The 72,089-nt window shown below is 39.7% G+C and overlaps 1 pseudogene and 1 gene segment (V, D, J or C); one reads left to right on the top strand and one right to left on the bottom strand.

Moving 5' to 3' along the window:
- Positions 1–31,412: 31,412 nt before the first annotated feature.
- LOC101684716 lies at positions 31,413–41,406 on the bottom strand. The segment is given in 3 exon segments: positions 31,413–31,819; positions 31,923–32,063; positions 41,349–41,406. Coding segments are annotated over 3 exon segments (606 nt in total).
- A 178-nt stretch (positions 41,407–41,584) lies between these two features.
- LOC101684452 lies at positions 41,585–42,164 on the top strand (annotated as a pseudogene).
- The last annotated feature ends 29,925 nt before the right edge of the window (positions 42,165–72,089 follow it).

The raw sequence follows: 72,089 nt of genomic DNA, 5'->3' as shown, positions 1-72,089 counted from the left end.
CCTCTGTTTATCCTCCAGATCACTACTTCTATCTTCTGCCTCAGTTATTGTAGCTTTTAGAGAATTTAGATTAGATTGGAACTCATTGAGAACATTGTTAACATAAACCCTGGTTGCTTTCACTTCTACCCTAATCAATTCCATTTTGTCATCCATGGATTTCTCCGACCTAGCTATTTCCTGGATAACTGTTAGCCTGTGTTCCCTTTCTGACATACTGTCTGTGTCCATATCCAGTAGCTCCAATGCAGTAGGCCCAGCCTCTGAATTTTTCTCCTGTTGGACATTGCACATTGAAAGAGCAACTGAACAATAAGACAACTGGATCAGAGCAGAGAGAGAAATAATTTGGGATATTCCCAAATAAAACACCAGATTTCAAGTTTGAGCTTCAGCATATACAGAGGAAGGAATTTATCACACCCTCTTTGCTACAAGAAAACTTGGGATGCAGGAGTTAGGATGGCAGAGGAGAAGGGGTCCCTAGGATTGGATTCCTGGAACACAGGTATGTAGTCTTCAAGTCATTCTGAGTAGCCAAGAAGTCAATCAGAGGTCTTAGAGATCAAAACCTGCAGGTCTTTAAATAGAAAATCGACATCCTTTTGGAATGTAGGATGTACGTAGAGTTATCTTGGGACAGATAGAGCTGTGTGAGTGACATCAGGGATGGAGCCTCCTTCTGGAAGATTCCACAATGTATTGTAGCAGCAGAGCACAAAATATGAACTTTTAAAAGTGTGCTTCTGTGGGGATGTGGCTGGCATAAAGGTGCTGATGAGGAAAAGTGGGGCAGAATTCCAGGGTCTGAGGTCTGCTGAGGCACAAGAAGGATATGTGGCAACATTGTGATGCACAGATGCTAGACAAAGAGCCTGGAAACCGGTTGAACAGTAGTCTAAGTGCAGTCTTTCTGCTCTGACTTGCCATAAACAGTGAACCACAATCTGGTCATGTGATCTCTTTCCTGAGACCTGTGGGCAAATGGAATAATGTATGATACTCTTCCCTGGAGGAATAGCATGGGTCCACATCATTGGAATTCCTAATTTTAAAGTTTTGAATCTCAATCATTTGCTTGAGATGCAATAGGTCAGACACAGGTAGGGTGAACATGGGTTTCAGAAGGAAATATTGGAGAGAAAGGGGTTTGTTTCTCTTTGGTGAGGGCTCACTGAAGAGTGGGGTGTATGGGAAATTTCAACCCCTGACTAGAGAGAAGATGCCATATTCAACCTACCCATCAGTGCCATCAGGAATCCAAACAGTGGCACCTAGTGGAGGGCACAACTGCTTACAGCAAGCCCTGTCCTCTGCTCCCAAGATGTGCATTTCCATGATGGCAAACCCCTGAGAATAAGCACAACAGGCACCTCGGCCAGAAGATCCACAGAACAATTCCATCTCAGTAAGTTTAATGATCATAGAGTGTAGCACACTTTCAGTTCCTGGGGAAGTAGGCTTAGATTTCTTTCTTTTTATACTTAAGTATTTTTATTATTTTTATTTTCAATAATTTTCTGATTGATCTTTCTTTATTTTTATATTACTTCATTCCTATATTTTTAATTTTTAATAAACATATATTTTTATCCCCAGGGGTACAGGTCTGTGAATCGCCAGGTTTACACACTTCACAACATTCACCATAGCACATACCCTCCCCAATGTCCATAACCCCACCCCCCTTCTCCCAACCCCCTTCCCCCCAGCAACCCTCAGTTTGTTTTGTGATATTAAGAGTCACTTATGGTTTATCTCCCTCCCAATCCCATCTTGTTTCATTGATTCTTCTCCTAACCCCTTAACCCTCCATGTTGCTTCACCACTTCCTCATATCAGGGAGATCATATGATAGTGTCTTTCTTCACTTGACTTATTTCGCTAAGCATGATACGCTCTAGTTCGATCCACGTTGTCGCAAATGGCAAGATTTCATTTCTTTGATGGCTGCATAGTATTCCATTGTGTATATATACCACATCTTCTTGATCCATTCATCTATGGATGGACATCTAGGTTCTTTCCATAGTTTGGCTATTGTAGACATTGTTGCTATAAACATTCGGGTGCATGTGCCCCTTCGGATCACTACATTTGTATCTTTAGGGTAAATTCCCAGTAGTGCAATTGCTGGGTCATAGAGTATTTCTATTTTCAACTTTTTGAGGAACCTCCATGCTGTTTTCCAGAGTCGTTGCACCAGCTTGCATTCCCACCAACAGTGTAAGAGGGTTCCCCTTTCTCCGCATCCTCGCCAGCATCTATCACTTCATGACTTGTTAATTTTAATCTGACTGGTGTGAGGTGATATCTCATTGTGGTTTTGATTTGTATTTCCCTGATGCCGAGTGATATGGAGCACTTTTTCATGTGTCTGTTGGCCATCTGAATGTCTTCTTTGCAGAAATGTCTGTTCATGTCCTCTGCCCATTTCTTGATTGGGTTATTTGTTCTTTGGGTGTTAAGTTTGCTAAGTTCTTTATAGATTCTGGACACTAGTCCTTTATCTGATATGTCGTTTGCAAATATCTTCTCTTATTCTGTCAGTTGTCTTTCGGTTTTGTTAAATGTTTCCTTTGCTGTGCAAAAGCTTTTGATCTTGATGAAAACCCAATAGTTCATTTTGGCCCTTGCTTCCCTTGCCTTTGGCAATGTTCCTAGGAAGATGCTGCTGTGGCTGTGGTCGAAGAGGTTGCTCCCTGTATTTTCCTTAAGGATTTTGATTAATTCCTTTCTCACATTGAGGTCCTTCATCCATTTTGAGTCTATTTTCATGTGTGGTGTAAGGAAATGGTCCAATTTCACTTTTCTCCATATGGCTGTCCAATTTTCCCAACACCATTTATTGAAGAAGCTGTCTTTTTTCCACTGGACATTCTTTCCTGCTTTGTCGAAGATTAGTTGACCATAGCGTTGAGGGTCTATTTCTGGTATTTCCATTCTGTTCCATTGTGTGTCTGTTTTTGTGCCAGTACTATCATGTCTTAATAATGACAGCTTTGTAATAGAGCTTGAAGTCCGGAATTGTGATGCCATCGACTTTGAATTTATTTTTTCAATATTCCTTTGGCTATTCAAGGTCTTTTCTGGTTCCATATAAATTTTAGGATTATTTGTTCCATTTCTTTGAGAAAGATGGATGGTACTTTGATAGTAATTGCATTAAATGTGTAGATTGCTTTATATAGCATAGACATTTTCACAATATTTATTCTTCCAATCCAGGAGCATGAAACACTTCTCCATTTCTTTGTGTCTTCTTCAATTTCTTTCATGAGTACTTTATACTTTTCTGACTGTACATTCTTTGCCTCTTTGGTTAGGTTTATTCCTAGGTATCTTATGGTTTTGGGTGCAATTGTAAATGGGATAGACTCCTTAATTTATCTTTCTTCTGTCTTGTTGGTGTAGAGAAATGAAAGTGATTTCTGTGTATTGATTTTATATCCTGACACTTTACTGAATTCCTGTACAAGTTCTAGCAGTTTTGGAGTGGAGTCTTTTGGTTTTTCCACATATAGTATCATATCATCTGCGAAGAGTGATAGTTTGACTTCTTTGGCAATTTGTATGCCTTTAATTTCTTTTTTGTTGTCTGCTGAGGCTAGGACTTCTAGTACTGTGTTGAATAGCAGTGCTGATAATGAACATCCCTGCCGTGTTCCTGACCTTAGCGGAAAAGCTTGCAGTTTTTCTCCATTGAGAATGATATTTGCGGTGGGTTTTTCATAGATGGCTTTGATGATATTGAGGTATGTGCCCTCTATCCCTACACTTTGAAGAGTTTTGGTCAGGAAGGCATGCTGTACTTTGTCAAATGCTTTTTCAGCATCTATTGAGAATATCATATGGTTCTTGTTATTTCTTTTATTGATGTGTTGTATAACATTGATTGATTTGTGGATGTTGAATCAACCTGGCAGCCCTGGAATAAATTCCACATGGTCGTGGTTGATAATTATTTTAATGTACTGTTGAATCCTATTGACTAGTATTTTGGTGAGAATTTTTGCATCTGTGTTCATCAGGGATATTTGTCAGTAGTTGTCTTTTTTGATGGGATCCATGTCTGGTTTTGGGATCAAGGTGATGCTGGTCTCATAAAATAAGTTTGGAAGTTTTCCTTCCATTTCTATTTTTTTGGAACAGTTTCAGGAGAATAGGAATTAGTTCTTCTTTATCACTGATGAATATGGATGCTAAGATTCTCAACAAGATCCTAGCCAACAGGATCCAACAGCACATTAAAAAAAATTATCCACCATGATCAGGTGGGATTAATCTCTGGGCTACAAGAATGATTCAACATTCGCAAATCAATGTGATACAACAAATTAATATGAGAAGAGAGAAGAACCACATGGTCTTCTCAATTGATGCAGAAAAAGTATTTGACAAAATCCAGAATCCATTCCTGATTAAAACGCTTCAAAGTATACAGATAGAGGGAACATTCCTGAACCTCATCAAATCTATTTATGAAAGACCCACGGCAAATATCATCCTCAATTGAAAAAGCTTGCTGCCTTCCCGTTGAGATCAGGAACAAGACAAGGATGCCCGTTTTCACCACTCTTGTTCAACATAGTAGTAGAAGTCCTAGCAACAGCAATCAGACAACAAAGAGAAATAAAAGGTATCCGCATTGACAATGAAGAAGTCAAACTCTCTATTCGCAGGTGGCATGATTCTTTATATGGAAAACCCAAAAGACTGCACTCCCAAACTACTAGAACTCATACAGCAATTCAGCAACGTGGTAGGATAGTTATTCTTTAAATGGTAGAATTCCCCCAGAAAGCCGTCTAGCCCTGGGCTTTTGTTTTTTGGAGATTTTTGATGACTTTTTCAATCTCCTTACCAGTTATGGGTCTGTTCGGGCTTTCTATTTCTTCCCGGTTCAGTTGTGGTAGTTTATATATCTCTAGGAATGCATCCATTTCTTCCAGATTGTCAAATTTGTTGGCATAGTGTTGCTTATAGTATGTTCTTATAATAGTCTGTATTTCTTTGGTGTTAGTTGTGATCTCTCCTCTTTCATTCATGATTTTATTTATTTGGGTCCTTTCTCTTTTCTTTTTGATAAATCTGGCCAGGGGTTTTTCAGTCTTATTAATTCTTTCAAAGTACCAGCTTCTAGTTATGTTGATTTGGTCTATTTTTTTTTTTTCTACTTCATTGATTTCTGCTCTGATATTCATGATTTCTCTTCTCCTGATGGGTTTAGGGTTGTTTTCTTGCTCTTTCTCCAGTTCCTTTAGGTGTACGGTTAGGTTGTATACCTGAGACCTTTTTTTATTTCTTGAGAAAGGCTTGTACTGCTATATATTTTCCTCTCAGGACTGTCTTTGTTGTGTCCCACAGATTTTGGACTGTTTTGTTTTCATTATCATTTGTTTCCATGATTTTTTTTTCAATTCTTTAATTTCCTGGTTGACCAATTTATTCTTTAGAAGGATGCTGTTTAGTCTCCATGTATTTGGGTTCTTTCCAAACTTTCTCTTGTGATTGAGTTCTAGCCTCAGAGCGTTGTGGTCTGAAAATATGCAGGGAATGATCCCAATCTTTTGATATCAGTAGAGACCTGATTTAGGACTGAGGATGTGAACTATTCTGGAGAATGTTCCATGTGCACTAGAGAAGAATGTGTATTCTGTTGCTTTGGGATGAAATGTTCTGAATATATCTGTGATGTCCATCTGGTCCAGTGTGTCATTTAAGGCCTTTATTTCCTTGTTGATCTTTTGCTTGGATGATCTGTCCATTTCAGTGAGGGGAGTGTTAAAGTCCCCTACTATTATTGTATTATTGTTGATGTGTTTCTTTGATTTTGTTATTAATTGGTTTGTATAGTTGGCTGCTCCCACGTTGGGGGCATAGATATTTAAAATTGTTAGGTCTTCTTGTTGGACAGACCCTTTGAGTATGATATAGTGTCCTTCCTCATCTCTTATTATTGTCTTTGGCCTAAAATCTAATTGATCTGATATAAGGATTGCCAGTCCTGCTTTCTTCTGAGGTCAATTAGCATGGTAAATTGTTTTCCATCCTTTCACTTTAAATATGGAGGTGTGTTCAGGCTTAAAATGAGTTTCTTGGAGGCAACATATAGATGGGTTTTGTTTTTTTTTATCCATTCTGATACCCTGTGTCTTTTGATTGGCGCATTAACCCATTAACATTCAGGGTAACTATTGAGAGATATGAATTTAGTGCCATTGTATTGCCTGTAAGGTGACTGTTTCTGTATATTGTCTCTGTTCCTTTCTGATATACCACTTTTAGGCTCTCTCTTTGTTTAGAGGACCTCTTTCAATATTTCCTGTAGAGCTGGTTTGGTGTCTGCAAATTCTTTCAGTTTTTTGTTTTTCCTGGAAGCTTTTTATCTCTCCTTCTATTTTCAATGATAGCCTAGCTGGATATAGTATTCTTGGCTTCATGTTTTTCTCGTTTAGCACTCTGAATATATCATGCCAGCTGTTTCCGGCCTGCCATGTCTCTGTGGATAGGTCTGCTGTCAATCTAATATTTTTACCATTGTATGTTACAGACTTCTTTTCCCGGGCTGCTTTCAGGATTTTCTATTTATCACTAAGACTTGTAAATTTTACTCTTAGGTGACGGGATGTGGATCTATTCCTATTGATTTTGAGAGGTGTCCTCTGCATCTCCTGAATTTTGATGCTCGTTCCCTTTGCCATATTGTGGAAATTCTCTCCAATAATTCTCTCCAGTATACCTTCTGCTCCCTCCTCTTTCTTCTTCTTCTGGAATCCCAATTATTCTAATATTGTTTTGTCTTATGGTGTCACTTATCTCTCGAATTCTCCCCTTTTGATCCTTTTGATTATGAGCTACTGGACCACGAGGGGAGAATTCAAGAGATAAGTGATACCATAAGATGAAACAACATTAGAATAATTGGGATTCTGGAAGAAGAATAAAGAGAGAGGGGAACAGAAGGTATACTGGAGAGAATTATTGGAGAGAATTTCCCTAATATGGCAAAGGGAACAAGCATCAAAATTCAGGAGGTGCAGAGAGCCCTCTTCAAAATCAACAAGAATAGATCCACATCTATTTGCAAATGACACTACAGAAAAATGGTTGATATTCAAGATTGATAAAGAACTTACCAGACTGAACTCCCAAAAAACAAATAACCCAGTCAAGAATGGGCATAAGGCATGAGTAGACACTTCTCCAGAGAGACATACAACTGGCCAACAGACACATGAGAAAATGATCCACATCTCTTGTCACCATGGAAATATAAATCAAAACCACAATGAGATATTACCTCTCATGAGTTAGAAAGGCTAAAATTAACAATACAGGGAACAACAAATGTCAGAGAGGATGTGGAGAAAGGGGAACCCTTTATGCTGTAAGTGGAATGCAAGTTGATACAGCCACCTTGGACAACAGTGCCTAGATTCCACAAAATTTAAAAACAGAACTATTACTGTTATGCTGAAAATAAAAAATAAATTTAAAAAAAATTCTATTTGTTTATTTAAATGTCTTTTCAGTGTTCAGAATTCATTGTTTCTGCTCCACACCCAGTGGTCCATGCAATAATTGCCCTCCACAATACTCAACACCAGATTCACCCAACCTCCCACCCCTCTCCCCTGAAAACCCCTCAGTTGGTTCCTCTGAGTCCACATTTTCTCATGGTTTGTCTTCCCTCCAATTCTCCCAACTCCTTTCTCCTCTCCAGCTCCCCATGTCCTCTGTGTTATTCCTTATGATCCACAAATAAATGAAACCATATGATGATTGACTCTCTCTTTTTGACTTATTTCACTCAGCATAATCTCTTCCAGTCCCATCCATGTTGCTACAAAAGTTGGGTATTCGTCCTTTCTGATGGAGGCATAATATCCATAGTGTGTATGGACCACATCCGCTTTATCAATTCATCCATTGAAGGCGATCTTGGTTCTTTCCACAATTTGATGACCGTGGCCATCGCTGCTATGAACATTGGGGTACAGATGGTCCTTTTCATCACTAGATATATATACTTTGGGTAAATACCTACTGGTGCAATTTCAGGGTCATAGTGAAGCTCTATTTTTAATTTCTATTTCTTTTTTTTTTTAATTTTTCAATTCATTTTTTTTCAGAAAAACAGTATTCATTATTATTCACCAAAATTGAACCAGGAAGAAATCAACAACCTGAATAAACCGATATCTAATAACGAGATTAAAGCAGTGATCAAACCCCCCCCCCAAAAAAAAAAAAAAGAGCCCAGGACCTTACAGATTCCCTGGGGAATTCTACCAAGCCTTCAAAGAAGAAATAACATCTATTCTCATGAAGCTGTTTCAAAAAATTGAAGCAGAAGGAAAACTTCCAGACTCTTTCTATGAATCCAGCATTACTCTGATCCCCAAACCAGGAACAAGACAAGGATGCCCACTTTCACCACTCTTGTTCAACATAGTATTAGAAGTCCTAGCCACAGCAATTAGACAACAAAGAGAAATAAAAGGTATCCAAATTGGTAATGAAGAAGTCAAACTCTCTGTCTTCGCAGATGACATGATTTTTTATATGGAAAACCCAAAAGACTCCACCCCCAAACTACTAGAACTCATACAGCAATTTCTGTTTCTTATTAACATAAAATGTGTTATTAGCCCTAGGGATACAGGTCTGTGAAGCTCTTTTAACTTCTTAAGGAATCCCCACACTGTTTTCCAAAGTGGCTGCACCAGCTTGCATTCCCACCGATAGCATAAGAGGGCTCCACTTGCTACACATTTTCTCCAACACTTGTTGTTTAATGTCTTGTTAATTTTGGCCATTCTAAGTGGTGTAAGTGGTATCTCAGTGTGGTTTTGATTTGAATCTCCCTGATGGCTAGTGATGATGAATATTTTTCCATGTGTTTGATAGCCATTTGTATGTCTTCATTAGAGAAGTGTCTGTGTTCATGTCTTCTCCTCATTTTTTAATTTATTTTTTATTTATTTTCAGCATAACAGTATTCATTATTATTGCACCACACCCAGTGCTCCATGCATCCGTGCCCTCTAAAATACTCACCATCTGTTAACCCGACCTCCCACCCCCCAACCCTTTAAAAACCTCAAATTGTTTTTCAGAGTCTATAGTCTCTCATGGTTCACATCCCCTTCCAATTTACTCCAACTCCCTTCTCCTCTCTAACTCCCCATGTTCTCCATGCTATTTGTTATGCTCCAGAAGTAAGTAAAACCATATGGTAATTGTCTCTCTCTGCTTCACTTATTTCACTCAGCATAATCTCTTCCAGTCCCGTCCATGTTGGTACAAAAGTTGGGTATTCGTCCTTTCTAATGGAGGCATAATACTTCATAGTGTATATGAACCACCTCTTCCTTATTCATTCGTCCATTGAAGGGCATCTGGTTCTTTCCATAGATTGGCCACCGTGGCCATTTCTGGTATAATAATTGGGGTACAGATGGCCCTTCTTTTCACGACATATGTATCTTTGGGGTAAATATCCAGGAGTGCAATTTCAGGGTCATAGGGAAGTTCTATTTTTAATTTCTTGAGGAACCTCCTCGCTGTTTTCCAAAGAGGCTGCACCGACTTGCATTCCCACCAACAGTGGAAGAGGGTTCCCCTTTCTCCACATCCCCTCCAACACATGTTGTTTCCTGTGTTGTTAATTTTGAATAAACATTGTTAAAATGTCTATACTGCCTGGAGCAATCTATACTTTTCATGTTATTCTGATCAAAATTCCATCAGTATTCTTCAAAGAGCTGGAGAAAATAATTCTAAAATTTGTATGGAATCAGAAAAGACCCCGAATCGTTAAGGAAATGTTGCAAAACAAAAATAAAACGGGGGGCATCACATTACCTTATTTCAAGCTTTACTACAAAGCTGTGATCACCAAGTCAGCATGGTACTGGCATAAAAACAGATACATAGACCAATGGAACAGAGTAGAGAGCCCAGATATGGACCCTCAAGTCTATGGGCAAATAATCTTCGACAAAACAGGAAAAAATAGACAGTGGAAAAAAGACAGTTTCTTCAATAAACTGTGATGGTAAAACTAGGCAGCTATATGTAGAAGAATGAAACTCAACCATTCTCTTACACCATACACAAAGATAAACTCAAAATGGATAAAAGAAATCAATGTGAGACAGGAATCCATCAGAATCCTAGAGGAGAACATAGGCAGTAATCTCTTCGATATCAGCCACAGCAACTTCTTTCAAGATATGTCTCCAAAGGCAAAGGAAAGAAAAGCAAAAATGAACTTTTGGGACTTCATCAAAATCAAAAGCTTCTGCACACCAAAGGAAACAGTCAAGAAAACAAAGAGGCAACCCATGGAATGGGAGAAGATATTTGCAAATGACAATAGAGACAAAAGGTTGATATCCAGGATCTATAATGTATTCATTATTTTTTCACCACACCCAGTGCTCCATGCAATCCGTGCCCTCTATAATACCCACCACCTGGTACCCCGACCTCCCACCCCCGTCCCTTCAAACCCCTCAGATTGTTTTTCAGAGTGCATAGTCTCTCATGTTTCACCTCCCCTTCCAATTTCCTGCAACTCCTTTCTCCTCTCTAACTCCCCTTGTCCTCCATGCTATTTGTCTCCCCATTTTTTTACATGATTATTTCTCTAGTGTATGTTGAGGAGTTCTTTATAGATCTTTGATATCAGCCTTTTGTCTGTATTGTCATTTGTGAATATTTTCTCGCATTCTGTGCATTGCCTCTTTCTTTTGTTGACCGTTCCCTTTGCTGTGCAGAAGTTTTTGATCTTGATGAAGTTATAAAAATTTATTTTTGCTTTTTTTTCCTTTGCCTTTGGAGACATACCTTGAAAGGAGTTGCTCTGACCTATGTTCAGGAGGTTACTGCCTATGTTCTCCTGTAGGATTCACTTATTTTTTTTTAAAAAGATTTTATTTATTTATTTGACAGAGAGAAATCACAAGTAGATGGAGAGGCAGGCAGAGAGAGAGAGGGAGGAGGAAGCAGGCTCCCTGCTGAGCAGAGAGCCCAATGCAGGACTCGATCCCAGGACCCCAAGATCATGACCTGAGCCGAAGGCAGCAGCTTAACCCACTGAGCCACCCAGGCGCCCCTAGGATTCACTTATTTTTAAAAATAATTCTATTTAATTTTTTAACTTTTAAAATTTCTTTTCAATGCACCCGAATTCATTGTTTATGTACCATGCCAAGTGTTCCATGGAGTATGTGCTTCCATAATACCCACCTAACAGGATCACAAAATCACCCACCCTATGCCACTTCAAAACCCTCAGATTGTTTCTCAGAGTCTACAGTTCCTCATGATTAATTTCCCCCTCCAATTTCCCCTATCTCCTTTCTACTCCCCAGTTCCCCATGTCCTCAGTGTTATTTCTTATGCTCCACAAATACTTGAAATCATATGATAATTGGCTCTTTCTGCTTGACTTATGTCACTCAGCATCATCTCTTCCAGTCCTGAAAATGTTGAATCAAAAGTTGGGTATTCATCCTTTCTGAAGGAGCCATAACACTCCATAGTGTCAATGGGCCACATCTTCCTTATCCATTCATCTGTTGAAGGACATCTTGGTTCTTTCCACAGTTTGACGACTGTGACCATTGCTGCTATGAACATTGAGGTATACATGGCCCTTCTTTTCATTACATTTGTATTTTGGGGGTAAATACCCAGAAGGGCAATTGCAGGGTCATACGGAAGTTCTATTTTTAATTTCTTAAGGAATCTCCACACTGTTCTCCTAAGTGGTTGTACCAACTTGCATTCCCATCAACAGTGTAAGAAGGTTCCCCTTTCTCCACATCCTCTCCAACACTTGTTTACTCTCTTGTTAATTTTGGCCATTCTAACTGGTATACGGTGGTATCTCAATGTGGTTTTGATTTGAATCTCCCTGATGGCTAATGATGATAAGTATTTTTCCATGTGTCTGTTAGCCATTTGTGTGCTTCATTGGAGAAGTGTCTCTTCTTGTCTTCTGCCCATTTTTTGATGTGATTATCTGTTTTTTGTGTGTTGAGTTTGAGGAGTTCTTTATAGATCTTGGATATCAGTCCTTTGTCTAACGTCATTTGCAAATATGTTATCCCACCCCATGGTTTGCCTCTTTGTTTTGTTGAGTGTTTCCTTTGCTATACAGAAGCTTTTGATATTGACAAAGTCTCGAGTTCGTTTTCACTTTTGTTTCCTTTGCCTTTGGAGACATGTCTTGAAAGAAGTTGTGGTGGCTGATGAAATAGAGGTTAATGCCTATGTTGTCTTCTGGAATTTTGATAGATTCCTGCCTCACATTGAGGCCTTTTATCTACTTCCAGTTTATCGTTGTGTATGGTGTAAGAGAATGGCCAAGTTTCATTCTTCTACACATAGCTGTCCAATTTTCCCATTTATTGAAGAGACTGTCTTTTTTTCCACTGGATATTTTTTCCTGCTTTGTTGAAGATTATTTGACCATAGAGTTGCAGGTCCATTACTGGGGTCTCTGTTCCACTGGTCTATGTGTCTGTGTTTGTGCTAGTATCATGCTGTCTTTGTGGCAATAGGTTTGTAGTATATTTTGAAATCAGGAAACATGATCCGTCCTGATTGGTTTCTCTTTTTCAACATTTCCTTAGCAATTCAGGGTGTTTTCTGGTTCCACACAAATTTTAGGATTGTTTTTTTCAGCACAAAGTAATGAAAAACATTCCATGCTCTTGTATTAGAATAATAAACATTGTTAAAATATCTATACTGCCCAGAACAATTTGTACTTTCAGTGCCATCCCAATGAAAATTAAACTGGCATTTTTCAAAACAAGGACTTTGAATTACACACTTGAGCAGACTTATTTCTTATATTATACTTTAAAGTATTTTAATTCAAATTCAGTTCAGTTAACACATGGTGCATTACTGGTGTCAGGGGCAGATTTAGTGATTCATCAGTTGAATGTAACAGCTAGTGCTCATTCCATGAAGTGCCCTCCTTAATGCCCTTGGCCAGTTAACACATCCCCCACAGCCACCCCTAGTTTAAACACAAAATTTTGAGGATAATTTCAAGATTTGAATTGGAGAATGTTGAGCCTAGAATTATAAATTTTTATTTATTTTGTCACAACATTATCCGTTTAAATTCTTTTAAAAATTATGTTCAGTTAGTCACCATATTCATCATTCATTTTTGATGTAGTGTTCATCAATTCATTATTTGTGTGTAACTCTCACTGCTCCTCCCAGCTTGTGCCCTCTTATTGCCTATCCCCAAGTTACCCCATCCCCTGAGCCCAACCCCTCCTAAACCCTGTTTGTTTCACAGAGAAACATATTGATTTCTGATTTTATTTATTTGGGTGTTTTCTCTTTTCTTTTTGATAAATCTAGGAAGAGATTTCTCAATTTTATTTTATTTTTTTCCAATGAACTAGACCTTGTTTTATTTTTAATATTTTATTTATTTATTCAACAGACAGAGACCACAAGTAAACAGAGAGGCAGGAAGAGAGTAAGGGAAGCAGGCTCCCTGCTGAGCAGAGAGCCTGATGTGGGGTCTGATCCCAGGACCCTGGGATCATGACCTGAGCCGAAGGCAGAGGCTTAACCCACTGAGCCACCCAGGTGCCCCTAGACCTTGGTTTTTTAAATCTGTTCTGTTGATTTTTGTTTTTTTTTTATATATCATTTATTTCTGCTCCAGTATTTAGTATTTCCTTCCTTCTGTTGTATTTAGGCTTCAATCATTGCACTTTCTCTAGCTCCTTCAGATGTAATGTTAGGTGGTGTCTTTTAGATTTTCCTTACTTCTTGAGGTCTTCTTGTATGCTGTGTATTTCTGTCTCAGGACCACCCACGCTAATTAGGTGAAAGTGATGAAGGTCTTATACTCTTGTGTGAGTGTGTGTGTGTGTGTGAGAGAGAGAGAGAGAGAGAGAGTGTGTGTGTGTGTGTGTGTGTTTAATGTTCAGGCTCCACATCCACACTACACCTGGTGGGATTTCAATGCTTTCTGATGTTATCACTAATGTTGATGCTCTGAGCATTGTTTAATACAGTGACACCCACTCTCCAAAGACCCTTTCTTCTTTTTCTTTGGATTGTTGATGCTTTTGTGCCCTCATGTGCAATATGCACTTTATGCTCCTTCTATCAAGTTTGTATAATTTGCTGGGTGGAACTGTGATGCATACTGAGTGGCTCTTGGATTCCTGTAAGGGTTCAGTTGATGAACTTCAGGATATGTGTGATTCATTGGTATTTAGGGACAGGAATAAACAATGTGAGTGACTCTGTATTTTGTGCATTTTAGTATATTGTTTTTCCATTAGAACAAATTTTCGAAGTTAGAGAGTGAAGAGTTAAGCACAGAATCATGTGTGCAGAGAGGGCCCTGAGGGGAAGTGTTCTCAGGAGAGAAATCACCATATCCTGATAGGAAAATTGCCCTTAACCTCCATCTGCATCTTCTTATGGGCTTAAAGACAGAATTGGTGAGGAGTGTGCACCCTCTAGTTGTCCCTATCCTCTCCTACATTGAGATTTCTGTGTGGGCTCACACCAATGTCCCCTCACTGTGTCGTTGCATAATAATATATTGGCAGTGCTCTTGGCTCTCATGATGTTCATCTACAGATACAGTATATTATTGCCATTGTCTCTGAAGATGGTGAATTGGCCTTTCACAGAGTCTGTGTAGCTTTTGCTACTTCCATCATTGCTAATGCATGTGACCCACTGCAGCCCCTTCCTTGGAGCCTGGAGGACCCAGCTCATGTGGAAACTGCTGGTGAATCCAGAGGCTGCACAGGAGAGTCTCAGGATCCCCCTGGCTTCACCAGCTCTCCCACAGACTCCCCCAGCTGCACCTCACACTGGACACCTGAGGACACAAGACATCCTGGTCAGGAAATTGTCGCAGACCCACTGTTTCTGTTACTCGTATTCACTCTCACACTCAAGGTCTCTTGTTCACCATGAATTAATTTTTAAAAGAGCAACAAGGAAAACCCATCCAAGCACAAACTCCATAGTGAGTTGTCTGTGTTCTGTCTTGATTACTGATTGGAACACCCAGAAATTCTGGTGCTGGGGTTCCTTTCCCAGTTGCATGGTCAAGGCTGGGCTCTTTTAATAGGCAGAGGGAAGGCCCTATTTGCATGCTTTCTGAGTGCATAACAAATTTTCCAGATAGTATCCTCATGATGGCAGTGACTTAGACCAATTGTGAGGGTCCTGGGGGAGTTTGGTCACCATGATATCTTTGATGAAGCCACACTCTTTTATTTTGTGATTTTGCTAGAGAAACTGCTTAGCACCCATTATTTTCCTTTTTCCACATATGAACCTCATCATTGTGATGTAGGTTAACAGTTTTACCACTATTTTATAGGTGGATATGTACACAATGCAGCACAGAATGGTTGTGTGAATCTCTAGGTGAGCACAACAGGTGAAATTGGGCCCCAGTGTCTGAGTCTGTGCTCCTCACCATGGGAACTGTTTGCTCCCTTGAACCTCCTGCAGGGCAGAGCTGGACATGAGATTTTCAAGCTTCCTGAATTTCCATAATTCCCAGTAGACTGATGTGTGGAGATCAGGTCTTTCTGTCATAGAAAAGATGGAGACATTGAGAAGCCTTGACAGAGACTCACAGAGCTTCTGAAGATGCTGTGGGTTATCAACAACCACAAGTGGCATGTACGCCTGTTCTGTCTATACACATCAATGGACCTTTTTTTTTTCATTTATTTATTTTCAGCATAACAGTATCATTATTTTTTCACCACACCCAGTGCTCCATGCAATCCGTGCCCTCTATAATACCCACCACCTGGTACCCCGACCTCCCATCCCCCACCACTTCAAACCCCTCAGATTGTTTTTCAGAGTCCATAGTCTCTCATGATTCACCTCCCCTTCCAATTAAATGGACAATTTTAAAAAAGATAAAAGAATGGAATTATTAGTTCAACAATTAATGCCAAAACACCTGAGATAAGGCATGCTGTTAGTTAAAGACAATTCTTTATTTCTGAAATGGTGATTATTGTACTTCTACACTCATATGTATTGCTATGATGATATCAATTACATTTATCCCAATGATTCATCCTTGCAAGTTTGTTTTTTGTCATTATGACGGTTTATTCTGATAATGTAGGACTCTTCTGTATTTCTACAGATTTACAAACTGTTTACTGTGTTTCTGTCTTGGAGAAGTTGTCAGAGCATTTAGCTAGAAACTGTAGGGAGGAGACCAGCCCTCAACCAACCTCTTGTGCTGGATCAGGAGCTCCGTTGTTCTTGAGTGAGAGGAATTGTGAGTGCACCCTGATGGTCCCAGTGCACCAGCCGGTGTCACAGACCCTAGCAGAGATACAGGGACTCCTCTTTTCTCTTCCCCATTTATACAGCATGAGAGGAGTTACCCACTCAGCATAACCACTACAGATTGTCCTGTTGAAAGGCTATGTCCTCATACTTACCTCCTTTTCTTGAGCTCCTCACTCAGCTCCTTAGGCTACAGCATCCAGCTGTATTAATTGTATTCAGAGGTGAGCAGGAACCTTGGATCAGGTCCCTACAATATATAAGATGCCCACACACTGTGAGGTTTCCCTTCTGATGGTATAAATTCATGGGTTCTATTGTATGGGAAATGTCTCCTGTTTCAGTAAAGTGAGGGTCAGCGGTTTGTCCTTGGATGTGTAGTCCTAGAAACCATGTCCCTATATGTTTCCAATTATATTTGTCATGAATCACTAATGAAATTGTCATTGGTCTGAGAATTGTGTTCAGCAGGTATGGGATTTGTCATTCTGACAGCTATGAGGTGACATCTTTCCATGGTTTTGATTTGTGCTTTCCTGATGATGACTGATGTTGAGTGTCTTTTCATGTATGTGATATTGATCTGGAAGTTTTCCTTCAAAAAATGTTTATTCCTTTCTTCTGCCCATTTCTTAACCACATTATTTGCATGTTGAGTGGGGGAAAGTCTTAAGAGATTATGGGTATTAAACTTTATCAGATATGTCTTTTGCAACTATCTTCTCCCCTTTATGACTCATATGTGGAATTTATGAAGGAAAATAGATGAACATAAGAGAAGTGGGAGAAGAAAAAAGAGGAGGGAGGGAAACAACCATAAGTGACTCTTAGTAATAGAGAATAAACTGCAGGTTGATGGAAGGAGATGAGTGAGGACTGGGGAGATGGATGATGAGCATGAAAGAAGTCACTAGTTTTGATGAACACTAGGTGTTGTATGTAGGATGAATCAGTGAGTTAGTCTCAGGGGTCACAGGAGTTCCTGCTTGTACCCAAGTACTGCTAAAACTGCAAGCAGTATTAGTCCATAGAGCTGGCTTCTAAGGCCTGCCTTTGCCATGACTATCTGGGCAGGTCCAGACCACTGGAGAGATCTCAATCAGAGAGAACATGCTGAGATTTTCCTGTGGGCAGGGGCTTCGAGTGTTCAGGCTCTTGCTGGTCCTTGAGAGCACCAGAAAGTTGCCTGCACAGACCTCTATCAAGAGAGGGTGTGGAGCCTGACTCACTATGGTCACAGGGTGCGCATGCAGAGTGCAAAAGGCTGGGGTTCTAGAGATTGATGGCTGGCCTCCACAGCAGATTCTTTCATGTGCTCTGCAAACCAGACACTCTCACATGCACTGGCAGCTCAGGGACCATGGCTTGGATGCTTCGCCGCACTCTCTCTGGCAGGGCACTGGTGGTGGCAGTCCTGGGTATGTGGGCTTAATAAAGCCCGCGCCCCTAATTGCCTGATTCCACCAATTTCACCTTAAGATCTTTTGGTCTTTTTGAATGATTTTAACCAGACTCCAAGTTAATACTGGTTCCCAATCACAGGGTACTCTTGTATTGGGGTATTACTTTCTAATGGGTCTCTTCTGGTGGCTCCCTCCCCCTTTCCTTTATCTTCCATATCAGTCCACATTCCTACTCCACTTTACCTGTCCACTGGTATATTCTACCACTGTAGATATCCAGAAGTCTATAATCCTACACCTCACTCTGATTTCATGTGTGTTCAGAGTGATCCAGTAGATAATTAGCTCACTTTAGGGGACCAGTTGAAACAGCATCTCCTACTTCTCCACCATCTTGCCCCCTCCTGCCAAGTTTTATAATTCTTAAATTTACATCATAATAGTTCAATAGCTTAATTGCAGGATATTGAGGAGAAGGGTAAAACTTCCCCAAGAGCTTCACCTACTCTACTCTGGAAAATGTTGGTGTATTTTTGGTTGTATTCAGGATACTTGGCTCATATCAGGTGAAATGAAGAACTTCTTATTTATTTTCTTTTTAAAATGAGTGTGGTTTAAGGACATGCATATGGATGCCCAAGATTACAGCAGATCAACTTGTGATGGTTCACTCTGCATGTCAAAATGACTGGACCATGGGTGCCCAGAGTAAACATCATTTCTCTGGATGTCTGTGATGATGATTACAAACAGATGGGTATTTGCATCCATGATCTCTGGGTATGCGGACATTATCCAATCCTTTAAGCTTCTGAATAGGATTAAATGCAGAGGGAGGAGAAATTCCATCATTCTTCCTTCCTACATGCTTGATGTGGAAGCTTCATATACTACTGCCTGTGGAGACAGTTACACATTCATGTCCCCAGGTTCTCAGATGAAAGATTAGTTCAGGAATAGTTGAGGACTACTCCATTGGCTTTCTGGGGACACCAGCATGTAAGAGTAGATCATGGGACTTCCCAGACTATTCAGTCATGTATGACAGTGGGCTTTGGCATCTGTTCCTCAGGAGAACCCTCCATAATACAAGGAGATCCTAGTGTGTCTTGTGGATTATGGCAACTGAAAAAATAGGTCACACATACAAAGGCTTGAGATGCAAAGTGCTATGAATGGAGTGTCATGCTTTGTGTTTTGGATAAGTGCTGAGTGAGGATAAGAGTGAGGATAATGAGGATCTACATGATCCTGAAGAAACCATGTACTCCAAGAAGGGAGAGATATCAGGTCGTTGGACTCACTTGGGGGATGCCTGCTTCTCTTCATCCTGGGGGCAATTCCTAGAACCTTGAAGAAACAGGAGTGTAGATGAGAATCTCAGCTCAATATAATAATTTAGGAAATATAGGGCATTAAACATTGACTAAGGAATAGTTGAATAAAATGAGTATAGTTGAAGTGAAAAGCTAAAACCTATCCATGTAGGGGCGCCTGGGTGGCTCAGTGGGCTAAGCCTCTGTCTTCAATTCAGATCAGGGTCTTGGGGTCCTGGGTCCTTCATCAGGCTCTCTGCTCAGCATGCAGCCTGCTTCCCCCTCTCTCTCTGCCTGACTCTAAGCCTACATGTGATCTCTCTCTCTCTGTCAAATAAATAAAATGTGAATATTAAAAAAACATAAAACTTATCCATGTAAAGTATATTTATGTATTGAAGTCAGCTGTGGATAATGACAAATACTGATATTTGTTTCATCATTAAATTTTATTATTTAGGGATTATTTGTGGATGTATATTTTTAAAAAAAAATCAAAACTGATGATGTACTAGGGTGGTTATCTGAACATAATAAAAAAACATAAATTAAAGTGACTCTCTCAAGATGAAAAAATAAATCTTTACATAAAAACAAAATCAATATTAAAAAAAAGAAATCTTTACATGTCCTCTATAGATTTGGGTTCCATTACATTTATTTATAATTATGTATTAAAATCCAACACTTTGTACTTAGATATATCACTATGCTTTCACAAAATGTGGAAGGATAAATGCAAATCTTTACAAATAATGATTTCCTCAAATATACACTTTCCATCTTTTATTTTCAGAGATATTCTTTTTTCCTGTTTTTAATTTTTTTTTCAGCATAAGAGTGGTTCACACTTCTTTTTTATATTTATTTTTTATTTATTTTCAGCATAACAGTATTCATTACTTTGCACCACACCCAGTGTTCCATGCAATCCATGCCCTCTATAATACCCACCACCTGGTACCCCGACCTCCCACCTCCCGCCCCTTCAAACCCCTCAGATTGTTTTTCAGAGTCCATAGTCTCTCATGGTTCACCTCCCCTTCCAATTTCCCCCAACTCCGTTCTCCTCTCTAACCTCCCATGTCCTCCATGCTACTTGTTATGCTCCACAAGTAAGCGAAACCATATGATAATTGCTTCTCCCTGCTTGACTTATTTCACTCAGCATAATCTCTTCCAGTCCTGTCCATGTTGCTACAAAAGTTGGGTATTTGTCCCTTCTGATGGAGTTATAATACTCCATAGTGTACATGGACCACATCTTCCTTAACCATTCATCCGTTGAAGAGCATCTTGGTTCTTTCCACACTTTGGTGACCATGGCCATTGCTGCTATGAACATTGGGCTACAGATGGTCCTTCTTTTCACGACATCTGTATCTTTGGGGTAAATACCCAGGAGAGCAATGGCAGGGTCATAGGGAAGTTCTATTTTTAATTTCTTGAGGAACCTCCACACTGTTCTCCAAAGAGGCTGCACCAACTTGCATTCTCACCAACAGTGGAAGAGTGTTCCCCTTTCTCCACATCCCCTCCAACACATGTTGTTTCCTGTGTTGTTAATTTTGGCCATTCTAACTGGTGTAAGGTGATATCTCAATGTGTTTTTAATTTGAATCTCCCTAAGGGCTAGTGAGGATGAACATTTTTTTCATGTGTCTGATAGCCATTTGTATGTCTTTATTGGAGAAATGTCTGTTCATATCTTCTACCCATTTTTTGATATGATTGTCTGTTTTCTGTGTATTGAGTTTGAGGCATTCTTTATAGATCCTGGATATCATCCTTTTATCTGTACTGTCATTTGCAAATATCTTCTCCCATTCTGTGGGTTGCCTCTTTGGTTTTTTGACTGTTTCCTTGGCTGTGCAGAAGCTTTTGATTTTGATGAAGTACCAAAAGTTTATTTTCACTTTTTTTTATTTTTTCAATTTATTTATTTTCAGAAAAACAGTATTCATTACTTTTTCACCACACCCAGTGCTTATTTTCGCTTTTGTTTCCTTTGCCTTTGAAAACATATCTTGAAAGAAGTTGCTGTAGCTGATATCAAAGATATTAGTGCCTATGTTTTCCTCTAGGATTCTGATGGATTCCTGTCTCACATTGAGGTCTTTTATCCATTTTGAGTTTATCTTTGTGTAAGGTGTAAGAGAATGGTCAAGTTTCATTCTTCTACATATAGCTGCCCAGTTTTCCCAGCACCATTTATTGAAGAGACTGTCTTTTTTCCACTGTATATTTTTTCCTGCTTTGTCGAAGATGATTTGCCCATTGGGTTGAGGGTCTACATCTGGGCTCTCTACTCTGTTCCACTGGTCTATGTGTCTGTTTTTATGCCAGTACCATGCTGTCTTGGTGATCACAGCTTTGTAGTAGAGCTTGAAATCAGGTAATGTGATGCCCCCAGTTTTATTTTTGTTTTGCAACATTTCCTTAACAATTCGGGGTCTCTTCTGATTCCATACAGAGTTTTGGATTATTTGCTCGAGCTCTTTGAAGAATACTGATAGAATTTTGATCAGGATAGCATTAAAAGTATAGATTACTCTAGGCAGTATAGACATTTTAACACTGTTGATTCTTCCATTCCATGAGCATGGAATATTTCTCCATATCTTTGTGTCTTCCTCATTTTGTATCATAAGGGTTCTGTAGTTATGAGTACAGATGATTTACTTCTTTGGTTTGGCTTATTCCTAGGTGTCTTACGGTTTTGTTGCAATTGTGAATGGGATCAGTTCCTTCTCTCCTCTTTCTTAAGTCACAATTCTTAGTGTATAGAAATGCCACTTATCTCTCTGCATTCATTTTACATCCTGCCATGTTGGTGAACTGCTGTATGAAATCTTTCAATGTTGGGGTGGAGTCTTTTGGGTTTTCCACAGAAAGTATCATGTCATCTGCAAAGAGAGAGAGTTGATTTCTTCTATGCCAAGTTGGAATCCTTTTATTTCTATCTGTTGTCTGATTGCTGTTGCTGGGACTTCTAGTACTATGATCAGCAATAGTGGTAAAAGTGGGCATCCATGTTGTGTTTCTGACCTTAAGGGAAAAATTTTCTGTTTTTCTCCTTTAGGGCTGATATTTGCTCTGGGTATTTGTAGATGGCTTTTATTCTATTGAAGGTATGTTCTTCCATCCCTTCACTTTGAAGAGTTTTAATCAGGAATGGATGTTGTATTTTGTCAAATGCTTTTTCTGATTGTATTGAGAGGGTTAATGGCTCTTCTCTCTTCTTTTGTTAATGTGATCTCTTAAGTCCTTTGTTTTGCAAATGTTGAGATATCTTTACATACCAGGAATAAACCCCATTTGGTCCTGGTGAATAATCCTTTTAAGTATTATTGGATGGAGCACTGGGTATGGTGCATAAACAGTGAATCTTGGAACACTGAAAAAAAAAAAAAAAAAGTTGTGGCTCCCAGCAAAAAAAAATAAAAAATAAAATAAAAAAAAAACAGCCAACCAACCAACTGGCCAAACAAATGAACAAACAAAAAAATAAATGGTGAATTAAAAAAAGAACGTACTGTTGTATCCTCTTGATTAGTATCTTGGTGAGTGGTGTGGGAAACAAAGGCAGAAGAAAATAATTAAAAATAATTAAATTCCTTACTTACTGACAAGCTCTTGAAACAGACAAAGTGGATCTCCTCTAGGGACTTAACTGCCCTCACCTTGAGGTTTTGCAAAGGACAATCCTACACTGACTATCCCCCTACCTTGACAGGTCAGGCCAAGATCCTGTAAGTCTACTTTAACAATTCTTTTAGGAAACTTTATCTCTAAACCTCCAAGATAGTGTCGAGAATCATTCACAAGCATATGGCCCACTGATATACATCTAAAGGGTCCCACGAGAAGATTTTTACTACTGGTAATAAATAACCTTTCTCCCAACAATAGCTAGCCCCTCAAGGTCCTAGAGACCTTGCTTCCAAAATTCTTTAGAAAATTCTTAATCCCCTTTGTTCTCACTCACCACTGAGTCCACCCCTACTCTGCCTTTAAAAACTCTGACTGTTTTCAACACTTTGAGGATCTCCATGCTGTTTTCCAGAGTGTTGAAAATAGAACTGCCCTATGACCCAGCAATTGCACTATTGGGTATTTACCTTAAAGATACAAATGTAGTGATCCAAAGGGGCACATGCACCCGAATGTTTATAGCAGCAATGTCCACTATAGCCAAACTATGGAAAGAACCTAGATGTCCATCAACAGATGAATGGATCAAGAAGATGTGGTATATATACACAATGGAATACTATGCAGCCATCAAAAGAAATGAAATCTTGCCATTTGCGACAACATGGATGGAACTAGAGCATATCATGCTTAGTGAAATAAGTCAAGCAGAGAAAGACAACTATCATATGATCTCCCTGATATGAGGAAGTGGTGATGCAACATGGGGGCTTAAGTGGGTAGGAGAAGAATCAATGAAACAAGATGGGATTGGGAGGGAGACAAACCATAAGTGACTCTTAATCCCACAAAACAAACTGAGGGTTTCTGGGGGGAGGGGGTTTGGGAGAAGGGGTGGGATTATGGACATTGGGGAGGGTATGTGCTTTGGTGAGTGCTGTGAAGTGTGTAAACCTGGTGATTCACAGACCTGTACCCCTGGGGATAAAAATATATGTTTATAAAAAATAAAAAATTAAAAAAAAAAACCAACTCGGACTGTAATCTGGTTCAGGGTCCAAGTCCGTACTCCACTGTGTAGGGTATATTTGGGCCCAAGCTTAAGCTTGTCAAATAAACCATCATGTGATTACATTGGTTTTGGCTCCTTGGTGGTCTCTCAGACACAAAACCTCAGGCATAACAGTGAGTATTTTGGCATTCATGTTCTGCATCCATTGGTCTGTAATTCTCCTTTTTGATGAGGCCTTTGTCTGATTTTGAGATCAGTGTAATACTGGCATCTTAGAAGAAGTTCAGAAGTTTTCCTTTCAGTTTTTGAAACAGTTTCAGTAAAATGGGTATGATTTCTTCCTTGAATGTTTGGTAGAATTCCCCTGGAAGTCATCTAGCCCTGGACTCTTGTTTTTGATTACTGCTTCAGTGTCCTTGATGGCTGAGTGTCTGTCCATATATTCTGCTTCTTCCTGTTTCAGTATTGGTAGTTTATTAGTTTCTAAGAATGCACCCATTTCTTCCAGCTTGCCTAACTTGCTGGCTTATAGTGGATCATAATATGTTCTAACAATTTTCTGCATTTCCTTGGTGTTCATAGTGAGAAAAACTAAGAGTATGCTCAGGAAATGGGAGAAGATATTTGAAATGACATTATACATAAAGGGTTGGTATCAAAGATCTATAAATAACCCTGCTGTGCAGAAGCTTTTGATCTTGATGAAGTCAAAAAAGTCCATATTCATTTCTGTATTCTTTGCCTTTGGAAACACATGTTGAAAGAAATTGATATGGCTGATGTCAAAGAGGTTACTGCCTATGTCCTCATCTAGGATTTTTATAGACTCCTGCCTCACATTGAGGTCTTTTATCCATTTCGAGCTTATCTTTGGGTATAGTATAAAGAATGGTCTAGAGTCATTTTCTATACATATCTGTCCAGTTTTCCCATCACCATATATTGAAGAGACTGTCCTTTTTTCCATTGGATGTCTTTTCCTGCTTTGTCAAATATTACTTAACCATAGAGTTGAGGATCCATATCTGGACTCTCTACTCTGTTCCACTGGTCTGTGTCTGTTTTTCTGTAGGTACCATGCTGTCTTTGTGACCAAAAACTTGCAGTAAAGCTTGAAATCAGGCAACATAATGACCCAAGCTTTGATTTTTCCTTTTTAAAAATTTCCTTAGCAATCCGGGGTCTCTTCTGGTTCCATTCAAATTTTAGGATTATTTGTTCCAACATTTTGAAAAATGCCTGCCGAATTTTGATTGGGATGGCATTGAAAGTGTAGATTCCTCTGGGTGGTATAGACATTTTAACAATGTTTATTCTTCTGATCCATGACCGTGAAATGTTTTTATGTCTCTTTGTGTCTTTTTCAATTTCATTCATAAGTGTTCTGTAGCTTCTTGAATACACATCCTTTAGCACTTTAGTTAAGGTTTATTCCCAGGTGTCTTATGGTTCTTGTGCCATAGTAAATGAAATTGATTCTCTGATTTCCCTTTCTGTATTTTCATTGTTAGTGTATAAGAAAGCCACTGATTTCTGTACACTGACTTTGTATCCTGCCACATTGCTGAATTGATGTATGAGTTCTAGTAGTTTGGGGTTAGAATCTTTGGGTTTTCCACATAAAGTATCATGTCATCTGAGAAAAGAGAGGGTTTGACTTCTTTTTTTAGCATTTCAAATACATTTTTTTTGTTGTTGTTGTTGTTGTCTCATTGCTGTTGCTAGGACTTCTAGTACTATGCTGAATAAGAGTGGAGAGAGTGGGCATCCTTGTCGAAGGCTGATCTCAAGTCGAAGGCTGTCAGCACTTCCCCATTGAGAATGACAATTGCTAAAGTCTTTTAAGATTTTTTAAAATATTTTATTTCAGAGTCCATAGTCTCTCATGATTCACCTCCCCCTCCAATTTACCCCAACTCCCTTCTCCTCTCCAACACCCCTTGTCCTCCATGATATTTGTTATGGTCCACAAATAAGTGAAACCATATGATAATTTACTCTCTCTGCTTGACTTATTTCACTCAGCATTAAAAAAAAAAAAAAAACAATCTGAGGGGTTTGAAGTGGCGGGGGGGGTGGGAGGTTGGGGTACCAGGTGGTGGGTATTATAGAGGGCACAGATTGCATGGAGCACTGGGTGTGGTGAAAAAATAATGAATACTGTTTTTCTGAAAATAAATAAATTAATTTATAAAAAATATTTTATTTATTTTTAAAAAATATTTTCAGTGTTCCAGAATTCATTGTTTATGCACCACACCCAGTGCTCCATGCAGTATGTGTCCTCCATAATACCCACCACCAGGCTCACCCAACCTCCCATCTCCCACAACAAAGAAGCATCTTTCATGACAGCAGCCCTCAAAATAAAACTGGGGTAGCAGTTCTCATATCAGATAAAGTAAATTTTAAACTAAATATAGTAGTCAGAGGTAACAATGGACACTACATAATTTGTAAAGAGTCTATACACCAAGAAGATCTAACAATTGCAAATATTTGTTCCCTCAATATGGGAGCAGCCAATTGCATACGACAACTGTTAATCAAGATAAAGAGTCATATTGATATGAATACATAAGTAGGGGATCTTAACATGCCACTCTCAGTAATAGACAAAACATCCAAGCAGAAAATCAATAAAGAAAAGAGAGCATTGAATTAAATATTGAACCAGATGAACCACATCAATATATACAGAACATTCCACCCTCAAACAACAGAATACTCATTCTTCTCAAGTGCACATGGAACTTTCTCCAGAATAGACAACATACTGGGTCACAAATCGGAGCTCAACTGATACCAAAAGATGGAGATTATTCCCTGTATATTCTCAGACCACAACGCTTAGAAACTGGAACTCAACCACAAGAAAAAGTTCAGAAGGAATACAAACATCTGGAAGATAAAGACCACCCTGCTTAAGAATGCTTGCATCAAATAGGAAGTCAAAGAATAACTTAAACAATTTGTGGAAACCAATGAAAATGAAGACACTTTGGTCCAAAACGTATGGGATACAGCCAAGGCAGTCCTAGGGGGAAATACATAGCCACCCAAGACTCCCTCAAAAAAAAAAAAAATCCAGAACACACCAGCTGTTTTTACATCTTAAATAACTAGAGAATCAACAACAAATTAAGCCAACTCCACACACAAGAAGGGAAGTAATCAAAAGTAGAGCAGAGATCAATGAGATGGAAACTAGAGATATAGTAGAATGCATCAATGATACTAGAACATGTTTTTTTGTTTTGTTTTGTTTTGTTTTGTTTGAATCAATAAGATCGAAAAACCACTGGCCAATCTAATCCAGAAGAAAAGAGAGAGGACTTAATTTAATAAAATTATGAATGAAAAGGGAGAGATCAGGGCGCCTGGGTGGCTCAGTGGGTTAAGGCCTCTGCCTTTGGCTCATGTCATGATCTCAGGGTCCTGGAATTGAGTCCCACATCAGGCTCTCTGCTCAGCAGGGAGCCTGCTTCCTCCTCTCTCTCTCTCTCTCTGCCTGCCTCTCTGCCTACTTGTGATCTCTCTCTGTCAAATAAATAAGTAAAATCTTAAAAACAAAAGAAAGAAAAGGGCGATATCACAGCTAACACCAAGAAAGTAGAAATAATCATCAGAAATTATTATTCAACAATTACATATCAATAAGTTAAGCAACCTAGATGAATTGGTTGCATTCCTGGAAAATTATAAACTTCAGCAATTGCATCAGGAAGAAATTGAAACCTGAATAGACCAATATTTAGTAATGAGATTGAAGATGTGATCCAAAGCCTCCCAAAAAACAAGAGCCTAGGACCTAACGGATTCCCTGGGGAATTCTACCAAACTTTCAAAGAAGAAATAGCACTTCTTCTCCTGAAGTTGATTCAAAAAATTGAAGCAGAAGGAAAATTTCCAGACTCTTTCTATGAATCCAGCATTACCCTGATCCCCAAACATGCAAAGAACTCACCAAAAGGAGAATTTCAGACCAATATCCCTGATGAATATGGATGCTAAGATTATCAACAAGATCGTAGCTAATAGGATCCAATAGCACATTAAAAAGATTATTCACCATTGCCACGTGTGATTTATCCCTGGGATACAAGGATGGTTCAACATTCGCAAATCAATTAATGTGATAGAACAAATCAATAAGAGAAGAACCACATGGTCCTCTCAATTGATGCAGAACAAACATTTGACAAAATCCAGCTTCCATTCCTGATTAAAACGCTTCAAAGTATAGGGATAGAGGGAACATTCCTCAACCTCATCAAATCTATCAATGAAAAATCCGCAGTGAATATCATCCTCAATGGAGAAAGCTGACAACCTTCTCTTTGATATAAGGAAAAAGACAAGAATACCCACTCTCACCACTCTTTTTTTTTTCATTTTCAGCATAACATTATTCATTGTTTTTGCACCACACCCAGTGTTCCATGCAATTCGTGCCCTCCATAACATCGAACACCTCGTTCCCCCAACCTCCAAACCCCTCCACCCATTCAAAACCCTCAGATTGTTTTTCAGAGTCCATAGTCTCTCATGGTTCATCTCCCTTTCCAATTTCCCCCAACTCCCTTCTCCTCTCCATCTCCACTCTTGTTCAACATAGTGTTAGAAGTCCTAGCAACAGCAATCAGAAAACAATAAGAAATAAAATGTACTCAAATAGACAGATAAGAGTCAAACTATCTCTTTTTGCATATGACATGATACTTTATATGGAAAACCCTAAAGACTCCACCTCCAGACGACTAGAACTCATACATCAATTCAGTGAGTCGGCAGGACATAAAATCAAAGTACAGAAATTAGTTGCTTTCTTATACACAAACAATGAAAATACAGAAAGGGAATTTAGAGAATGGATTCCATTTACTATAGCACCAAGAATCATAAGATACCTGGGAGTAAACCTAATCAAAGAGGTAAAGCATCTGTACTTGAGGAACTACAGAACACTCATTAAAGAAATTGAAGAAGACAGGAAAAGTTGGAAGACATTTCCATGCTCATGGATCAGAAGAATAAACATTGTTAAAATGTCTATCCTGCCTGGAGCAATTTATACCTTTAATGCCATTCTGATCAAAATTCCACTGGCAATATTCAAAGAGCTGGAGCAAACAATCCTAAAATATGTATGGAATCAGAAGAGACCCCAAATTGCTAAGGAAATGTTAAAAAAGAAAAACAAAACTGGGGACATCACGTTGCCTGATTTCAAGCTTTACTACAAATCTGTGATCTCCAAGACAGTATGTTACTGGCACAAACACAGATACATATACCAGTGGAACAGAGTAAAGAGCCCAGATATGAACCTTCAACTCTATGGTCAAATAATCTTCAACAGATCAGGAAAAAATACACAGTGGAGAAAATACAGTTTCTTCATAAATTGTGCTGGTAGAATTGGACAGCTATGTGTAGAAGAATGAAACTCGACAATTCTCTTACAGCATACACAAAGATAAACTTGAAATAGATAAACGACCTCAACATGAGACAGGAATCCATCAGGAGCCTAGAGGAGAACATAGGCAGTAACCTCTTTGATATCCGTCACAACAACTTCTCTCAGGACATGTCTCCAAAGACAAAATAAACAAAAGCAAAAATGAACTCTTGGGACTTCATCAAGATCAAAAGGTTCTGCACAGCAAAGGAAACAGTCAACAAGACAAAGAGGCTACCCTTGGAATGGGAAATTATATTCACAAATCACAGTAAAAAGGGTTGATATCCAGAATGTATAAAGAACTCCTCAAACTCAACACACACAAAACAGATAATCATGTCAAAAAATGGCAGAAGAAATAAGTCAAGCAGAGAGAGTCAATTATCATATGGTTTCACTTATTTATGGAGCATAACAAATATCATGAAGAACAAGGGGTGTTAGAGAGGAGAAGGGAGTTGGGGTAACTTGGAAGGGAAGGTGAATCATGAGAGACTATGGACTCTGAAAAACAATCTGAGGGGTCTGAAGTGGCGGGGGTGGGTGGGAGGTTGGGGTACCAGGTGGTGGGTATCATAGAGGGCACAGATTGCATGGAGCATTGGGTGTGATGAAAAAATAATGAATACTGTTTTTCTGAAAATAAATTATTTTTTTTTAAAAAGGGCAGAAGACATGAGCAGACACTTCTCCAATGAAGACATACAATTGGTCCACAGACTCATGAAAAATACTCATCCTCATTAACTATCAGGGAGATTCAAATTGAAACCACATTGAGATACCACGTTACACCAGTGAGAATGGAGAAAATGAACAAGACAGGAAATAACGTGTGTTGGAGAGGATATGGAGAAAGGGAACCCTCTTATAGTGTTGGTGGGAATGCAGGTTTGTGCAGCCAATCTGCTACACTGTGTGGAGATCCTTAAGAAATTAAATATAGAGCTACCCTAGTACCCTGCAATTGCACTACTGGATATTTACCCCAAAGATACAGATGTAGTGAAAAGAAGGGCCATCTGTACCCTAATGTTTATAGCAGCAATGGCCATGGTCACCAAACTGTGGAAAGAACCAAGATGCCCTTCAACGGATGAATGGATAAGGAAGATGTGGTCCCTATACACTATGGAGTATTATGCCTCCATCAGAAAGGATGAATATCCAACTTTTGTCTTTTGTAGCAACATGGATGGGATTGGAAGAGATTATGCTGAGTGAAATAAGTCAAGCAGAGAGAGTCAATTATCATATGGTTTCACTTATTTGTGGAGCATAAGGAATAACAAGGAGGACATGGGGAGATGGAGAGGACAAGGGATTTGGGGGAAATTGGAGGGGGAGTGAGCCAGGAGAGACTGTGGAATCTGAAAAACAATCTGAGAGTTTTGCAGGAGTAGGGGATGGGATGTTAGGTGCCCATGGTGGTGGGTATTATGGAGGGAACATATTGAATGGAGCACTGGGGTTGGTGCACAAACAATGAATTATGGAACACTGAGAATAAATTTAAGAAAAAAAATCAATGATGTGCTATATTTTGCCTAATTGATTTTTGAAAAATGAATCAGACCCTGGTTTCTTTCATCTCTTCTGTTGTTTCCTAGTTTCTATATAAATTATTTCTGCTCTAATCTTGCTATTTCCTTCCTTTTGCTATATGTAGGTATCAGGTTTTGTTTTTTTTTTTTTTTTTTTTTCCTAGCACCTCTAGGTGTGAAGGTTGTGGTTTATTTAATATTGTTCTTGCTTCCTGAGGTCTTTCTGTATGCTGTGTATTCCTGTCTTAGGTCCACTTTTGATGCAGAGAAATTAAATGATCATGATATAGGTTTTATACTCATGTGTTTGTGTGTTTGTGTGTGTGTGTGTGAGAGAGAGAGAGAGAGAGAGAGAGACAGATCTTCTGGTTCTGCTGGAGGTTTTGTGATCCACAGTGAGTGCCGCTGTGATTCCTTTAAAGGTTTTGTTACCTGCATCAGGATATTTGTAATTTATTGGTATTTGAGGACAAGAGGAAACTAATGAAACTGACTTGGTGTTTTGTGCATCTTAGCATATTTGTCTTCCTTTTACAAGTAAGTTTCTAAATCAGCGAGTGATTAGTGAATAATGTCAAGGATGTTCCCATGGGGAAACTACTCTATGGAGAGGAAACCCCAGACCCTGACAGGGTACCTGCCATAGCTTCCATCTGCAGTGGCTCCAGTGGCTTAAAGACATAATTGGTGAGTAATGTGTACCCTCTGATGGTCTGATACTCTTGTAGTTTGAGGTTTATGTCTGGGCTCACACTGATGTCCCCTCACTGTGTCTCTCGCACAATAATACACGTCCATGTCCTTGGATCTCAGGCTGTTCATCTGAAGATACAGCGTGTTCTTGCCATTGTCTCTGGAGATGGTGAATCGGCCCTTCACAGAGTCTGCATAGCTTGTGAAACTTCCATCAATCCAAATACCTGCGATCCACTGCGGCCCCTTCCCTGGATCCTGGCAGACCCAGGTCATGCCATAGCTACTGAAGGTGAATCCAGAGGCTGCACAGGAGAGTCTCAGGGACCCTCCAGGCTTCACCAGGTCTCCCCCAGACTCCACTAGCTTCATCTCACACTGGACATCTGCAGACACAAGATACCCAAGTAAGGGATTGGTCACACCCCCATGGCTTCTCTCACTCATATCCACTCACATCCTCAATTTCTTTGGTTCTCCAGAAATTACCTTTTAAAAGATCAACAAGGTAAACCCAGCCAAGCACAAACTCCCTGGTGAGTTCTCTGTGTTCTATCCTGATCAGTGAATGTGGGCACCTGGAAATCCCAGGCCTGGGGCTCCTCTTCCAGCTGGATGGTCTGAGCTGGGCTGTTTTATTCAGTGGAGAGAAAACCCTATTTGCATGTCCTCTCAGTATATAGTTAGCTCCAGACGTAGGCTCAATTCTTTACAAGTTAATAGCAAAGATTCCATTGTTTGTAGATCACTTTGTATAGATGACACTGTGTCAGTATGTAGTATTTTAATGTATGAACAGAATTGTCTTCTCTTCTTTTTTCTGTTACAGCATTTAAAAAAAAATGTTGTGTTATGTTACTCACTATACAGCACATGATTAGTTTTTGATGTAGTGTTTCATGATTCATTGTTTGTGTATAACACCCAGTGCTCTTTGTAACCTGTGCCTTCCTTAATACCCATCACCAGGCTCATCGATTCCCCTACCCTCCTCCCTTCTAAAACTCTCAGTTTGTTTCCTGTTGTTCATAGTCTCTCATGGCTCATCTCTCACTTTGATTTTCTCCCTTCACCCTTTCCTTCTGCTAATGTCCTCCACACTATTCCTTATGTTTCACAAATAAGTGAAATTGTATGACAATTGGCTTTCTATGTTTGACTTATTTCACTCAGCATAATCTCCTCCAGTCCCATCCATGTTGAATAAAAAACTCAGTATTGATTCCTTCTGATGGCTAAGTAATATTCCATTGTATATATGGAACACACCTTCTTTATCCATTCATCTGTTGAAAGGTATCTTGGCACTTTCCACATTTTGGCTATCATGAACATTGCTGCTCTGAATATTAGAATGCATGTAGCCCTTCTTTTTCACTACATCTGTATCTTGGGATAAATATCCAGTAGTGCAATTTCTGGGTCATAAGGTTGCTCTCTTTTTTTTATATTTATGTTTTTACTTATTTTTATTTTTAATATTTTTATTGTGTTATGTTTGTTTTATTTTATTCACCATGGAGGGTAGCTTTATGTTTAATATTTTGAGGAAACTCCACACTGATTACCAACCGATTTCACCAATGTACATTCCCACCTACAGTGTAAGAGGGCTCCCTTTACTCCATAAATTCTCCAACATTCAATGCTTCTTGCCTTGTCGATTTTTTCCACAGAGTTGTCTTATCATTTCTGTGTGCATTTTTAAAAGTCTTTCATTAACGTAGGTAATTTTTAATATACATTATTTTACCCACTTAATGATGTTTAGTCCTAATTATTTTATTTATGGAAACAGCCTAAATGAAATTATTTTGTTAATTTCTTTTTAAAATAATTTCTTGTTAATGTATGGAAGCATTGCTCTATTTTGTATGCTTATTTTGTACCCCAAAGTTTCTCTGAAATCATTAAGTAGTTCTAAGATCTTTTTAAATGGAGTTTGTGGGGTTTGACTATGTATAGGACCATGTCATATGGAAACAAATATTTTTTTTTTTCTTTTTTCTATTGATTTTAGTATCTTTTATTTTATTATTGCCAATCTTTTTTTGAAGGTTTTCCGGGTGAGGGCCAGAAAGTTTTCCCTTCTTTTCTTCTAGGTTTTGGTCTAATAACTCAATGGATATAGACAAGGTCTGAGGGGAAAATGAATTTCAGTTTACATGTGCAGAGCTCTCAAAAATATGTCACCTAGAGAATGACAAAATTAGGTGGCACTTGCGCCTCTTAGACAACCAAGAATTGAATTTGTGAAGATTTGCTGCAAAGATTTGGGTTTGGGTTAGTAAATTAGGGAAGAACTAACAAGTTTTGTTTGCACGGTGTTCTGGGTACTACGTTCTCTATTCTATGGCTGAGGATGGTTCTCCCCTCCTGGAACAGGGAAGGGAAATTTACCACAGATTTATTTCTTGCTGTTAGTGTGCAAAGGAGGCTCAGTCTGTTTGTCCACTGGCATGTTCTCAAGTGAATTTCATTTACAATAACCCAGGGACCAGATGACATAGTGGGATTGCACATTTTATTCTCCTTCATGATACCATGTTGAAACTTATGGTAAGAATGAGCATCCTTGTCTAGCTTCTCAGTGACAGGAAAGGCTTCGTGTTTTCACTGTTTAAAGTGAAGCCTAATACATGTATTAGGCTGTATTGGGCTTTTCATATATGACAATGATTATGTAGAAGTAATTTCCTTTCATTCTTCAATCATTGAGATTTTTAAGTGATAAACATGTGTTGATTTTTTCAAATGGTTTTAAGCATCGATGGAGTGGATGGTGTATATTCAATCCTTTACTCTGTTGAAATAGTTTGCCCCATTTATTGATCTTTGTATGTTGAAGGAAACTTGCATCTGAGGGATGATTCACACAGGGTCATTATGTACGATCATTTTAGTGTGCATTTGCGTTCAGTATGCCAGGATTTTTGCAGGTATGTTCAAGGGAGATATTAACCTGAACATTCCCTTCTTGTGTGTCCTTGCCTGGCTTTGGTGTTGGAGTAATGCTGGTGTCATACAATGAACTGGGGCATATTTCTTTCTCATCAGTTTTTTGGAAGAGATTGCAATGTATTAGCTTTAATTTTTCTTTAAATATTTAGCTTCCACAAAGAAAACCATCTGATTTGGAAATTTTGTTCTTTGTTTTTCTTTTTTTTGAAACTTGAGGTTTTATTTTATTTTATTTCTTTAATTTAAATTCAATTAAAGGAGGGGGGGAAGATGGTGGAGACATAGGAGACACTGTTTCAACTGGTTCCCTAAAGTGAGCTGATTATCTACCAGAACACTCCTAACACCCATGAAATCAGCCTGAGATGTAGGATTATACATTTCTAGATCTCTATGGGGGCAGAAGACACAAGTGGACAGGTAAACCAGAGTGGGAACATTGGACTGATATCAGAAGATAACAGATGCCAGTCAGCTAGGGAGGAGTTTGCTCCATGAGAAAGGCAAGACCACTTCCTCTGTGCTCTCTCCCAGCATTCCAGCTACCTCAGAGTCAACTTTCAGGATACTTCCTCTTCTCTGGAATGTTTGAATAATTACTCTCACACTTGATAAACACCTTTGCTCAGGAGACAGGATGGTGGAGAAGTAGGAGATGCTTCTCCAACCTGTCCCCTTTAGTGAGCTGATTATCTACCAAAGAACCCTGATCACCCATGAAATTGCCTGAGATTAGAATGATACACTTCTGGATCTCTACAGGGACAGAAGAGGCAGTGGACAGGTAAAGCAGAGTAGGAACATCAGACTGATATCAGAAAATAAATAAGAGGGGGAGGGAGCCACCAGAAGGGACCCATTGGAAAGTGATACCCCAATACGAGGGTGCCCTGTGATTGGGCATTAACTTGGAGACTGGTTAAAAGCACTCAAAACCAGCAAAATATCTCAAGAGGAAAATGATGGAATTGGGCAGTCTGGGGCACGGGCTTAAGCTCAGGGACCCAAGACAGGAACTGCTGGTGCTGTGCCAGATAGAGTGCAGTGAAGAATCTAGACCATGGTCCCTGAGCCTCTGGCACCTACGTGTGAGAGTCTGGGTGGATGCATTCATATCATATTCATATCATACTGATATGAATACATTAATCGTAGGGGATCTTAACATGCCACTCTCAGTAACAGATCATCTAAGCAGAAAATCAATAAGGAAACAAGAGCATTGAATGACACATTGGACCATATGGACCTCATTGATATATACGGAACATTCCACCCTCAAACAACAGAATACTCATCCTTCTCGAGTGCACATGGAACCTTCCCCAAAACAGACCACATACAGGGTCACAGATCTGGACCCAAAAAATACCAAAACATTGATAATATTCCATGTATATTCTCAAACTGCAGTGCTTTGAAACTGGAGCTCAACCACAAGAAAAAGTTTGGAAGGAATTCAAACACTTGGAAGCTAAGACCACCTGGCTTAAGCATTATTGCATCAACCAAAAAGTCAAAGAACTTAAGCCATTCATTAAAACCAGTGAGAATGAAGACACTTCAGTCCAAAACCTATGGGATACAACCAACACAGTCTTAAAGGGGAAGTACATAACTATTCAATCTTCCCTCAAAAACCCAGAAAAATCCAGAATACACCAGCTGTCTTTACACCTTAAATAACTGGAGAATCAACAACAAATAAGCAAACTATGCACACAAGAAGGGCAATAATCCAGATAATAGCAGACATCAATGAGATAGAAACTAGGCATACAGTAGAATGCATCATTGAAACTAGAGCTGGTTTTTTGAAAGAATCAATAAGATTGATGAACCATCAGCCAAATTAATCTGCAATCAAATGCTCTACCACTGAGCTATACCCACTGACCAAGTTAAAAGAGAGGAGACCCAAATTAATAAAACTATGAATGGAAAGGGAGAGATCACAACAAACATCAAGGAAATAGAAACAATCATCAGAAATTATTATCAACAGTTATACACAAAGTTAAGCAACCCTGATGAAATGGATGCATTCTGGGAAAATAAGCACCTCAAAAACTGAATCAGGAAGAAATTGACAACCTGAATAGATCTAGTAACAAAATTAGTATATGTGCTGCTGAAGCGAGCACTCTAGTAACAAAATTAAAGCAGTGATCCCAAACCTCCCCAAAACAAGAGTCTAAGACCTGTGGATTCCATGGGTAATTCTACCAAACTTTCATAGAAGAAATAAAGCTTATTCTCCTGAAGCTATTTCAAAAATCTGAAGCAGAAGGGAAACTTCCGGACAATTTTTATGAAGTCAGAATTACCTTGAATCCCCCAAACATACGAAGACCCCACCACAAAGGAGAATTTCAGACCAATATCCCTGATGAATATGGATTCTAAGATTGTCAACAAGATTCTAGCAAACAGGATCCAACAGCACATTAAAAAGATTATCCACCATGACCAGGTGTGATTTATCCATGGGATGCAGGTGTGGCTCAATATTCACAAATCATTCAATGTGATTGAACAAATCAATAAGAAAAGAGAGAAAACTCATATGGTCCTTCAATTGAGGAGAAAATTCATTTGGCAAAATTCAGCATACATTCCTAATTAAAACACGTCCAAGTATAAGGATAGAGGAAACATTCCTCAATTTATCAAATCTGTCTATGAAAAATACACAGAAAATATTATCCTCAAAGTGAAAAAGCTGAGAGCCTTCCCTTTGAGATCAGGAACATGACAAGTATGCCCGCTCTCACTACTCATGTTCAGCATAGTATTAGAAGTCCTAGCAACAGCAATCAGACAACAAAGAGACATAAATGGTATCCAAATTGGCAATGAAGAAGTCAAAATCTCTCTCTTTGAAGAGAGAGATTATTTGGAAAGTTTATATGGAGTTTATATGGAAAACTCTAAAGACTCCACCTCCAAACTACTAGAACTCATACAGCAGTTCAGTAATGAGTCAAGATACAAAATCATTGTACAGAAATCAGTTGCTTTCTTATAAACTAACAGTGAAAATACAGAAAGGGAAATTGGAGAATCAATTCCATTTACTATAGCACCAAGAATCCTAAGATACCTGGGAACAAACCTAACCAAGGAGGTAAAGGATCTGTAATGGAGGAAATACAGAACATTCATGAAATAAATTGAAAAAGACAGAAAAAGTTGGAAGACCATTCCATGCTCATGAATCAGAAGAGTAAACATTGTTAAAATATCTATAATACCTAGAGAAATATATACTTTCAATGCCATTCCAATCAAAATTAAAGCACCATTTTTCAAAGAGCCAGAGCAAACAATCGTCAAGTCTGTATGGAACCAGAGGAAACCGTGAATTGCTAAGGACATGTTGAAAAAGAAAACTGGGGAATCATGTTGCCTGATTTCTAGCATTACTACAAAGCTGTGATCACCAGGACAGCATGACAATGGTACACGGACAGACACATGGACGGGTGGAACAGAATAGAGAGCCTGGACGAAGACTCTCAACTTTATGGCCAGCTAATCTATGAAAAAACAAGAAAAAATAGACAGTGAAAAAAAGACAGTCACTTCAAAAAATCGTGCTGGGAAAATTGGACAGCTACGTATAGAATAATGAAACTGGACCATTCTCTTACACCATACACAAAGATAAACTCAAAATGGATAAAAGACCTCAAGGTGAGACAGGAATCCATCAGAATCCTAGAGGAGAACATAGGCAGTAACCCCTTGGACATTGGTCACAGCAACTTCTTTCAAGATATGTCTCCAAAGGCAAAGGAAACAAAAGTGAAAATGAACTTTTGGGACTTCATTAAGAACAAAGGTTTCTGAACAGCAAAGGAAACAGTCAACAAAACAAATAGGCAACCTGCAGAATGGGAGAAGATATTCACAAATGACAGTACAGACAAAAGGCTGATATCCAAGATCTATAGAGAACTCCTCAAACTCAACACATTCAAAACAGATAATCATGTCAAAAAATGGGCAGAAGACATGAACAGACATATCTCCAATGAAGACATACAAATGTCTATCAGACACATGAAAAAATGTACATCATCACTAACAATCAGGGAGATTCAAATTAAAACCGCATTGAGATTCCACCTTACCCCAGTTAGAATGGCCAAAATTAGCAAGACAGGAAACAACATGTATTGGAGGGGATGTGGAGAAAGGGGAACCCTCTTCCACTGTTGGTGGGAATGCAAGTTGCTGCAGCCTCTTTGGAGAACAGTGTGGAGATTCCTCAAGAAATTAAAAATAGAACTTCCCTATGACCCTGCCATTGCACTCCTGGGTATTTACCCCAAAGATACAGACATAGTGAAAAGAAGGGCCATCTGTACCCCAATGTTTATAGCAGCAATGGTCATGGTCACCAAACTGTGGAAAGAAACAAGATGCCTTTCAACGGACGAATGGATAAGGAAGATGTGGTCCATATACACTATGGAGTATTATGCCTCCATCAGAAAGGACGAATACCCAACTTTTGTAGCAACATGGACAGAACTGGAAGAGATGATGCTGAATGAAATAAGTCAAGCAGAGAGAGCCAATTATCATATGGTTTCACTTATTTGTGGAGAATAGCAAATAGCATGGAGGATATGGGGAGATAGAGAGGGGGGGAAGGGAGTTGGGGGAAATTGGAAGGCGAGGTGAACCACGAGATACTATAGACTCTGAAAAACAATCTGAGTGTTTTGAAGGGGCGGGGGGTGGGAGGTCGGGGTACCAGTTGGTGGGTATTATAGAGGGCATGGATTGCATGGAGCACTGGGTGTGGTGCAAAAATAATGAATACTGTTATGCTGAAAATAAATAAAAAATAAATTTAAATAAAGAAGAGGGGATTGGGAGGGAGACAAATCATAAAAGACTCAATCTCAAAAAAATGGACTGAGGGTTGCTGGAGGGAGGGTTATTGGGAGAGGGTAGGGGGATATGGACATTGGGGAGGGTATGTGCTATTGTGAGTGCTATGAAATGTGTAATCCTGGAGATTCACAGAGCTGTATTCTTGGGGATAAAAATACTTTATATAGTTATAATTTTTTTCATTAATAAAAAAAATCCACATGCTTAGAAATTTGAACTGCTAAGTACAGAAGAACAAAACTCGATGATTCTCTTAATCCATACACAAATATAAACTTGAAGTGTTTAAAAGACCTCAATTTGATGCAGGAATGTATCAAAATTCTAGAAGAGAACATAGGCAGTAACCTATTTGACATTGGCCACAAAACTTCTTTCAAGACATGTCCCAAAGGCAAAAGAGACAAAAGCAAAAATGAACTTTTGGGACTTCATCATCATAAAAAGTTTCTGCACAGCAAAGGAAACAGTCAACAAAACAAAGAGGCAACCCATGGAATGGGAGAAGATATTTGCAAATGACAGTACAGACAAAGGGCTGATATCCAAGATCTATAGAGAACTCCTCAAATCTAACACAGTCAAAACAGATAATCATGTCCAAAAATGGGCAGAATATATGAATGGACACTTCTCCAAAGAAGACTTACAAATGGCTAACAGCCAAATGAAAAACGTGTTCATAATCTTAGCAATCTGGAGATTCAAATCAAAAGCACATGGAGATATGAACTTACACCATTTGGAATGGTCAAAATTAACAAGAGAGTAAACAACAATTTTATGAACTTATTATGAGCAACTACATATTAAGTTAGCACAATCTGGAAGAAATGGGTACATTCCTGTACACTTATAAATAACCAAAACTGAAACAGGAATCAATAGAAAATCTAAACACTCTGATTGCCACCAAGGAAACCGAAGCAATAACCAAAATCTTCATAATAAAGAAGAATCCAGGGCAACGTGGTTTTCCAGTGGATTCATAGATCTACTTGTATTTTCATTACATTCTCCTGTTTGAAGTTGAGTTTTCAAAAACATTTCTATAATTAACGAAAACAACAAGAAATAGAAATTCCTACATTGATGCATATTTGTTCTTCTTCAGCCTCTTCAGGTCAGTTGTTGTGGAAAACACATAAATAAGATATCCTCTGAGCTCCATATCTACATTGACAGGGTGAGAAGCAACTATATTGTAGTATCAGAAACTGGAAAGAATCCCTACCCCAACCAATTATGCTATATTTACTCTTTGGAAAACTACCAAATATTAAAATGATTCTTCCTGCTATAGAAATCAACATGGTTGAATTTTCAGGGATTTGTGCAGAGCAAAAATAAATAAATAAATAAATAATACAAATAAAAATACATACAATATAAATTCTTCAAAAATTAAAACTAGACTAAGCAAAATGTGGAAAACACATAGTTATGTGAGAACAGAATGAAGAAGGGAAGAGGAAGGAGGAATTCCAGAGAAAATCAAAGAATTTTTATGAAGAATTGATTTGTTCAGTCTGCATAATGCTTATTTGGACACCAATATTTATCCTATCACACATTCTGCATGTGGCAGTTCATTCTGTGTCAAGCACACTCATCAAAATTGTTACAAATACTCACAGAGATGACTCAAGAGGAACATACAGATATTAAAATGTGAGAAAATACACCTGCATGTACTCTTATTCTCTCTATATTTTAGGAAAACTCTAGAGCAGGTTAAATCATCCTGTCCCCATTACAGGAGGGGTTCCAGATTCCTCACCAGCCCATGCACTCTGTCCTCCAGGTGGTTCAGGGGACAGTGTGTCCTGTGGGGATGAGCACAGGGCCACCAACTGAGGCTCATTCTCACCACCTGGGTGCTCTTGGACTCCTCACAAAACTCTCTAAAATTCTAAGTGTAATTTTACATTTTATTATAGAATAACACAACACATATCCCACAACATTTGTGTCAATATTTAAAAAGAAATTAGCACGTGGAGGCCAAGTATATACTTTGGAAAGCTATGTAATGAAAAATAATACTTTCCTCAAAAGTGCTTAATACCACCAAAACAAAGGCAGCCACATCTCTTCTAGTCATTGCCCTCTATGGTCACATAGATCCCAAGCTGAGTATATAATCAGAGAACGTGCAAATAAGGCCTTCCCTCTGCTGATTAAAACAGCCAATCCCTGACTCTGCAGCTGGGAGAGGAGCCCCAGCCCAGGATTTCCAGGCATTCCAATCAGTAGTCAAGACAGAACACTCACAACTCACAATGGAGTTTGCACTTGGCTGGGTATTCCTTGTTTCTCTTCTAAAAGGTAATTCATAGTGAACAAGAGACGTTGAGGATGTGAGTGGGTGTGAGTGAGAGAAACCATGGGTGTGTGACATATTTCTGACTAGAATGTCTTGTGTCTGCAGGTGTCCAGTGCGAGGTGCAGCTCGTGGAGTCTTGGGGAGACCTGGTGAAGCCTGGGGGGTCCCTGAGACTCTCCTGTGCAGCCTCTGGATTCACCTTCAGCAGCAATGGCATGAGCTGGGTCTGCCAGTCTCCAGGGAAGGGGCTGCAGTGAGTCGCAGGTATTAGCTATGACGGAAGTAGCACATACTACTCAGACTCTGTAAAGGGCTGATTCACCATCTCCAGAGACAACAGCAAGAACACGCTGTATCTGCAGATGAATGGCCTAAGAGCCGAGGACACAGCTGTGTATTACTGTACAACAGACACAGTGAGGGGACCTCAGTATGAGCCCAGACACAAACCTCACTGTAGGATGGGATCTGGACCACCAGGAGGTGCACACTACTCACTAGTTCTGTCTTTAAGCACCAGGAGCAGATGCAGATGAAGGTTATGGGCAGGTTTCCTGTCAGAATCTAGGGATTCCTATCCAGAGAACCCTTTCCCTCAGGGACCCTTTGTGCACACATGATTCTCTGCTTACCTCTTCACTCTCTGACTTTGAAAATTTGTTCTATTGGGGAAGCAATTATACCAAAATGCACAAAATACAGTCACTCATGTTGTTTATACCTTTCCCTAAATATCAATGAATCACAAATAAACTGGTGCTCATCAAATGAACATTTATAGGAATCCCAGCTGCTCTCACTGTGCATCATAAGTCCACCCTGCTCAACGTGCAAACTCGCTAGAAGCAGCATAAAGTGTATGCTGGACAGGATACCACCAGGGGCATCAACAATCCAAAGCAAAAGAAGAAAATGTCTTGGTGGGGAGGTCACTGTCTTAAGCCATGCTCACATCATCAATGTTAATGACAACATGGCAAAGTAGTGGAACCCCCTCCAGATGTAGTGTTTATGTGGAGTATGAACATTACACACACACACACACTACACACACACACACATAAGTATAAAACCTGTATCACTTTCCACTAATTACTCTGCAGCTAAGGTGGTCCTAAGACAGAAATACACAGCATACAGGAAGACTTCAAGAAGCAGAAAAATCTGAAAAAGACCACCTAACGTTACACTTGAAGGAGCTAGAGAACCTCGAATGACTAAACCCTGAATATGGCAAAAAGAAGGAAATAGTAAAGACTAGAGCAGAAATAAATAATATAAAACTCAAAAACAACAGAACAGAAAAAACACCAAAGTCTGCTTCTTTGGAAAAAAAAAATAAAATAAAAGTGAGAAACCCCTGCCTAGATTTATCAAAAAAGAAAAGAGAAAGTCCCAAATAAATAATATCAGAAATCAATGTGTTTCTCTGGGGAACTAAACAGGATTTCAGAGGGGTTGGGGTGGGAAAATGGAGTAAATCGGTGAATGGCCATAAGGAGGATATGTATTTAAATAAGCAGTAGTGTTATAAGCAAATAATGTATTGTTGACCACTACATCAAAAACTAATGGCATGGTTTCACTTATTTGTGGAGAAAAAGGAAAAACATGGAGGACATTAGGAGAAGGAAGTTGGGGGAAATTTGAGGGGGAGATGAACCATTAGAAACTGCAGATTCTTAGAAACACACTGAGGGCTTTGGATGGGAGGTGGGTGGGGGGTTGGGTGAGCCTGGTGGTGGGTATTAAGGAGGGCATGTATTGCATAGAACAGTAAGTGGGGTGCATAAGCAATGAGTCTTGGAACACTGAAAAAATAAAGTTAAAAAAAAAAAAACCCTAACATTGTACTTTATGATGGCTAACTGAACATAATTTTACAAAAGGAGTTTCCACATATAGTCCTGTGAGAAAAAAATTAATTAATTAATGTAGAATTCTAGGAGGAACAGTCCTAAATCCAAATTCTGAAATTATACTCAAAATTTTGTGTTTAAATTAGGTGTGGATGGGAGAGGGTGGTAACTGGCCAATGGGCATTAAGGAAGGCACTTATGGAATGAGCACTAGCTGTTATATTTAACTAACGAATCACTAAACTCCACCTCTGAAACCACCAATGTACTATGTGTTTACACAAACTGAATTTAAATAGAAATTTTAAAACATAAAAAAGGAAAGAAATCAATCTGATGCAGTGTCATTCAAAGTCCTTGCTTCAAAAGTGACATATAGACCAATGGAACAGAGTTTAAGAACCTAGACATGGACTCTCAACTCTATGGTCAAATAATCTTTGACAAAGGAGGAACAAATATACAGTGGAAAAAAGACAGTCTATTCAATAAATGAGGCTGGGAAAATTTGACAGCTATATGTAGAAATGAAACTTGACCATTCTCTTACACCATATACAAAGATAAACTCAAAATGGATGAAACACCTCAATGTGAGACAGAAAGCCATCAATGTTCTAGAGGAGAACATGGGCAGTAAACTCTTTAACATCAGCCACAGCAACTTCTTTCAAAATGTGTTTCCAAATGCATAGGAAACAAAAGCAAAAATGAATTTTTGGGACTTCATCAAGATGAAAAGCTTCTGCACAGCAAATGAAAATGGGTACAAGAAAAAGAAGCAACCCACAGAATGGGAGAAGATATTCACAAATGACAGTACACACAAAGGGCTGATATCCAGGATCTATAAAGAACTTCTCAAACTCAAGCACACAAAACATATAACCATGCCAAAAAATGGGTAGAAAAAAATAAAAAATAAATTAAAAATGGGTAGTAGACATGAACAGACATTTCTCCAAAGAAGACATACAAATGGCTAACAGACACATGAAAACATTTTCATCATCACTAGGCATCAGGGAGATTCAAATAAAAACCACATTGAGAGTGACATGGTGGAGAAGTAGGAGCTGCTATTTCAACAGGCCCTCTAAAGTGAGCTGATTATCTACCAAAGAACTCTGATCACCCATGAAATCAGCCTGAGATTAGAATTATACACTTCTGGATCTCTACAGGAGCAGAAGACTCCAGTGGGCAGGTAAAACAGAGTGGGAACATCAGACTGATATCAGAAGGGACGGAGGGTGAGAGGTCAGGGTACCAGGTGGTAGGTATTATAGAGGGCATGGATTGCATGGAGCACTGGGTGTGGTGCAAAAATAATGAATACTATTATGCTGAAAATAAAAAAAATAAAAATAAATTTAAAAAATGTCACAAAGCTAAATAATAATAATAATAATGATGATGAAATAAATAAAAACAGGAGGGAGCCACCAGAAGTGACCCATTGGAAAATAATACCCCAATACGAGAGTGCCCTGCGATTGGGGGCCAGCATTAACTTAGAATCTGGTTGAGAGCACGCAAAAAGAGCAAAATATCTTAGGTGGAAATAAACCCAATACACAAAATTCGGTTACATTTCTATACACTAAAAATGAAACAAAAGAAAGAGAAATCAAGGAATCAATCCCATTTACAATTCCACCCCCCAAAACAAACAAACAAACAAACAAACAAAAAATAAAGCTAACCAAAGAAGTAAAGGATCTATATTCCAGAAACTACAGAACACTTGAGAAATTGAGGAAGACAAAAAGAAATGGAAAAACTTCCATGCTGATGGATTGGAGTAAGAAATATTCTTAAAATGTTTATGTTACTCAAAGCAATCTACATATTTAATGCAGTCCCTATCAAAATAACATTGAGAGAAGAATGGATAAGGAAGTTGTGATCCATATATACAATGGAGTATTATGCCTCCAGCACATGAATACCCAACTTTTGTATCAACATGGACAGGACTGGAGGAGATTAAGATGAGTGAAATAAGTCAAACAGAAAAAGTCAATTATCATACAGTTTCACTAAATTGTGGAGCACAAAGAATAACATGCTGGACATTAGGAGAAGGGAAAGAAAAGAGAAGTGGGGCAAATCGGAGGAGGATATGAACCATGAGATGCAGTGGACTCTGAGAAACAATCTGAGCGTTTTGGAGGGAAGAAGGATGGGGTGATAGGTGAGCCTGGATTTGGGTATTAAGGAGGGCATGTATTGCATGGAGCACTGGGTGTTATACATACACAATGAATCTTGAAACACTGCATCAAAAATTAATGATGTATTTTATGGTGACTAACATAACACAATTCAAAAAAGACTTTATGGGGGTGCCTCGGTGGCTCAGTGGTTTAAAGCCTCTGCCTTCAGCTCAGGTCATGATCCTAAGGTCCTGTGATCAAGCCCCACATCAGGCTCTCTAATTGGTGGGGAGCCTGCTTTCTCCTCGCTCTCTGTGCCTGCCTCTCTGCCTACTTATGATCACTGTCTGTCGAATAAATAAATAAAATATTTTTAAAAAGACCTTTAATAGATAGATTTTATGAAGTTCAGGAATGTTCCCTCTATCCCTATACTTCAAAGCGTTTTAATCAGGAACAGATGCTGGATTTTGTCAAAAGCTTTTTCTGCATCTATTGAGAGGACCATGTGGTTCTTCTCTCTTCTCTTATTAATTTGTTCTATCACATTGATTGATTTGCGAATGTTGAACCATCCTTGTAGCCCAGGGATGAATCCCACCTGGTCATGGTGAATAATCTTTTTAATGTGCTCTTGGATCCTGTTTTCTGGGATCTTGTTGAGAATTTTGGCATGCATATTCATCAGTGATATTGGTTTGAAATTCTTTTTGGTAGGGTCTTTGCCTGGTTTGGGGATCAGGGTAATACTGGCTTCAAAGAAAGAGTCTGGAAGTTTTCCTTCTGCTTCAATTTTTTGAAACAGCTTCAGGAGAATAGGTGTTATTTATTATTTGAAAGTTTAGTAGAACTCCCCAGGGAATCCGTCAGGTCCTAGGCTCTTGTTTTTGGGAAGGTTTTTGATCATTGCTTCAATCTCGTTACTAGATATCGGTCTATTCAGGTTGTCTATTTCTTCCTGGTTCAATGTTGGGAGTTTATAGTTTTCCAGGAATGCATCCATTTCATCTAGGTTGCTTAGCTTATTGGCATATATCTGTTGATAATAACTTTTGATGACTGTTTCTACTTCCTTGGTGTTAGTTGTGATGTCTCCCTTTTCATTCATAATTTTATGAATTTGGGCTTTCTCTTTTCTTTTGGATTAGAGTGGCCAATGGTTTATCGAACTTATTGATTCTTTCAGAAAACCAGCTTCTAGTTTCATTGATACATTCTACTATATCTCTGGTTTCTACCTCATTGATCTCAGCTCTAATCTTGATGATTTCTCTTACGTGTGGGGTTGGTTTCATTTGTTGTTGATTCTCCAATTCTTTAAGGTGTAGAGACAGCTGGTGTGTTCTGTATTTTAAATTTTTTTTGAGGGAGGCTTGGATGACTATGTATTTGCCCCTTAGGACCACCTTTGCTGTATCCCATAGGATTTGGACCAAAGTGTCTTCATTCTCATTGGTTTCCATGAATAGTTTTAGTTCTTCTTTGATCTCCTGGTGGATCTAATCATTTTTTAATTTATTTTTTATTTTCAGCATACAGTATTCATTATTTTTGCACCACACCCAGTGCTCCATGCAATCTGTGCCCTCTATAATACCCACCACCTGGTACCCCGACCTCCCACCCCCCGCCACTTCAAACCCCACAGATTGCTTTTCAGAGTCCATAGTCTCTCATGATTCACCTCCCCTTCCAATTTACCCCAACTCCCTTCTCCTCTCTAACTCCCCATGTCCTCCATGCTATTTGTTATGTTCCACAAATAAGTGAAACCATATGATAATTGACTCATTCTGCTTGACGTAATTCACTCAGCATAATCTCTTCCAGTCCCTTCCATGTTGCTACAAAAGTTGGGTATTCGCCCTTTCTGATGGAGGCATAATACTCCATAGTGTATATGGACCACATCTTCCTTATCCATTCATCTGTTGAAGGGCATCTTGGTTCTTTCCACAGTTTGGCGACCGTGGCCATTGCTGCTATAAACATTGGAGTACAAATGGCCCTTCATTTCATGACATCTGTATCTTTGGGGTAAATACCCAGGAGTGCAATGGCAGGAACATAAGGTCATAAAGACATACAAATGGCTATCAGACACATGAAAAGATGTTAATCAACACTAGCCATCAGGGATATTCAAATTAAAACCACATTGAGATACCACTTTATACAAGTTAGAATGGCCAAAATTAACAAGATAGGAAACAACATGTGTTGGAGGGGATGTGGAGAAAGGGTAACCCTCTTCCACTGTTGGTGGGAATGCAAGTTGCTGCAGCCTCTTTGGAGAACATTTTTAATTTCTTGAGGAGATTCCTCAAGAAATTAAAAATAGAACTTCCCTATGACCCTGCCATTGCTCTCCTGGGTATTTACCCCAAAGATACAGATGTCATGAAAATAAGGGCCATCTGTACCCCAATGTTTATAGCAGCAATTGTCATGGTCGCCAAACTGTGGAAAGAACCAAGATGCCCTTCAACGGACGAATGTATAAGGAAAATGTGGTCCATGTACACTATGGAGTATTATTCCACCATCAGAAAGGATGAATACCCAATTTTTGTAGCAACATGGACAGAACTGGAAGAGATTATGCTGAGTGAAATAAGTCAAGCAGAGAGAGTCAATTATCATATGGTTTCACTTATTTGTGGAGCATGGAGGACATGGGGAGTTAGAGAGGAGAAGGGAATTGGGGGAAATTGGAAGCGGAGGTGAACCATGAGGGACTATGGACTCTGAAAAACATCTGAGGTGGTTGAAGTGTTGAGGGGGTGGGAGGATGGGGTACCAGGTTTTGGGTATTAGAGAGGGCATGGTTTACATGGAACACTGGGTGTGGTGAAAAAATAATGAATACTGTTAAACTGAAAATAAATAAAAAATAAGTTTAAAAAATAAAACCACATTGAGATATCACCTTACACCACTTAGAATGGCCAAAAAAAACCAAGACAGGAAATATCACGTGTTGAAGGGGATGTGGAGAAGGGGAACCCTCTTACACTGTTGGTGGGAATGCAAGTTTGTGCATCCTTTTTGGAGAACAGTGTGGAGATTTCAAGAAATAAAAAATAGAACTTCCCTATGACCCTGCAATATCACTCCTGAATATTTACCCCAAAGATGCAGATGTTGAGAAAAGAAGCACCATCTGTACCCCAATGTCTATAGCAGCAATGGCCACGATCACCAAACTGTGGAAAGAACAAAGATGCTCTTCAACGGACGAATGGATAAGGAAGATGTGGTCCATATACACTATGGAGTATTATGCCTCCATCATAAAGGATGAATACCCACCTTTTGTAGCAACATGGACGGGACTGGAAGAGATGATGCTGAGTGAAATAAGTCAAGCAGAGAGAGTCAATTTTCATATGGTTTCACTTATTTGCGGAGCATATCAAATAGCATGGAGGACATGGGGAGTTAGGAGAAGGGAGTTGGGGGAAATTGGATGGGGAGGGGAACCATGAGAGACTATGGACTCTGAATAACAATCTGAGGCTTTTGAAAGGGTGGGAGGTTTGAGGTAGGGGTACCAGGTGGTGTGTATTATAGAGGGCATGGATTGCATGGAGCACTGGGTGTGGTGCAAAAATAATGAATACTGTTATGCTGAAATTAAATTAAAAATAAATAAATAAAAAGATTTATTTATTTATTTTACAGAGTGATGCAGAGGGAGAGAGGGAACATTGGCAGGGGGACTGGGAGAGTTAGAAGCAGGCTTCCCCCTAACCAAGGAGCCTGATGCAGGACTATATTCCAGGACTCCTGGAACATGGCCCAAGCTTAAGGCAGACACCTAATGCCAGATACACCCAGGTGCCCCAAATATTCATTCTTTATGATGGACGTATAATACCTCATAGTATTTATGAACTGTATCTTCTTTATCCATTTGTCCATTGAAGGGCATCTTGGTTCATTCCACAGGTTGGTGACTCTGGCCATTTCGGCTATGGACATTGGGGTACAGATGGCCTTTCTTTTCACTACATCTGTATCTTTGGAGTAAATATCCAGTAGTGCAATTGCAGGGTCATAGGGTAGCCCTATTTTCAATTTTTTAAGGAATTTCTGCATTATTTTCCAAAGTGTTCCCAAAAAACGTTGTAAGAGGGTTTCCCTTTCTCCACATCCTCGGCAACACTTGTTTACTGTCTTGTTAATTTTTTTTTTTTTTTTGTATTTTAACTCGTGACAGGTTGTATCTCAATGTGGTTTTGATTTGAATCTCCCTGAAGGTTAGTGATGATGAACATTTTTTATGTTTCTGTTAACCATTTGTATGTCTTCATTAAATAAATGTCTGTTCTCGTTTTCTGCCGTTTTTTGATGTGCTTGTCTGTTTTCTGTCTGTTGAGTTTGAGGAGTTCTTCATAGATCTTGGATATCAGCCCCTTGTCTGTTTTGTCATTTGTGAATATCTTCTTCCATTCTGTGGTTTGCCTCTTTTTTTTTTTTTTTGACGTTTTATTTTGCCATGCAGATGATTGAGGGAAACTCTTGATCTTGATGAAGTCCCTAAAGTTCATTTTCACTTTTGTTTCCTTTCTCTTTGGAGACATGTCTTGAAAGAAGTTGCTGTGGTAGATGTTGAAGAGGTTACTGCCCATGTTCCCCTCTGGGATTGTTACAGATTTCTGCCTCACATTGAGGTCTTTTAATGACCTCGAGTTTATCTTTGTGTATTTTGTAAGAGAATGGTTGAGTTTAATTCTTCTATACATAGCTGTCCAGTTTTCCCAGCACTACTTATTGAAGTGACAGTTTTTTTTCCACTGTATATTTCTTCCTGCTTTGTTGAAGAATATTTGACCATTGAGTTGAGGGTCCATGTCTAGGCTATACTCTGTTCCTTTAGTCTATATGTCTGTTTTGAAACAAGGACTTTGAATGACATACTGGATCAGACTTATTTCCTTTTTTAAAAATTTATTTATTTTTAAAATTTATTTTCAGCGTTACAGAATTCATTGTTTATGCACCCAGTGCTCGATGCAATATGTGTCTACCTTAATACTTAATACACTTAATACTCCCTAATTATTAATACTTAATACACTTAATACCTAGGCTCATGCCACCTCCCATCCCCCTCCACTCCAAAATCCTCAGTTAGTTCCTCCAAGTCCACAGTCTATCATGGTTCATCTCCCCCTTCAATTTCCCCTAACTCCCTTCTCTTCTCCATCTCACCATGTCCTCCATGTTATTCCTTCTGCTCCACAAATAAGCAAAACCACATGACAATTGACTCTTTGTGTTTGACTTATTTCACTCAGCATAATGTTTCCTTTTTCATGTTTTAAAATTTTTATTTAAATTCAATTCATGTTAACACATAGTGCATTCTTGGTTTCAGAGATAGAATTCAGTGATTCATCAGGTTCATATAACATCAAATGCTCATTCCATCAAGTGCCCTCCTTAATGCCCATGAGGCAGTTATCCCATCCCCTCACCCCAGTCACCTCTAGTTTGAACACAAAATTTTTTTTAATTTTTTTTATTTTTTATAAACATATATTTTTATCCCCAGGGGTACAGATCTGTGAATCACCAGGTTTACACACTTCACAGCACTCATCAAAAGAAATGAACACAAAATTTTGAGTATAATTTCAGGATTTGAATTGGGAAATGTTACTCCTAGATTTCTAGCTTTAATTATTTATTTTCTCACATTATCTCCTTAAATTCCTTTTTAAAATTATATTCAGTTAGCCACCATATAGCACAACACTAGTTTTTGATGTATTGTTCAACAATTCATTATTTTCATGTAACCCCAGTGCTCACTCATCATGTGTCATTATTGCCCATCACCGAGTTTCCCCATTTCACCTCTCCTACCCTCCAAAACCCGATTTGTTCCACAGAGAAACATTGATTTTTCATATCATTTATTATGGGTTTTCTCTTTTCATTTTGATAAGTCTAGGGAGAGGTTTCTCAATTTTATTGTTTCCCCCCCCAAAATTAGACCTTCCTTTTTTGTTCTGTTCCATATTTTTTTTTTGTTTTCTTTTGTTTTTATATTACTTATTACTTCTGTAACCTTTACTATTTCCTTCCTTCTCTGGTATTTAGGCTTTAGTCATCATACCTTCTCTAGCTCCTTCAGGTGTAGTGTTAGAGTGTTTCTTTCAGATTTTTCTTGCTTCTTGAGGTCTTTCTGTATGCTGTGTATTTTTGTCTTTTTTTTTCAATATTTTAAATTTTTTATTTTTAATAAACATATATTTTTATCCCCAGGGGTACAGGTCTGTGAATCATCAGGTTTACACACTACACAGCACTCTCCAAAGCACATACCCTCCCCAATGTCCATAATCCCACCCCTTTTTCCCAAACCCACGCCCCCCAGCAACCCTCAGTTTGTTTTGTGAGATTAAGAGTCACTTATGGTTTGTCTCCCTCCCAATCCCATCTTGTTTCATTTATTCTTCTCCTACCCACTTAAGCCCCCATGTTGCATCACCACTTCCTCATATCAGGGAGATCATATGATAGTTGTCTTTCTCTGCTTGACTTATTTCGCTAAGCATGATACACTCTAGTTCCATCCATGTTGTCGCAAATGGCAAGATTTCATTTCTTTTGATGGCTGTATAGTATTCCATTGTGTATATATAGCACATCTTCTTGATCCATTCATCTGTTGATGGACATTTGGTTCTTTCCATAGTTTGGCTATTGTGGACATTGCTGATATAAACATTCGGGTGCATGTGCCCCTTTGGATCACTACGTTTGTATCTTTAGGGTAAATGCCCAATAGTGCAATTGCTGGGTCATAGGGCAGTTCTATTTTCAACATTTTGAGGAACCTCCGTGCTGTTTTCCAGAGTGGCTGCACCAGCTTGCATTCCCACCAACAGTGTAGGAGGGTTCCCCTTTCTCTGCATTCTCGCCAGCATCTGTCATTTCCTGACTTGTTTATTTTAGCCATTCTGACTGGTGTGAGGTGATATCTCATTGTGGTTTTGATTTGTATTTCCCTGATGCCAAGTGATATAGAGCAATTTTTCATGTGTCTGTTGGCCATCTGGATGTCTTCTTTGCAGAAATGTCTGTTCATATCCTCTGCCCATTTCTTGATTGGATTATTTGTTCTTTGGGTGTTGAGTTTGCTAAGTTCTTTATAGATTCTGGACACTAGTCCTTTATCTGATATGTCGTTTGCAAATATCTTCTCCCATTCTGTCAGTTGTCTTTTGATTTTGTTAACTGTTTCCTTTGCTGTGCAAAAGCTTTTGATCTTGATGAAATCCTAATAGTTCATTTTTGCCCTTGCTTCCCTTGCCTTTGGCGTTGTTCCTAGGAAGATGTTGCTTCGGCTGAGGTCAAAGAGGTTGCTGCCTGTGTTCTCCTCAAGGATTCTGATGGATTCCGTTCGCACATTGAGGTCCTTCATCCCGTTTGAGTCTATTTTTGTGTGGGGTGTAAGGAAATGGTCCAATTTCATTTTTCCGCATGTTGCTGTCCAATTTTCCCAGCACCATTTATGGAAGAGTCTGTCTTTTTTCCATTGGACATTCTTTCCTGCTTTGTCGAAGATTAGTTGACTGTAGACTTGAGGGTCTATTTCTGGGCTCTCTATTCTGTTCCATTGATCTATGTGTCTGTTTTTGTGCCAGTACCATGCTGTCTTGATGATGGCAGCTTTGTAATAGAGCTTGAAGTCCGGAATTGTGATGCCACCAACATTGGCTTTCTTTTTCAATATCCCCTTGGCTATTCAAGGTTTTTTCTGGTTCCATATAAATTTTAGGATTATTTGTTCCATTTCATTAAAAAAGCTGGATGGTACTTTGATAGGAATTGCATTAAATGTGTAGATTGCTTTAGGTAGCATAGACATTTTCACAATATTTATTCTTCCAATCCAGGAGCATGGAACATTTTTCCATTTCTTTATGTCTTCCTCAATTTCTTTCATGAGTACTTTATAGTTTTCTGAGTATAGATACTGTGCCTCTTTGGTTAGGTTTATTCCTAGGTATCTTATGGTTTTGGGTGCATTTGTAAATCAGATTGACTCCTTAATTTCTCTTTCTTCTGTCTTGCTGTTGGTGTAGAGAAATGCAACTGATTTCTGTGCATTGATTTTATATTCTGACACTTTACTGAATTCCTGTATAAGTTCTAGCAGTTTTGGAGTGGAGTCTTTTGGTTTTTCCACATATATTATCATATCATCTGCGAAGAGTGATAATTTGACTTCTTCTTTGCCGATTTGGATGCCTTTAATTTCCTTTTGTTGTCTGATTGTGGAGGCTAGGACCTCTAGTACTATGTTGAAAAGCAGTGGTGATAATGGACATCCCTGCCGTGTTCCTGACCTTAGTGGATAAGCTTTCAGTTTTTCTCCATTGAGAATGATATTTGCGGTGGGTTTTTCATAGATGGCTTTGATGATATTGAGGTATGTGCCCTCTATCCCTACACTTTGAAGAGTTTTGATAAGGAAGGGATGCTGTACTTTGTCAAATGCTTTTCAGCATCTATTGAGAGTATCATATGGTTCTTGTTCTTTCTTTTATTGATGTGTTGTATCACATTGACTGATTTGCGGATGTTGAACCAACCTTGCAGCCCTGGAATAGATCCCACTTGGTCGTGGTGAATAATCCTTTTAATGTACTGTGGAATCCTGTTGGCTAGTATTTTGTTGAGTATTTTCGCATCTGTGTTCATCAAGGATATTGGTCTATAGCTCTCTTTTTTGATGGGATCCTTGTCTGGTTTTGGGATCAAGGTGATGCTGGCCTCATAAAATAAGTTTGGAAGTTTTCCTTCCATTTCTATTTTTTGGAACAGTTTCAGGAGAGTAGGAATTAGTTCTTCTTTAAATGTTTGGTAGAATTCCCCCGGGAAGCCGTCTGGCCCTGGGCTTTTGTTTGTTTGGAGATTTTTAATGACTGTTTCAATCTCCGTACTGGTTATGGGTCTGTTCAGGCTTTCTATTTCTTCCTGGTTCAGATGTGGTAGTTTATATGTTTCTAGGAATGCATCCATTTCTTCCAGATTATCATATTTATTAGCGTATAGTTGCTCATAGTATGTTCTTATAATAGTTTGTATTTCTTTGGTGTTAGTTGTGATCTCTCCTCTTTCATTCATGATTTTATTTATTTGGGTCCTTTCTCTTTTCTTTTTGATAAGTCGGGCCAGGGGTTTATCAATTTTATTAATTCTTTCAAAGAACCTGCTCCTAGTTTCGTTGATTTGTTCTATTGTTCTTTTGGTTTCTATTTCGTTGATTTCTGCTCTGATCTTTATGATTTCTCTTCTCCTGCTGGGCTTAGGGTTTCTTTCTTGTTCTTTCTCCAGCTCCTTTAGGTGTAGGGTTAGGTTGTGTACCTGAGACCTTTCTTGTTTCTTGAGAAAGGCTTGTACTGCTATATATTTTCCTCTCAGAACTGCCTTTGTTGTGTCCCACTGATTTTGAACCGTTGTGTTTTCATTATCATTTGTTTCCATGATTTTTTTCAATTCTTCTTTAATTTCCCGGTTGGCCATTTATTCTTTACAAGGATGCTGTTTAGTCTCCATGTATTTGGGTTCTTTCCAAACTTCCTTTTGCGGTTGAGTTCTAGCTTTAGAGCATTGTGGTCTGAAGATATGCAGGGAATGACCCAATCTTTTGATACTGGTTGAGTCCTGATTTAGGACCGAGGATGTGATCTATTCTGGAGAATGTTCCATGTGCACTAGAGAAGAATGTGTATTCTGTTGCTTTGGGATGAAATGTTCTGAATATATCTGTGATGTCCATCTGGTCCAGTGTGTTGTTTAAGGCCTTTATTTCCTTGCTGATCTTTTGCTTGGATGATCTGTCCATTTCAAGAGGGGAGTGTTAAAGTCCCCTACTATTATTGTATTATTGTTGATGTATTTCTTTGATTTTGTTATTAATTGGTTTATATAGTTGGCTGCTCCCACGTTGGGGGCATAGATATTTAAAATTGTTAAATCTTCTTGTTGGACAGACCCTTTGAGTATGATATAGTGTCCTTCCTCATCTCTTATTATAGTCTATGGCTTAAAATCTAATTGATCTGATATAAGGATTGCCACTCCTGCTTTCTTCTGATGTCCATTAGCATGGTAAATTCTTTTCCACCCACTCACTTTAAATCTGGAGGTGTCTTCGCGCTTAAAATGAGTTTCTTGGAGGCAACATATAGATGGGTTTTGTTTTTTTTTTTTTTTATCCATTCTGATACCCTGTGTCTTTTGACAGGGGCATTTAGCCCATTAACATTCAGGGTAACTATTGAGAGATATGAATTTAGTGCCATTGTATTGCCTGTAAGGTGACTTTTGCTGTATATGGTCTCTGTTCCTTTCTGATCTACCACTTGTAGGATCTCTCTTTGCTTAGAGGACCCCTTTCAATATTTCCTGTAGAGCTGGTTTGGTGTTTGCAAATTCTTTCAGTTTTTGTTTGTCCTGGAAGCTTTTAATTTCTCCTTCTATTTTCAATGATAGCCTAGCTGGATATAGTATTCTTGGCCGCATGTTTTTCTCGTTTAGTGCTCTGAAAATATCATGCCAGCTCTTTCTGGCCTGCCAGGTCTCTGTGGATAAGTCAGCTGCCAATCTAATATTTGTACCATTGTATGTTACAGACTTCTTTTCCTGGGCTGCTTTCAGGATTTTCTCTTTGTCACTGAGACTTGTAAATTTTACTATTAGGTGACGGGGTGTGGGTCTATTCTTATTGATTTTGAGGGGCGTTCTCTGAACCTCCTGAATTTTGATGCTCGTTCCCTTTGCCATATTGGGGAAATTCTCCCCAATAATTCTCTCCTGTATACCTTCTGCTCTCCTCTCTCTTTATTCTTCTTCTGGAATCCCAATTATTCTAATGTTGTTTCATCTTATGGTGTCACTTATCTCTCGAATTCTCCCCTCGTGTTCCAGTAGCTGTTTGTCCCTCTTTTGCTCAGCTTCTTTATTCTCTATCATTTGGTCTTCTATATCACTAATTCTTTCTTCTGCCTCATTTATCCTAGCAGTGAGAGCCTCCATTTTTTATTGCACCTTATTAATAGCTTTTTTTATTTCAACTTGGTTAGATTTTAGTTCTTTTATTTCTCCAGAAAGGGCTTTTATATCTCTTGAGAGGATTTCTCTAATATCTTCCATGCCTTTTTCGAGCCTGGCTAGAACCTTGAGAATTGTCATTCTGAACTCTAGATCTGACATATTACCAATGTCTGTATTGATTAGGTCCCTAGCCTTCGGTACTGCCTCTTGTTCTTTTTTTTGTGTTGAATCCTTCCGTCTTGTCATTTTGTCCAGATAAGAGTATATGAAGGAGCAAGTAAAATACTAAAAGGGTGGCAACAACCCCAGGAAAATATGCTTTAACCAAATTAGAAGAGATCCCAAATCGTGAGGGGGGGGGAAGGGATAAAAAAAGGTTCAAAAAGTAAGAAAGAAAGAAAAGAAAAAGGAAAAAAAAAGAAAAAAAAAGAAAAGAAAAGAATTAAAAAAGAAAACAAATAAGAAAAATATAAAAAAGAAAAAATATATATTAGATAAACTAGTTAAAAAACGTTAAAAAAGAAAAAGGTAAAAGTTATAAAAAATTTTAACCTGAAGGCGAGAAAAAAAAAACAAAAAATGAAAAAGAAAAAAAAATTAAATTAACTGCAAGACTAAAAAAAAATCACCGGGAAAAAGCCATGAGTTCCGTGCTTTGCTTTCTCCTCCTCCGGAATTCTGCTCCTCTCCTTGGTATTGAAACCGCACTTCTTGGTAGGTGAACTTGTTCTCGGCTGGATTTCTTGTTGATCTTCTGGGGGAGGGGCCTGTTGTAGTGTTTCTCAAGTGTCTTTGCCCCAGGCAGAATTGCACCGCCCTTATCAGGGGCCTGGGTGAGTAATCTGGCTTTCAGGAGCTTTTGTTCCCTGAGCGCTTTTAGCAGAGTTCCGGAGGATGGGGAATACAAATGGCGGCCTCCTGGTCTCTGGCCCAGAGGAGCCGAGAGCCCAGGGCCCCATGCCTCAGTGCGCCCTCAGAGAACAGCGCCCAGTTACTCCCGTCTGCCTGACCTCCGGCCGCACTCTGAGCTCACCGAGCCTGCGACTGGTTCAAGGTAACACCGAGCTGTGAGCTTACTGTCTGCTCAGTCTCTGTAGCCGGCTTTCCCGTTCCAATACCCGCAAGCTCTGCGACACTCAGACACCCCCGATCCTTCTGTGACCCTGCGGGACCTGAGGCCACGCTGACCCTGCGTGGGCTTTGCCCCGGTTTAGCCTCTGGAGCGATGTCCCTCAGGGGAACAGACTTTTAAAAGTCCTGATTTTGTGCACCGTTGCTCCGCCGCTTGCCAGGAGCCAGCCCCTCCCCCCGGGGTCTATCTTCCCATAGCTTTGGATTCACTTCTCCACCGGTCCTACCTTTCAGAAAGTGGTTGTTTTTCTGTTTCCAGAATTGCTGTTCTTCTTCTCTTCGATCTGCCGATGGATTTTCAGGTGTTTGAAATCTTTAGATAAGCTATCTAGCTGATCTCCGGCTAGCTGAAATAGTCTCAGCCTGCTACTTCTCCGCCATCTTGACTCCTCCCTCTGTGTATTTTTGTCTTAGTACCACCATTGCTGCAGAGAAATTAGGGGAAAGTGAAATAGTTTTCATACTCGTGTATGTGTATGTGTGTGTGTGTGTGTGTGTGTGTGTGTGTGTGTATTTGTAATGTTCAGACTACGCATCACACCTGGAGAGGGTTCCACTGCTTTCCCGTGTTGTCACTAACATTGATGCTGTGAGCATTGTTTAAGACAGTGACTCCCCAACCAAGACTCTTTCTTCTTTTGCTTTTAATTGTTGATGCCTCTGGAGGTCTCATGTCCAGCAGGCACTTTATGCTGCTTCTAGCAAGTTTGCATTTTGAGCAAGGTGGACGTGTGTTGCACAGTGAGAGCTGCTGGGAGTCCTGTAAAGGCTCACTTCATGAGCACCAGTTTATTTGTGGATTCTTTGGTATTTAGGGACAGGTATATATAACCTGAGTGACTCTGTATTTTGTACAGTTTAGTATAATTGTTTTCCCATTAGAAGACATTTTCAAAGTCAGAGAGTGAGAAGTTAAGCACAGAGTCATGTGTGCAGAGAGTGTCCCTGAAAGTAAGTGTTCTCTGGAGAGGAATCCCTAGATCCTGACAGGAAACCTGCTCGTATCCTTCATCTGTATCTGCTCCTGGGGTAAAGACAGAACTGGTGAGTAGTGTGCACCCCCTGGTGGTCCAGATCCGGTCCTACAGTGAGGTTTGTGTCTGGGCTCACACTAAGGGCCCCTCACTGTGTCTCTCATGCAGTAACACAGGGCCATGTCCTCGGCTCTCAGGCTGTTCATCTGCAGATACAGAGTGTTCTTGCTGTTGTCTCTGGAGATGGTGAATCGGCCCTTCACAAAGTCTGTGTAGCTTGTGCTACTTCCATCATATCTAATCCATGTGACCCACTGCAACCCCTTCTCTGGATCTTGGTGGACCCAGTAGATGGCACAGCTATTGAAGATGAATTGAGAGGCTCACAGGAGAGTCTCAGGGAACCCCAAAGCTTGACCATGTCTCCCACAGACTCCATTAGCTGCACCTCACACTGGACACTGGCAGACACAAGATATCATGGTTAGGAAACTGTCACACATCCATGGTTTCTCTCACTCATATCCACTCACATCCTCAACGTCTCTTGTTCATCATGAATTACCTTTTAAAATAAAAGAACAACAAGGAATACCCAGCCAAGCACAAACTCCATCGTGAGTTGTCCGTGTTCTGTCTTGATTACTGATTGGAACACCTGGAAATCCTGGACTGGGGCTCCTCTCCCAGCTGCATAGTCAGGGCTGGTCTGTTTTAATCAGAAGAGGGAAGGCCCATTTGCATGTTCTCTGATTATATAACATATTTTCCAGGTAGCATCCTCAAGAAGGCAGTGACCCAGAGCAGTTGTGAGGGTCCTGGGGGAGTTTGGTCACCATGAGATCTTTGAGGAAACCACACTCTTTTATTTTGTGATTTTGCTAGAGAAACTACTTAGTACCCATCATCTTCGTTTTTCCACATATTCACACCATTATCGTGATGTAGGTACCAATTTTACCACTATTTTATACGTGGATATGTGCACACTGCAGCACAGATTGGTTGTGTGAATGTCCAGATGTGCACAGCAGGTGAAATTATGCCCCAGAGTCTGAGTCTGTGCTCCTCACCATGGGACCTATTTGCTCCCTTTAACCTTCTGCAGAACAGAGCTAGGCATGAGATTAGCAGGCTTCCTGAATTTCCAGAAGTCCCAGCAGACTGATATGTGGAGACCAGGTCTTTCTGCCACAGAAACCTGGAGACACTGAGAAACCTTGACAGAGACTCACAGAACTGCTGAAGACACTTTGGCTTATCAACAACCACAAGGGGCATTTCCACCTGATATCTCTGTATACATCAATGGAAAACTTCAATAAAGATAAAAGAATGGAATTATTAGTTAAGCAATTAATGTCAGAACACCTGAGATCAGAAAGTATGGTGTTAAAGACAATCCTTCATCTCTGAAATGGAGGTTATTGTACTTCTACCCTTGTATTTATTGCCATGATGATATCAATTATGTTTATACCAATGCTTTACCCTTGGAAAGTGTTGTAATTGCTATTTTGATGGTTTATTCCAAGAAATGGAGGACTCTTCTATATTCTCACAGATTTACAAAGTGTTTACTGTGTTTTCTCTGGGTGAAGTTAACAGAGCACATAGCTGGAAGCCCTTGAGTGGAGACCAGCCCCCATCTACCTCTTGTCCTGTATCATGAGCTACATGGTTCTTGATTCAGAGGGATGGTGAGCACACCCTGATGGTCCCAGTGCATCAGCAGGTGTCACAGACCCTTACAGAGATATGGGAACTCCTATTCTTCCTTCCCCATTTATCCAAGATGTGAGGATATACCAATTCAGAGTAACTGCTACAGAGTGTCCTGTTGAAAGAATATGTCCTCATGCTTATTTCCTTTACTCGATCTCCTCACTCTGCTCCTTGGCTACAATATCCAGCTCTATTTATTGTATTCAGATGTGAGCAGGAATCTTGAATCAAGTCCCTACTATCTATCAGGTGCCCTCAAACTTCTGAGGTCTTTCCATCCCGAGAGTATAACTTCATAGGTTCTATTGTATGGGAAATGTCCTCTCTCTCAGTAAGGTGAGGGTCAGCTGCTTGTCCTGGGAGTAGTCCTAGAAACCATGTCTCTATATGTTTCCAATTATATTTGATGTGAATCACTAATGAAATTGCCATTGGTCTGAGAATTGTGTTCAGCATGTATTGGGTTTTTGTCATTCTTACAGGTATGAGGTGATATCTTTCCATCGTTTTGATTTTTGCTTTCCTGATAATGACTGATGTTGAGAGTCTTTTCATGTATCTGATAGTCATATATAAATGTCTTCTTTCAATAAGTGTTTATTCCTACATTTCTTCTGACCATTTCTTAACTGCATTCCTTTGGTGTTGAGTGTGGTAAAGTCTTATGGATTATGGATAATAAACTTTATCAGATATGTCTTTTACAAATATCTTCTCTCATTTATGACTCATATGTGGAATTTATGAAGGAAAAGAGATCAACATAAGGGAATTGGGAAAAGAAAAAAAATAATGGAGGGAAACAACCACAGTTGACTTTTAATAATAGAGAACAAACCGCAGGTTGATGGAGAGAGATGAGTGAAGATTGGGTAAGGATTGTCCATGCTTCATGAGTTCTCAGATGAACCGCTGAGATCAAGCCTGTCCCAGGAGCTCAGGACGACCACATTTGGGCAGGATGCGGGATGCAAGGTGTTTGGACAGCTGCCAGTGAGGTGTGGACACAGACAAGTTAGGATATGCCAACCCATATGGCACCACACAGAGAGTTATGACAGTTTTAGTTAATTATGTCCACAACCAGTCAGGGAGAAAGTGGATAAATGCAAAAAATTGAATCTCATTACTCTACATCCCAATGGTTATGGCATTTGAGACACAATTTCTCCCTTTCTACCTAAATTAGAGAAAATAATAAAATTATTCTAAACCTTGAAAATCATTCACTAAATATATGAGCATAGATTTTTCTGTTAGCTGTTAAAAATACCTGCCTTTAATTGTTTTATGTTAGAAAAAAGGTACCACATAAATGTAGAATCTTAAATGTTTATGAAATGTAAAATGCAATGGTGACAAGCATATGCACCACATGATTTCACACTGAAGCATCTCCAACAGAGTCTCATTTCTTCCACCACACCTGACATGTGGACCAGCCCTTCCATGATCAGGGTCTCAGGACTGGACCTTAGTTTTGCCCCTCATAGGATGTCATCTGCACCTTTCCAGGAGCTTCTTGGTGTTACTGGTTCAACTGAGTAGAGTTGAGATACACATAGGATGTTAATGTTTACCAGTTGTGTTGTTCTTTTCTTCTTTCATATAGAAAGGACATAAACAGAAGGATCATTATGCAAAAGTTAAAATAAAGCAAATGAATAGTCAAGAAGCAAAATTTAAAAATAGGCAAGTAACTCCCTACCCATACAAGCTACAAAACCTTAAAAATCTAAGGATTAGTGATGTTCCCCAGTATGAGTCACTTTATATTAATAGGAGTTCAGGAATATGGACACCTCATAGTTTTTTAAACATTCAGTTTCACAGAAGTGGTAATTAGTAAATCCCTGAGTAATATAAGTTTTGTTTTTAATTTTTTTTTTTAAAAATTCATTTTCAGTGTGGCAGAATTCGTTCTTTAGGCATCACACCCAGTGCTCCATCCATGCAATACGTGCGCTCCAAAATACCCATCACCTGGCTCACCCAACCTCCAAAACCCTCAGAGTTTTCTCAGAGCCCATAGTCTCTCATGGTTTGATTCCCACTCCAATTTACCCCAACACCCTTCTCCTCTCCATCTCCAAATGTTCTTCATGTTATTCCTTATGCTCCACAATTAAGTGAAACCATATGATAATCGACTCTCTCTGCTTGACTTATTTCACTCAGCACAATATCTTCCAGTCCCATCCATGTTTATTCAAAGTTGGGTTTTCATACTTTCTGATCGAGACATAATTCTCCATAGAACATGTGGACAACATCTTCCTTATCCATACGTCCGCTGAAGGGCTTCTCAGTTCTTTCCACAGTTCAGCAACTGTGGCCATTGCTGCTATAAACATTGGGGCACAGCTGACCCTTCTTTTCACTACATCTGTATCTTTGGCGAAAATACCCAGTAGTGCAATTGCAGGGTCACAATTTTTTAATTTCTTAAGAAATCTCCACACTGTTCTCCAAATTGGCTGCACCAACTTGCATTCCCACCAAAAGTGTAAGAGGGTTACCCTTTCCCCACATCCTCTCTGACACACGTTGTTTCCTGTCTTGCTAATTTTGGCCACTCTAACTGGTGTAAGGTGGTATCTCGATTTGGTTCTGATTGGAATCTCCCTGATGGCTAGTGATGATGAACATTTTTTTCATGTGTCTATTAGCCATTTGTATGTCTTCGTTGGAAAAGAGTCTGTTCATGTCTTCAGCCCATTTTCTGATGTGATTATCTGGTCTGTGTTTGTTTAGCTTGAGCAGTTCTTTCTACATCTTGGATATCAGCCCATTGTCTCTACTGTCATTCTGAAATATCATCTCCCATTCCGTGGGCTGTCTCTATGTTTTGTTGACTGTTTCATTTTCTGTGCAGAAGACTTGATCTTGATGGTTTCCATGAATTGTTTCAGTTCTTCTTCGATCTCCTGGTTGATCCAAGCATTCTTAAGCAAGGTGGCCTTTAGCTTCCAAGTGTTTGAGTTCCTTCTGAACTTTTCCTTGTGATTAAGCTCCAGTTTCGAAGCATTTTGATCTGAGAATATGCAGGGAATACTCTCGGTCTTTTCGTATTGGTTGAGTCCTGATTTGTGACCCAGTATGTGGTCTATTCTGGAGAAGGTTCCGTGTGCACTTGAGAAGAATGAGTATTCTGTTGTTTTAGGGTAGAATGTTTTGTATATATCTATGAGGTCCATTTGTCCCAATGTGTCATTCAATGCTCTTGTTTCTTTATTGATTTTCTGCTTCGATGATCTGTCTATATCTGAGAGAGGCACGTTAAGATCTCCTACGATTAGTGTATTCATATCAATATGATTCTTTATCTTGATTAACAGTTTTCTTAAGTAATTGGCTGCTACCATATTGGGAACATAGATATTTACAATTGTTAGATCTTCTTGGTGGATAGTCCCTTTAAAAATTATGTAGTATCCCTCTGTATCTCTGACTAGAGTCTTTAGTTTAAAATCTAATTTATCTGGTATGAGAATCGCTACCCCAGCCTTCTTTTGAGGCCCATTGGAGTGAAAAATGCTTCTCCATCCCTTCACTTTCAGTCTGGGTGTATCTTTAGGTTCAAAATGGGTCTCTTGTATACAACATATGGATGGGTCCTGTCATTTTATCCAATCTGCAACCCTGTGCCATTTTATGGGCACATTTAGGCCATTCACATTGAGAGTGATTATTGATAGATACATTTTTATTGATATCGAGTTACCTTTGAAGTCTTTCTTTCTGTAAATTGTCTCTATATTTCTGTTCAATGCTATTCTTAGGATTTTCATCTTTTATAGAACCCTCCTTGATATTTCCTGCAGTGTCAGCTTGGGGGTTGAATAGTCTTTTAAGACTTGCCGGTCTTGAAAACTCTTTATCTCTCCATCCATTTTGAATGTCAGTCTTGCTGGATAAAGTATTCTTGGCTGCATGTTCTTCTCATTTAGTACCCTGAATATATCTTGCCAGCCTTTTCTGGCTTGCCAGGTCTCTGTGGACAGGTCTGATGTTATTCTGATGGGCTTTCCTCTGTAAGTAAAGAGCCTCTTTGCCCTAGAGGCTTTCAAGAGATTATACTTACAATTATAATTCCTCAATTTGACTATCAGGTGTCGTCATGAAAGCTGGTTTCATTCATGAGATTGGGAAAATTTTCATGAAGGACTTGTTCCACTCTTTTTAGACTTCTTTCTTTATCCTCCCCTTCAGGGATTCCAATAATTCTGATGTTGGAATGCTTCATGGCATCATTTATTTCCCTGACTCTATTTTCGTGGTTTCTAAGATGTTTGATCCAGGCTTCCTCCTGATCCTTTCTCTCTGTTTTTCCTCCAGATCACTAATTCTATCTTCTGTCTCAGTTACCCTAGCTTTGAGAGAGTTTAAATTAGATTGGAACTCATTGAGAGCATTGTGAACTTCCTCCCTTGTAGCTTTAAGCTCCGCCCTAACATTGTGAACATCCTGTCTGGTCGCTTTCAGCTTGGCCCTAATCAATTCCGTTTGGTCATCCGTCGCTTTCTCCAACCTAGCTATTTCCTGGATAATTGTTAGCCTGAATTCTCTTTCCCACATATTGTCTATGTTGATATCCCTTAGGTCTGTTGCAGAAGGTCCATCCTCTGTATTTTTCTTCTGTTGGGCATTATTCCTCCTAGTCATTTTGGTGTGAGATGACTGAACAGATGTAGCTGGATGTATTAACCGTGGTGGAGTCAAGGTGCACCCTGGAACACTTCTGAGCAATCAGGATTCCCCACCCAGACGAAAGACAAAAGAAAAGAAAAAGAATAAAAAAAAAAGAGAGAGAGAGAGAGAGATAGGAAAGAAAGGGAAGATGAAATAGAAGGTGCAGCCCAAATGGGCCCCAAGGTAAGATTTATGAAGTAAGCAAACAAAAACATACAAAAAAAAAAAAAGACTGATAAAAGTATATGACAAGAGAAAAAAATATATATGCAAATAAAGGAAGAACCTCATCAAAAAGAACCCCAAGTGTAAGATTTATATACTATCAGGACAAACACAAAAACACAGAAACACTTGTGGAAGAAAAAGATGGGAGAGTGGTTATAAATTCTCAGTGTGTGTGAGGAAGTTTGTTTTGATTCTTCCTGGATGTATCTCGGTATCTTTGTTAAAGGACTCAACATGGGGCGCCTGGGTGGCTCAGTGGGTTAAGCCGCTGCCTTCGGCTCAGGTCATGATCTCAGGGTCCTGGGATCGAGTCCCGCATCGGGCTCTCTGCCTGGCAGGGAGCCTGCTTCCCTCTCTCTCTCTCTCTGCCTGCCTCTCCATCTACTTGTGATTTCTCTCTGTCAAATAAATAAATAAAATCTTTAAAAAAAAAAATAAATAAAGGACTCAACTTTCCTAAGATAAAGGCGGATTAAAAATTAGTTTACCTATAGGGGTAGTATTGATTGGGGAAAGGAGATTACTTTGAAGTTTAACTCTATATGAATATTAGAAGATAAAAATAAAAAGGAATAAACTAGACTAAACTAAAATTAAAAACAAAGAAGAAGGAATTCAAAAAATAGAAATGCAAAAGAAAAACATAGGTGTATGTATCCAAAAGTTCAGGTTTAGAAGGTTATTATGGAATTTGATGTATTGGACAGCTCTCTGTGATGGTTATTAGGTTAAAAAAAATCACCTATATATTAAAAAAAAAAATGTACCAGAATAGTGGGAATGAATGAAAAATAAAAGTTTTCCTATGAAGTAGTGGTTGTTCTCTTGTAGTCTTTTTTTTTCTCTCTTTTTTTTTTCTTTTTTTCTTTCTTGGTTTGTTTTCTGGGGTGAGGGGCCTGCCACGTGGGTTTTCAGTCAATGATGTTCCCTGACTTAAGTCCTCCTGCTGCCCTCAAGGGGGTGGGCTCTGAGGAAACTGTTTTTTTTTTTTTTTTTTTTTTTTTTTTTTTTTTTTTAGGCTTTAGTTCTCTGGCGGTCTTTATGTTTGTTCACTTTTATTTTTCTCACTTTGACCACTTTTGATGTTTTTTGTAGTTTTAGAGGAAAACAAACAGCACCCTGATCTCCCTCTCAGAGAGAAGCCTCAGTCTGGATGCAGAGCCAAAATAATTTCCCCCTTGGCCGCTGGCAGAGCAGGTTCCAAGTCGCGGTCCCTGGGGACACAGGATCTTTTGCTTGTACCCAAAGCCAAGGCAGCGGCAGCTGTCTGGGAGCTCTAGACCACCAGAGAGGTTCCAAGCCAAATTCACACAGAGATTTTCCTGCTGGCCCCGGGCTGGGAGTGCCTGGTCTTTCTGGGTCTAAGAACACCCGGCTTGAGCGCACCAATTTCAGGGGAGGCTGAGGTTCACGCGAGTGTCTCAGGCTCAGAGAACGGGGTGCAGGTCCGAGAACACCAGGCTGGGCCTTTGTGCACCTCTCTGGAGGGAGAGTTTCGTGCAGGTTCTGAAACAATGGCGCATATCAAAGGGCACAGGCTGGCACTTTATACCTCTCTCAGGGGAGTATCTCAGGCTCTATAGCAGGGCTCTTGAGTTCTGCTGCCCAGCGTGGCTCCCATCCCCTCACAGGAAACGGACCCCACTCGGGCACTGGTGGCTTAGGGACCAAGAGCTGGTTTCCCCGTCGCACTTTCTCTGCCTCAGCTCCAGGGAAGGCAGTCCTGGGACCAGGGCTTAAGCCCCTTTCCCTAGCTGTCCCGATTCCCACAATTTCCCCTGAGATCCTTTGCTCTTTTGGAGTGCTTTCAACCAGTCTCCAAGTTAATGCTGGTCCCCAGACACAGGGCACTCTAGCTCCTATTGGGGTATTACTTTCCAACTGGTCGCCTCTGGTGGCTCCCTCCCCCTTTTGTTTATCTTCCAATATCATTATCTACCATTCCCACTCAGCTTTACTGGCCCACTGGAGTCTTCTCCCCCTGTAGCAATCCAGACATGTATAATTCTAATCTCAGGCTGATTTCATGGGTGATTGGAGTTCTTTGGTAGGTAATCAGCTCACTTTGAGGTACAAGTTGAAAAGTCGCCTCCTCCTACTTCCCCGACACCTTGTCCCAGCCCACCCTAGTGTTGTAAACAGAGTCTCTACCAGAGCAAAAGTGGGAGTCTCAAGTGGCTTAAGGTCCACTGTTGATAACCAACCACATAGCCTCCCTATTTGTCTCCAGCTGTTTCAAGATCTCAGACAGGACAGTGAAATCTTGGTGGTGGGTATTAAGGAGGGCACATATTGCATGGAGCATTGGGTGTGCTGCATAAACAAAGAAACTTGGAACCCTGGAAAAATAAAACAATGAAACAAAACAAAAACAAAGAAACAAATAAACAAAGACAGGATAGTGAGAAAAACAATCAGAGTAGAAAAATGGGAAACTGATCTCTCCAGATGCCATCACCCCCAGTGTGTTCAATGTCCCCTCCTGAGGACAATTAGGTCCAGCTGGTCCACAGTCACACTACAGTGCCCACCATTAATTACATGTAAAAAGAGGATGGGGGGGGTCCTGGGTGGCTCAGTTGTTTAAGCGACTGTCTTCAGCTCAGATCAAGATCCTGGAGTCCTGGGGCGCCTGGGTGGCTCAGTGGGTTGAGCCACTCTCTTTGGCTGGGGTCGTGGTCTCGGAGTTCTGGGATCGAGCCCTGCATCGGGCTCTCTGCTCAGTGGGGAGCCTGCTTCCTCCTCTCTCTCTGCCTGCTTGTGATCTCTCTCTATCAAATAACTAAATAAAATCTTAAAAAAAAAAAAAAAAGATCCTGGAGTCCTGCATTGTGCTCCCTGCTTGGCAGGGAGTCTACTTCTCCCTCTGACCCCCACCATGTTTGCTATCTCTCTCTCTTTCTCTCTCTCTCTCTCAAATAAATAAATACAATCTTAAAGAAAAAAAAAAAAAAGATCAGGGCCAGGATTAATCTACTCGCTGACACCTCGTGTAATTCTGCTGTCTCTCAGAGAATATATCTCTCCCCTTAACCTGAGGCTATTGGAGCTGCCATGGTCCCTGTGTCACCATCTCATATCCGGCACCTGAGGCCTCCAATCCAAAGGTTCCCTAACAGGGTCATGCCTTTCTGGCTCCTGGCCAGCAAGACATGCAGGCAGAGAAGTGTTTCACAATCTACTGCCACCTGCAATTAAGGATAATGAAGTTCTCAATTCCTGCCTTCAGACCAAACTTTAAACTTCCTCCTTTCCCTGATGGAGACCCACCTTCATTCAAAGTGCATTGCAGAAGATGCATCTTTAAAAAAATGTACCCATTGCTCTTTGGGTCTCCCATGCACATGAGGCTGGGTTGCCTACAGTGTAAAGCCTACATTCAGGTGTCCAGGGTGAGGAATAGCCACCTCCCACCAGCCACCCAACTCCCTGTCCTAGTGCAGAAGGGGGGCTTATATAGACTCTGCTACAACAGGGTGTTCTTGCTTTTCCCCTGAACCCTGTGACACCCAGAACTTGTGAGTCAAGAAAGAGCAGAATTTTATTCAGGTGGCTACTAAAGACACTGATTTAGTAGGAGATGTAGGAGCCATAGTGAAATTTGTCATCTCTAGGGCCCCTGTGTCTTGAAATCAGTGACCATTCATGCCTCAGTTCTTGGACATGGAGCTGCATTACAGGAACAGGCATCTTCTCAGCTTTCTTGCTAATCCCATTGAAACCTGATTGACACTTTGTCTTTGCAAGTGTTGTTTGGGAGAGATCATAAACTTGGGCTAAATATGTGCCTAAATTCTTGAAGCCAACTTACATTCTGTAGCTTCTCCCAAGGCTGCACTCTTGTTCAGCAGGTCCAATACTTGTTCTTCTGTTGTCAAACAAATATTACAGACTTTTCTGAAGAGACCAGCTATACAAGGCCACACACCTTCTGTCTTAATGTCCAGGGGTCTAAATGCCAGGTTTGAACTAGGACTATCTCACAGTTCTTCAAAGCTCCCCACAAAATGTGTTTGTTCTGTGCATTCCTATCCCCAAAGCAAAGACTCATCTAAGTGAACTCCTAGAGAAACATGGGTACAGCTGCCATTGGACTTTACCCTTCTCTGCCTTTGCAAGATCTCTATAAAACAGGGTCTTATCCTTGCCAGATGCAATTTCAGGGAGCTATTCCTTGCACTCAGAGGCATGCACATTCTTTATAGACCTACTATTATATTTGTGCACTCCCTGGGTCTCAGCTATCTCAGTGTTAATAACATGTTCACCTATCACTGCCTGGAAATGATGGCATGTCAGCCTAGGCAAGTCGTGCCTCTGGGATATGTGCTATAAGTTCCTTCCCATGCCAATTAGGCTTTGGGACATCAGGAACTGTTGCATGCTTACACCCCTACAACAGATGCCTGGATACATTAAGTGTCCCATTCTCCTCTGTTCTTCTCTGACAACTTAATCTTTCCCAAGGCAACCACAACCCTACAAGCAGTACACTGAACCCACCCCTCCATCACTTTGTATCATGTTAACACTTTAAAACCAGCTACCCACACACCCCCTGAAGAGGAGACTCTACTCCAATGCACACAACTGCCTTTGACTATGGGAATGATTCCTAGCACACACTGAAGTCAACCCTGGCTTCTATTCTGGGCTGCTACTCTATGTGGATAAATATATAAATAGTTATGTCAGTTTGCTCACTCAAACACTCAAAATGCACTCTGCCTACTGCAAAGTCAGTCTAAGCCACCTGGCTCCCAGCTCTTCCAAAAGTTTGTGCATATGAAAAGGGGGGGGCTTCCATGATTTACACCATTCTAGACAAATCTGGGGTCTGCCAGGCTTTTGGTACCATCAGAAGTCCCATGGTTACCAACCTCTGTAGTTACTGAGGACATATTGTCTATGTCCAGTACTTGATGCCCTGTTTTAGGCTACTGATCCTGCTACCCAAATGACTAATAGTCCCTCCCCAGCACAAGCTGTAAGAACACAGACACTGTCTCTCCAGGGACCACTAGAGCTGAAAAGGCTGACAAATTCACAGCCAAGAACAGAGTTTCTTCTCCTTTCCCCCAAGTTGGAAATCTGACTTTATCCCTGACTTACATTATTGGTTACCATGTAAATCCCCCACAATGTGAAAAAGACACATGGTACTATAGACGGACAGACAATTCTCAGATGGGGTGTGCATTGGGTTGAGTCAACATCCTGCCCCCTTTCTTCTGACCTTCAGGTTTGCACTGACCCCATAAGATGGGATAATGAAAAAAAAAAATAAAAAAAAATAAAAAACAAGAGACAACACTTTCTTCCCAGGAATCCATAAAAACTCTGAATTATTTATTTCTCAGAGAATTCCAGTAAACTCCACCCAGTTTCTTTAGGGGTTTAGTGGAACCCAGGGAGTCCCCATAGGCCTCATTGTCCTTTGGAGCTCTCCAAGTGCATTTGATAGATTTTCTCCCATTTTGGCTACTGTCTGCATGCTTGATGGATGGACATATGCTGTCTGAAAAGACAGGACATTGCCACACATGGTTAAAGATGCAGTGCCTGAGATGTGTCCCAGCTTTGCCCTTGTGTTAGGGATTCAGCTTGACCAAGAAACTCACATTAGCATAGAGACAAACCACCTGTTTGCAAAGCCTCCTTAGAATTTCATATCCCAGGTCATCCTCGGTCATCACAGATAAGTATGAGGAGGATGAAAATAATGATGGGACAGATTGCAATATGAAAATCTAGACACTAAAAGTGACTTTAGGAGAGAACTGTCAGAAATCTGATCTTAAATGCCCAGAATCCATTGCACTTGACCTTTACTGATATTGGAATACTCTAAATTAGACACATGGACTGATGCCATGAAATAGTATTTTATAAAGGAATCCTTAGCCCTACATTCTTGGATTGAGAAAACTTGGTGATGACTTAAGTGGACAAGATGATGCCATGTCTAGCTATGCCCAAGAACCATATGGCAAACTTGGAGCATGTCTTCCACAGATAATGATGACATGGCCTCTGCCCCTGACAAGCCTTGACACCCCTTTCTACCAGGACTTTCTCAAAAAGTGCTCATGTCTTTAGGGAACACACAATGCCACCTTGCTAAGAAAGGCTTTACCAAGTACTGCTGACCACCTATGCACCTATCAGAATGAAAAGGAGATGTTCCTGGATTCACTCACAGTGACTAAATAGACCCAGGTCACCATTGGCAAGACACTTAATGGTCATCTCCATGGACAACTGCAGGTAAAGATCCCAAGAACCAATTTTGAGACTCCAACAGCACATGAAATAACCATGCAGGTCATTGATTGAGAAACTGGATGTCCACGACCTCTTTTCTTGTTGCAGACTTTCTCTTATACAGAAAACAAACTTTTTGAGATGAGACCTGCCCTTTCTTCCCTATTGAAAGACTGTACTGCACCTCTTGCTCTTCCTAGACTGCCAACTGCTTGTCATCCTTCAGACTGTGCCTGCCCCATTACCTGTGCTGCTGACTCAGCAGGTCAGGCCCAGACCGTACTCCAGTTTTCAAGGCCTGTGTGTGTTAGAAAATTGGCCCGATGGTCAGTTGTGTTGACATCAGGTTT

This window comes from Mustela putorius, unplaced genomic scaffold (assembly GCF_011764305.1).
Source record: "Mustela putorius furo isolate JIRA1106 unplaced genomic scaffold, ASM1176430v1.1 tig00001692_pilon_pilon_pilon, whole genome shotgun sequence".
Taxonomy (NCBI): domain Eukaryota; kingdom Metazoa; phylum Chordata; class Mammalia; order Carnivora; family Mustelidae; genus Mustela; species Mustela putorius.
This window is presented reverse-complemented; position numbering and strand designations above follow the sequence as displayed.